This window comes from Opisthocomus hoazin, chromosome 4 (assembly GCF_030867145.1).
Source record: "Opisthocomus hoazin isolate bOpiHoa1 chromosome 4, bOpiHoa1.hap1, whole genome shotgun sequence".
Classification (NCBI taxonomy): Eukaryota; Metazoa; Chordata; class Aves; order Opisthocomiformes; family Opisthocomidae; genus Opisthocomus; species Opisthocomus hoazin.
The window spans coordinates 46,770,076-46,842,164 of NC_134417.1; the positions used below are offsets into that span (position 1 = coordinate 46,770,076).

The window sequence follows — 72,089 nt, forward strand, 5'->3', positions numbered from 1 at the left end:
GAGTGAACAGTGCATGTTGCATGCCAGGGAACACCTACTTGCAAACGCCTATATATCAAAGAGTTGTAAAGCAAATGGATAGAAAGGACCTGCAGAAGTTACCGCATCGAATGCTTCTCGATAGTTTTTCACGACTGGCTCATCAAATCTTAGATGGTACATTTACTGAACGATTTAAAACCCCATACTGTTAGCGAAAAATACAGCCAAATATAAGCAAACAAATGAATAAAAATGACAGTGAAAAACCTAAAGCATGAATGATCCCATTTCAGCCCACGTGTTGTTTAGTTACACAAGAAAACAATTATGACAAAAGCAAATACGATGTATCTTTCTTTGCTTAAAGTTTGGCTTGTCCTTCAACTAAAAAAGGCTGAGAAACATTAGCAGACTATTGCTCTGTCCTAATTTTTTTCTGTGTTATTCCTCACAGTGTTTGTTTGCTCTGTAACCAAAGATTTTCAGGGGTGGAAATTGCACAACTTCCATGAGCGACACATGGACCAATCTAGCGGTTGGTTGAGTTGACTGAGTAAGCTGTTGGTCTAAATGTTGCCCTTGTGATTTGTTCATCCAGCAATTTCTTAAGAAAATGAAAATAAGAAAATAAAAACCATTTATAACCCATATTCTTCCATTCTTTGCTGGAAAAGAGCACTCATTTTCAGAGAGAATTAAATGAGGAATAATTAAAAATGTAACATAAAAGAATGAAATATTGCAAGTCATTAGCTCCTGAGACAATTTTAATAACCTTACTCAAAACTGCCGTGAAAGTCTATAGACATGTTTTGGTACTAGGATGTTAAATCAAATACCCAGGAACTAACATTATCTAATACTACGGCATTAGAAGATACTATGATACTAGCCTTTTACATTTGCAGATCCTTCTTTACTGACAACATCTGAAAGCCAGCTTGACAGTATTGTTCTCGTCCCTGTCTATTGTTGTCAGAGAAAAATGACTGTTGCGGCTGCAAAGCTGGCCGAGCCTGTTCACAAAAGGCTTGGCGTGGGAGTAGGAGTGATGCTGTACCTCAGGAATGAGGGATCACAGAATCACAGAATCACAGAATAGTAGGGGTTGGAAGGGACCTCTGTGGGTCATCTAGTCCAACCCCCCTGCCGAAGCAGGGTCACCTACAGTAGGCTGCACAGGACCTTGTCCAGGCGGGTCTTGAATATCTCTAGAGAAGGAGACTCCACAACCTCCCTGGGCAGCCTGTTCCAGTGCTCCGTCACCCTCAGAGGGAAGAAGTTCTTCCTCATGTTCAGACGGAACTTCCTGTGCCTCAGTTTGTGCCCATTGCCCCTTGTCCTGAAAGGGGATCATGTGCTCCTGTTACTAGCACATGAAAATGTGCAGCAAAATGTTACAAAACCTCCTTCTAGTCTTAAGCACAAGCCAAGGCGTCCCATCTGGTATGCCAGGCCAACACAGGGATCTGCATGCTGCTGCACAGGAGTTGCCAGCAAGTGCAAATGAAGGTGTCATATGTAGGAGGTAGGTGCTGCTGGTGAAAAAGCAATTTGCTATATGGTAATATTATTTCTGTAACAATGTGGTAAAAGTAGCATAAATGGTCATCTCTGGGAGGCAATATTGTGCTATAAAACCAAATCCCTTACTCTTCAGTTCATCTTGCCTGGTTACCTGAGAAAGTCCATCGCTCTTTCCGCTTAATTGTCAAAAGCAGCTGTGAAGTTCTTGGCTGCAACTATTTGGGTTTGAATGTCTGGAGGCTGGGAGGAGGCACAATTGGTGGAGATTCCTCCTTCTGGAATTCATTCTTCCTTCCCGTCTAACATAGTCCTGGTGCTTTGACTGAAGCAGGCTGCAGAAGATAGGTTACATCAGTATAGTTTCAAAATACATGTTTGTTTGTTGCCTGTACATGAATATGAATTGATAATACTTTAACATGCTTCAGCACTACTGGAGGAAAAGATTTGTTACTCAAAGATTCTCTGTATGTAGGTAAGGACCAACTCTTACTCTTCCTTTTATATAAAAAAAAGGAAGATAATTTTCTGTCAGTTTAGCTTACTGGACATGAGATGAGAGATAATCAAATGGCTAGTAATTAAGGATGGTTAAGAGGCAAATTATTAGCTACGAAAACAGTTTTTTCAGATAATCCTCTGAAACACCCTTTAGTGCAAGGCTTCAAGGCTGAACTAAAGGTTGCTCTGCATTGTGTGTAACCTTAGTTTGTGAAAGCTCAGTTAACCAAAAATCCTTCTTAAGCAAAAAGGTTAATGTCCCCAGATGCTGATTAATTATATTGAAAATTCCCTCAAGCATCAGGTCATTTGGTTATCTGAAATTGTTCTTTGGCCACTTTCTGCATACAGGTAATCACACATATGATACAGTACAGATGTCAGCTTGTTATTTTACCTAGTAACTCCAGAAATGAGCAATAAATTGGAAGGAATACTGTAGCACAGTTATCAAGTTACAGATAAAATAAAAAGATTTTCTGTTTTCAAGACCATGCAGTTCCTAATGACCATTTAGAATTATTCCTTACTCCTCATGAGAAATGTCTAGCCTACGGAATTATCATGTTAGCCTTGACCGTGGGCTAATTAGACATTAAGTATAACAGCTCAAAAAGGAGAAAACCTTCTTCCAACATAAATTCTTAAGAGGACCATTTGAAGAATTTATACAGCAAAGTGTTCTTGTGCACAGTGCTCAGAGGAAGCCAGAAAAACACCAGCATTGCAGATCATTTCCACTCAGCGAGAGAGCCGAGCGCTCTGAAAATCCGGATTCTGCCAAACCTCGGTCTGCAATGGTCGTGCATCTTTTCCAGAGAAACACCTGTATCAAACAGCAATGCCCAGGGACCATGGCCATTTTGCTGACTTAGCTGAGAAAAGCAATTTTCCCTGCCCCAGGAGATGCTGGTGTGGAGACACTTCCCTGCCGCTGTTCTGAAAAGCAACTACAAATTCCTTCTCTTAGCTATTGCTCAGGGTTTTTTGCTGTCAGGATTATGTTATTTGTATACAATCGTTGGTATAGCAAAAACCTTTTAACGAAGACATCTCCATGGATGTCAATTTAGTACAATTATACTTAATGACAATGAAACTGCTTAACTGGGATATATTCATTCAGTGGCACAGGGAGTTATGTATTAGCAAGCTCTTAAATCAGTGTGAAATGTCAAACTTCACTTCCATCACAAACACAGATTCCAGTAAGAATAAGGAAATAAATACTAAAGAAAAATTAAATGCTGTGAATAGTCTCCTTAGTGCTGTAGTTTTACTTTGGTGGGTACTTTAGGTCGTGGCAAGTCTTTTCAGAAGCATTTTTGTCTCTCCTTATCAGGATAGCTGTTTAATTGAGTTGGCTGTCTACCAGTTCAGAGGATTCTACTGAATTAGCGTTCAGATTTGCTTAGCTTTAGCTAATCAGATATGCAGGGGTGGTGTTCCTGCAGGTCTTTCAGTTAGAAAAACAAAGCTTATGTGTAGAAGAGTATAGGTTAGAGCAATAAAGAAGATATGTTGCAGATATTACACATTCCTTAGTGTACCAGACTGCTTTTCTTCCTCTTAAATCTTATATCACTGTTACAAATCACTACCGGAAGAAATACCTGTTTTGCTTACATTAAATGACTATATGTGTATAAACTGCATGTTTAGATCAAGAAAAAGAAAGTAAGAAACTAAGAAAAAAGTCCACAATAGATAAGGGAAAAGTGTCTAAATCATTATTAAAATTGCCTAGCAGCTAGGATGGCTGTTTCTCCCAGTGATCTACAACCAGTCCAAATCACTCTAGAAATACAGCCACAAACCCAATTTCCATATCCCTGCAGGTTATTTTCATGCCACAAAAACAGAGGAAAGATGTCTACTGGAGGAAACAAAAAAAAAAAAAAAAAAGGAAGAAGAATAAATTACTTCTAGAAAGGAATTAATGCACAGTTAATAAGTAGCTTTACTTTCAGCAGCCCACATGTAATTTCAAGACCTAAAGCGAAACCTGGCTGTTCCTGTGGAGATTTTTAGGCTGTGCAAGAACAGGATGGTCCTCATCTTTCTTGAAATACCTAGGCCTGCCCCAGCGTGTGCAGGATCCTGGCTCTTGTACTGAAAGCTTGACGTAAGAGGGTTTCTGCTGCTACGGCCAGAGATGAAGTGGACATAGTGCAATAAAAACCTGCCTCTGTCATTGTCCCCCACCTCCACGCCCACCCTCCCCATGCCCACTACAGCCCCAAGAAAAAGGTGTGAGGTCTGTGCCTGAACACAAACCCTTTCCTGCAGACTTTTTTCCCTGCCTATTAGTAGGGGTTTTATAGAGCAAAAAATCATTACTATCAAAGTCTCTAATTTGTGAAGGTATATTTCGGGTAATGAAAAGACTGGGAGAAAGGGGTACATCACCAAGACTTTGTTTTGTACTTCTTGAACCTCAAAGTTCTTTTCTTCTTTCATGGTAGAATTTTTATTTTCCTTTTTTGACCACTAAACTCTTCCAGTGAGGATATGGAATTTCCTTCCTACACAGCGACATCCTGTCTTCTGCATTTTTTGGAGTAAACATTCAGGCCTAGCTCTGCATCACTTAGTGATGCTCTTAAGGTACCACTGCCTTCAACAAATAACAGCCTGTTATTGTTAATTACATCATAAAAATAATATTTTGAAGCATGTCAAGACTAGAAAGTAACCAGCTTTAGCTACAAAGACAGATTTCTGTGTGTTACTGTCTCCAGATGAGGAATAGGATTATTTTGTACTTAAGCTGTCCAGTTGCTTAGGAGTTGGCTGTATGCTCTTCGCACCTGAGCCTTTCATCTTTCTTCCCGTGTATTGCCATGGCTTCTTTTATGACTCATGCTGAGCCAGACCGCTCCTGAGAAAAAATTTACACCGTTACACATCAGCTCCAGAAGCTGTAAAAGTCTAATAGTACTGACGGAAATTTACTTTCTAAAGTACACACCAAACTATATGCATTCACAGAATCATAGGGGTTGGAAGGGACCTCTGTGGGTCATCTAGTCCAACCCCCCTGCTGAAGCAAGGTCACCTACAGCAGGCTGCACAGGACCTCGGCCAGGGGGGTTTTGAATATCTCCAGAGAAGGAGACTCCACAACCTCCCTGGGCAGCCTGTTCCAGTGCTCCGTCACCCTCAGAGGGAAGAAGTTCTTCCTCATGTTCAGCTGGAACTTCCTGTGCTTCAGTTTGTGCCCATTGCCCCTTGTCCTGTCGCTGGGCACCACTGAAGAGTCTGGACTCATCCTCTTGACATTCACCCTTAAGATATTTATAGGCATTTATAAGGTCCCCTCTCAGCCTTCTCTTCTTCAGGCTAAACAAGCCAAGCTCCTTCAGCCTTTCCTATTAGGACAGATGCTCCAGTCCCCTAATCATCCTCCGTAGCCCTCTGCTGGACTCTCTTCAGTAGTTCCTCATCTTTCTTGAACTGGGGAGCCCAGAATTGGACACAGTACTCTAGATGAGGCCTCACCAGGGCAGAGTAGAGGGGGAGGAGAACCTCCCTTGACCTGCTGGCCACACTCTGCTTAATGCATACCAGGATACCACTGGCCTTCTTGGCAACCACGGCACACTGCTGGCTCATGGTCAACTTGTCATCCACCAGCACACCGAGGTCCCTCTCCACAGAGCTGCTCTCTAGCAGCTCCGCCCCAAGCCTGTACTGCTGCATGGGGTTGTTCCTACCCAGGTGCAGGACCCTGCACTTGCCCTTGTTGAACTTCATCAAGTTCCTCTCTGCCCAACTTTCCAGCCTGTCCAGGTCACGCTGAATGGCAGCACAGCCTTCCGGTGTGTCTACCACACCTCCCAGTTTGGTGTCATCAGCAAACTTGCTGAGGGTACACTCTAACTCTTCATCCAGGTCGTTGATGAAGAAGTTAAACAAGACTGGGCCCAGTACTGACCCCTGGGGGACACCACTAGTTACCGGTCTCCAACTAGACTCAGCGCCGCTGATGACAACCCTCTGAGTTCTGCCATTCAGCCAGTTCTCAATCCACTTCACCGACCACTCATCCAGCCCACACTTCCTGAGCGTTCCTAGGAGGATGTTATGGGAGACAGCATTGAAAGCCTTGCTGAAGTCGAGGTAAACAACACCCACTGCTCTCCCCTCATCTACCCAGCCAGTTATGTCATCGTAGAAAGCTATCAGATTGGTCAGGCATGATTTCCCTTTGGTGAATCCATGCTGACTACTCCTGATAACCTTCTTTTCCTCCACTTGCTTGATGATGACCTCCAGGATAAGCTGCTCCATCACCTTTCCCGGGATGGAGGTGAGGCTGACCGGCCTGTAGTTCCCTGGGTCCTCCTTCTTGCCCTTTTTGAAGACTGGAGTGACATTGGCCTTTCTCCAGTCCTCGGGCACCTCTCCTGTCCTCCAGGACCTCTCAAAGGTGATGGAAAGTGGCTCAGCAATGACATCCGCCAGCTCCCTCAGCACTTGTGGGTGCATTCCATTGGGGCCCATGGATTTGTGGGTGTCCAGATTGCTTAAATGATCTCTCACACAGTCCTCCTCGACCAGGGGACGGTCATCCATTTGCCAGACTTCTCTTACCTCCAGGGCCTGGTATTCCTGAGGGCCAGCCTTAACACTAAAGACTGAAGCAAAGAAGGCATTCAGTAACTCTGCCTTCTCTGTATCCTCCGTCACCAGGGCACTCACCTCATTCAGCAGTGGCCCCACATTTTTCTTAGTCTTCTGTTTGCTGCTGATGTACTTGAAGAAGCCTTTCTTGTTGTCTTTGACATCCCTTGCTAGATTTAATTCCAGGTGGACCTTAGCCTTCCTCGTTGCATCCCTGCATGCTCTGACAACATTCCTGTATTCCTCCGAAGTGGCCTGTCCCTCTTTCCACATTCCATAGACCTTTCTCTTCCATCTGAGTTCCACTAGAAGCTCCTTGCTTATCCAGGTGGGTCTCCTGCCTCCTTTGTTGGATTTCTTGCTCAGGGGGATGCACTGATCTTGAGCATGGAGGAAGTGATGCTTAAATAGTGACCAGCATTACTTGAGTAAAAAAGATGCCAGCCTTCCAGAAGATTTAGACTGGATAGAAGGAAGACATTTTTTACGATGAGAGTGGTGAGGCACTGGAACAGGTTGCCCAGAGAAGCTGTGGATGCCCCCTCCCTGGAAGTGTTCAAGGCCAGGCTGGATGGGGCTTTGAGCAACCTGGTCTAGTGGAAGGTGTCCCTGCCCATGGCAGGGGGGTTGGAACTAGATGATCTGTAAGGTCTCTTCCAACCCAAACCATTCTATGATTCTATGATTCTTGTTACTCAAATAATATTTCAGAATACTTACAGTATGGGAATGCCCCAAAGAAGCAGAAAAGCATGATTTTCCTGTCCAATACAAAATTATGGAAACTTTCTAGTAAAATAGGAAGACATATGTACAAAAGATCTGCATGGAATCTTAATATAAACTATATAGGATCTCCTGAATATTTTCTTCAGCTGAGTTTCTGAACTCCCTGCCAAGCTATTTATAATGTAAAGACTCTCAAATGATGAATACAATTCATGTTGTTTGTAGAAAGAAAAGGTGATTTATTGTTTACAAGAAGATCTAGTAAGTAAGTACTAGATGTCACATCACAGGTAGTTTTGTCCATGCTGACAGGTTGCTGAGTGTATATACACTAGTTTTGTTCTCCAGTTTATCCTGGTTTGATTTCATTCATAATTGACAACTGCATTTGCCTTTTTATATTTGCAATAAAATACTGTGCAAACAAAATTTGGGAGTATACGTGCAGCACATCTTGTATCAACACTGACTGGCTGCCAGATTTGGAATCAGTTCACTGATTAGTGTGACAGTGACTAATGTGAGTGCTTAATTTAAATTCCTGATTTAAAAACATTTATGGAAAAAGAATTGACAGCATAAATAGCACTTCAAAGTGCTACAACTGTTCCTTCCGTGCACTCTGCTTTCATGAAGTGTGTGGGTAAGTTTTTGCTCACGTACAACGTGCTGTAAGGTGATGATGTTCAGATATCAAATTTTTCAGCCCTTCTTGCAGTAAGTAATGATAATTGTTAACAGGTTTTCCAAGGGAAAAGTGGAAGAAAACCAACTTTTTTTCAACTGAGAGGAACACCAAGTGATGGCTGAACAGAATGCAAAGGTTAAATTTCTGATGTATCTACACTTGGAATTTCAGCATGCTGTATGTACACTACTTCTAGCCAGGACATGACAAGTAAAACTGCATTTTGTGTCCAGATAATAAGTCCTTGTAGAGGGTCCAGTGGTTTGCTGGTGCAAGTGGTAACTAGAGTAGAAGCTTCTCCCAGCACTGTTGTGTTAGACTTGGTGATTTCCCTCTCTATACACCAATGCCCAATTTGCATAGGAAGTCCGTAGTCCAGGTCCAGCCATGGCCTTCCAGGCTGGTCTGCTGTCCCGACTGCTTTGCAATTCTGCAGGAGCAGTGCAGGAGGGATCCTGTGTAATGACCACACTAATAGCCAAATGTCAGGGCTAACGCTGGGAAAGAAGGAATTCTTGACACTAGGCCTTCTTTTGAAAGACATTATGAAAAAAAGAAGTTACAACATTAAAAAATGCTCTCTTACATAGATAATGAGGGAAACAACCCTAGGAGATCAAATAAATTCAATTATTTCTTTTTATTAGGACACAGCTGCATGCTCCCCCTTGAGCAGACTGAATATATATCCTCTTGTATCTTTTAACTCATCCAGTGTTTGTTGTTTGCCATGGGATACTGTCTTCCGATCCTTCTAAGGCACTTCCTTCTTGAAAGTCATAATCACAGCAGCATTTTAATAGATAAAATAAATTACTGGCAGCTCTCATGTCTTAATTTATGTATGTATACAATCACTGTTTAGTTGACCCTTTCATCCATTTGAATCTGCCTGGGACATGTGGGAAGCAGACAGGTTTTAACGGAAAATGACAAATGCCCAACTGCATTATAGTTTTTTTCCATTCTCCAGCTCCTTTGGGCAGTATTTACAAGTTAAATCCAACACGCATGTAACACTGCCCGCTAAGATCCAACATACTGTGTTGCCCAGGCAGATTTCCCAGATATTTGGAAAGTAGACAGTTCAGAACTGATGTTCTACTTGGCGAATTTATTTTTGTGAAGTACTTTTGCAGCCTATAGCAAATTCTATTCTATTTCTTATGTCCATATGCAACATGAATAACAGTACAAATTTGTTGTGTTGCTCTGCCCATACCTTTCTAGGTAAGAAAATTGCCTCTTTTTCTTATTCAGTACTTCAGGCTGCCAATAAAAGTGAGAAGATGCAGTAAACACCCATCACAATTTAGAAAATATTTTCATTGTTTTACAGAAGTCAGGCAACACAGAGCTGACCTAAAGTGGTCAACACTGACCCGGGTTATATTCAAATTAACAACTGAAGGGAGAAATCCTCCAGACCTGATCATTAGACCCTCCAAAGCAGCTCCACCTTGGTTTTGAGTGAATTGAACCCTATGGAGTTGGCATGTAGAATCAGGGAGAATGGATTCTGGCCCTTTATTGCTTTCTGCCAAGGGAAAAAAAATTATTATAAAGTTAGTACTTGACTAGTGGGCACATACAATTGTGTAATTTTGCTGGGCTTATTCACTGTTCTTCAAAAACATAAAAAACACAAGTTCTTGTTCCTTAAAAAAAGAAAAAATATTGCTCTGCAGAAAGTTTTTCTTCATTTTTTTGAAATAAGCTCATGGCAATCTGTCTTCATTTAAACTGTAAGGGATCTGGCTTGGGTCCTGGAATAGACTCTGCTTCATTTTAAAACAGGGAAATAGCTCCTAAATACATTGAGCTGCTTTTTGGAATTTATGAAGCAGAACACAAATTTAAGAGCTGGCAACATTTAATGGTAATGAGGCAATTCTTACATGAGAGAGTTCATTATAGGATCAGCTCATGATGTTTTCCAGCAGCTGGAAAATGGAATCTTTTGCAGGCTGGGAAAGAAAAACCTTGCTTTAAAATTATCTTGTGCATACCCCAAAACACAATTAGTTTAAAATGGAAGCATAGCAGAATTCATCCTGCTGCTTCTACTACAATGGACTTCTTGCTGAAGGAAGAAAATATGTTTTCCTTGTACAGTGCTGCTGTGCCAGCTGAGCTGCAGCACACGTGGCAGAGTGGGCCCTGCCTGTGCTTTGCTCCTCTGCAGATGTTTTGAGACAGTCAGCCCTGCTTTTTTGTGAGGCAGAAGCTATCCTCGTATTCAAAGAGCACAGGGACAAGGATTGTGCCTGGCTCTGTGGTGCAAAGAAGTGACATTTCCTTACAAAGGCATGTTTCTTAATTATCTGCTGTAACCCCTCAAGTGGTCCTTCCTACTGCATTTTTGCCATCTGTCGGCTTTGAAGCAAAAGTATGGCCCAAGCGGAGCTTGAAGTCCCTTTCCACTCTTATAGTTGTAGCAAGTCTGCCAGCACTGAGCCACGTAGATACGATGACAACCCCCCAGCTCACGCTCACTACTCTTTCACTGTTCAGATTTTGATCTGGATGAGTGGTGATACGCTGTTTTTCAAAGTGACTGTACTGGTTGTCCAGTGGATGCTACTACAGTAGAAAATCCAGTTGTTTAGCTTCTCATTTTGTGGTTTGTTTTTTTTTTTTTTTTCTGGTGGTCTGCAGTGTGCATGCTGAGAGATTCTCTAAACAATCCAGGGCTGCAAACACAGTCACCCCAAAACATGCAAGCTCCATGGGAAATATTTTCCCTCTAGGTTGCTCTCTGTTGCTCTTCAAAGTATTATTTTCTAAAGATGCTGAGAGGACTATCTCACTTCACTTGCTACCCAAGTAGTGTCCCCAAGTTTAAAAGAGACATAAATCAGTTAAAACGAACAGAAGGGCAACAGAACACTGCACTCAGCCTTTTTAAAGACTGCAGAAGCCCAGAGGATGCCTGGAATTGAACCTCGCTGGTGGCATCCAGTCACTCCAAGTCAGCTGCAGTTTCTCACCAGTTACTGAGCTGGCTCCCACAGTTGATGCTGGTGTAGATGGGGATGGTGGAGACCAAGGACAAAAGCTGATTCCCCCTCTTGAGTTGAGCACCGAGTTCCCCAGCTGGCTGAGGGAGCTGGCTGTCACCGCTAATTCCCTCCTCTCCAGTTAGGCATTATGCAAGGCTCAAAAATGCCTCAGGAGTGAGGCCACAGAAAACACAGCTGGGGAATCAGGAGGGCTGTGGGGAGAGAACGGAGATGAACTGTAACCCATGGGGATATTTTAAAGAAGGACCTCTATAAGAAGGAGCTGCACGTGCTTTCTTGCAGAGGCTTGCAAACCTTACAATAGCAGCCTTACTGAAGTCAACTGATAGGCAGGCTGGGTCACAGACAGCAATGCGAGTCAATGCCAGCAGTTATCACCATACTCGTATTTGTTATCTCAGAAAACTAGAGAGAACTACATAAGTTAGGTAATAAGCAGTACTTTTTTTAAAACAGGTGGATTGCAGGGGCAGAAGTCAAAGAAGCGTGAAAACTCTTGACTGGAAAGAGTGCTGAGGAGTTACAAAATAAGATGTTAGACTGCTGAACCAAGATGTTTTTTTGCTTCAGACAGAAGATGTAAAAGAAAAAAAAAACCACACCACAAAAAAAAAAAAAAAAAAAAAAAAAAGCTGTCAGGAAAAGAAACAGGTATCCCAGCTGCAAAGAAGGCCAAACCGTGAGCTAGAAACAGATTGCTGAAGGAAGATACCCAAATAAGTCAGCCAAGTATTTATTCTGATTTATACCAATGCTTGGCCCAAATCCTCAAACACTTTACAATATACTAGGCAAACAGTAGAACTGTGAATGAAAATGCAGCTTCAGCTTCGGCTTAATTTTCTAGCAACTTAAAATTATTGTTGTCCTTTAAAGAGCAACCACTAACAGTTTGAATTTCAGAGACAAGTGAAATAAGGAACAGTAAGCTCTGAATGGGACACGAGAGAGAGACAGAGAGAAAATATCATCCAATAAACCAATACCAGTAGCTTTCCTGGTAAGGTTTTTTTTTTGTTACTGAGACGAAGAGGCTGCAATTCTTGGCCTATAGCTCAACCAGGACGTACAGGTTTACAGCAAGTTCCTGGCTGAAGTTTTGCCTCTCTCTACAAGAACTCAAACCAGCTGGTAGCAGCAATTTCTTTCCTGAAATCCAATCTATAGCTCTAAGAGACTATCATGTTGTCATGGTTCAGTGAGACCAAAACAGAATTTCACTGGTGTTGGCAAGTAGAGTGATGTGGCTGAAAGCCTGGGTATGCTCTTCTGTGCTGGAGAAGATACAATTTAACACTCTTGGACCTAATTTTGCCCTTATTACAGGCAACTAAGAACTGCCCAGTGAAGCCGTTGGGCTGAAATCAGACCTCTTAACTGTGAGCTGGCAGACAAATAATGATCTGCAACATATGAGAATGTGATTTACCCTGTATGTTAAAAAAGTGATTTTTAATAGCTCTATAATATCAGGGATTCATTAAAAATATACAACTGATGTATTAAGATGCATAAATGACAATGTATTGATATAAAAAAAGCCAAGAGCTCAGTAAAGTTGCAAAATCTTTCGGTGAGCACCCTCCCACTCCTGGATGCATTATAGGTGCATTTCCTGAAGCAGCAGAGACAACAGAGCGAAGGAGAAAAGCCTGAAAATGGGGGCAAGGAAGCAGGAGAAGGAAGTTCTCCAAACATGAATCTGCTATTATTTTTAAGACCCCTTCATTATAGCCAGCTTAATTATAACTGGATTTGCTAAAGAGGATTCTGTTGAGCGTTGTAGCACTCAGCCTTGCTCTTTCTTACTCTCTTTCTGTACCCAGAAATGGCAGCGATGTTGCAATCCTTGAAGCAGGTGCTCATAAAAGCAAAACCCACAGGGAAGCTCAGTGCGTTTCTTTCCACGCACTTTGTGCACAAGGAGTGAAACCATGCTTAATTAGCTGCCTCCAGCGACTCCTTAAGAGCTGAAGAGCTTTTCTTTGTATGACTACAGTAGCCATGGCAGCTGCTCATTTATTAGTTACAACATACAATAAAGCAGGCTGGGTAACCAGACTGTGTGGAAGGTGAAGATGTGTGCAAATTTCTATTAAACAAAAAAGCCAACAATCTGTTCACTGAGAGCAGGCAGTGAAGATGATAATCAAAACCAGAAACTGCCTTGTAGTCGCCACAAAGCAAGAATGACTAACAACCTAATATTGCACTGATGTACGTAATTATGCATCAGATATGTCTGGGGCTGGCCCTGTGTAACTGTTATAATAGAATCATGGAATTATTAAGGTTGGAAAAGACCTCTAAGATCATCAAGTCCAGCTATCAACCCATCACCACGATGCCTGCTAAACCATGTCCTGAAGTGCCACATCTACCCATTTTTTGAACACCTCCAGGGATGGGGACTCCATCACCTCCCTGGGCAGCCTGTTCCCATGTCTGACCGCTCTTTCAGTAAGGAAATTTTTCCTAATATCCAACCTAAACCTTCCCTGGCGCAACTTGAGGCCATTTCCTCTCGTCCTATCACTAGTTACTTGGAAGAAGAGAGGCCGGGCCCGGCTCCCTCTGAGGCTGACCCTGCAGCTTCAGGTCTTGCCAAGATCAGCTCGTGTAGCAGAGGAATGGTATTTTTACTGAAGGGCACGTTAAACAACGTATTCAGGGAGGCACTGCCTAAAAGCACCGTTTTGGTTCTGTATGCAGGGTTTTTAAGAAAGACTAAATAGTCATAGTCTTTAAAAAAAAAAAAAAGAGCATAAGGTGTTTCGCCAGCACTGGAGCTGACTTAGGCGGAGAAAAGATGGCCATGACCTGACTTGTGGCCAACACAGAAGAGCCATTTCTGAGTGTCAGGCAGAGGAATCAAATGTAGGAAGGAGGAAAATTACATAGGTTGGTCCTTGAGGTTAAAGAGTAACCAAACATTCACTTGAAGCTCAAAATGGGCTGAAATGTCTCCCTGTGAATTTCTGTATTTCTGTAAAATAAAAAAATTCTTCCTGCTCTGCTCCCTCTGCAAGAGGGTGGTCGGTAAGCATTATCAACAGCTTATGAGTATGTGAGTATGTTTAGGGTATAAGAAAGCTTGGGTTTACAATTTCCAGCTTTCTCTTTTTAATCTCCAAAGTTAAAAGTAGCCGCGGATGTGGGAGAAAATTGCACTAGTATAACCTAAAAGCGGGAACATATGCTAGTACAATTTAACTTACTCTGTGGCTTGTAGTGATTTATATCACAAATACTAAATTGGCCTGAATGAAACATTAACAGGAAAGTGCATATGAAAGTATCACACACGTCTTGATGTTTCCGAATATGTGGTGTGGGAGTGCAAGGGAGTGACATCTGTAACACAATGTGTTAGTGAAATCAAATTTCTTTAAAAGAAATACCACTTTCCTCTTCCATATGGTCTCTCACTGAGTTTTGTGAAATTAATTTTGTACATGCTGCTTTGGTAGAAGCATCCAGGAGCAAGTGATTCTCATTCCATTACAATTAGCACATGACTAGGGAACAAATTTGTTAGTATGTCAGTCTGGAGTTTAAACTTCAGGCAATTCTTCTGCTTTAGGCACTTTTAAAGCAAGTGTTCTAGAAACCGTTTCTCTCACCCATTTAAGCCCCTGGGATCAGTACCATATTGCACGCACTGAAGCCATGCTAAATCAGCAGGATAGACTGTCAGAAGCTTTAATACAGCAGAACGGTGCTGCAGAAGGTTTTAAAATGTTTACACATAGTAGCCCAGGGTGACATGCACGAATCTTGAATCCCTTTAGAAACTGGTAATGAAAAAAAAGTGACATTCAGATAAAGTCAACTGATTTATTAATATAACCTTTTTAAAAGTAAAAAATTCTCCAAAACACTGACATAAAGAATCACTTAGACGAAAACCTTCCAAGCCTTTTTCAGTAAAACATACAAATCTGAGAGTTTCAAAAGCTTTGTTCTTATTCCAAGATGCTTTAGAGTGGAGATTCATTAAATCTGTTTTTTTCTTCCAAGTTCTGGATTGAGACAACATGAATACCTCCATAAGCCCCGGAATTAGTGAAATGGGGTTTCCTACAGAGTTGTCTCTGCTGGTTGATCAACTCTCGTGTCCAACAAGAGCTCGTGCTTCCTTGAAGTTCTTCCCACAGCCGAGACACAGAAAAGATCCATCTGCCCTGGGGATTCCCTGTTAGCAAAAACCTGGGAAGTCAGAACAGGTGCCCAGACAGCAGACCTACAGAGGGTTCTTTTCAGTCTTCGTCCCCCATTTTCAGAAATTTCATTTTTAGAAACTGCATCTCTCTCAACTTTGGCAGAAATCAGCTAGTGGGTTCAAGAGTTGGAAGGGACACATACACAAACACCCCACAGCACAGACAGTCCGGCTGAATGTGATTAATTTGAGCATTTATCCATAGGAGAGCAGGCTAATAAGCATTACATTAGGCATTCTTGGTCGTTTCTACGCTCCACAACAAAGATTTTAAGCTTGCCAAGCAACAGCTCCACTGTTTTTTTCAGTATCTTTTCCTTCGTTGCCTGATCTTGCACTAGCATTTTTTGTGGTTCACAGACATAATTCTTCCCACTGTTATAGCCAACCTGCTATTTTTAACGAATTGGCACATTGACCCCTTCCCACTCATTTCTACATATGGGGTAAATTCTTGGTACTGGGGCAGGAGGTGCATAGGACGCAGCACTGAGCACAATGAGTTTCCAGGATATTTCCAATCCTCATCCGTGATGTAAATGAGATTACCAGTACCATAGCATTTTTGCTTTTCTGTATCTAAGCTCAGCTCTGCAGAAGCAGCAGAGTTCTGACATTTTTAAGACATGATGAAAGGCAAAACGGTTTGCATAGGTACCCACCAATGTTTTCTCTAGAAAGGAATCGTATTTGGCCAACAGAGAAAAAAGATTGCAATGTATTTGTCAGCTTATTTAATTTCCATTAACTTCAGCATGGTCAACAGCCAGTGCTAAGCGTCTCTTTTTACTTCTTGTATACATCCAAATAAACGCGGACCAAAGATGCAACAATGACATAATAGGTTTTCTCTTATATTAGTTTTCAAATTGGAGGAGCAGCTGAACAGTACATAACTTAGGAAGAGGAGGAATGGTAGGAGGAGAGCATACACACAAGTCACTCTTTTTTCTATTTTATTGTTATGAAGCCACAAATGCATCCTCTCCATTTGTTGTGGCCAGTTTAGCTTAACTAGAACTAATTCCAATTATAGTGCATGAAAATGTGCCACTATTTTTGTCTCAGCACCTCTGCCCACTCATGCTGTATGCCTGGCAGTACCGCAGAGGCTCTCGCCATAAGAGAAGTGGTTGAAAAACTGGCTTGAACTGTGACTCTAGCCCAGCGCGACTGTGTGCACAGACAATACGCCTTAGCTAGGAGACAGTAACTAACGGCTTAACTAGGAGCAAAGTCTACCTAGAGGAGTGACAAAAAGCTCTCGGTATTAAAAAGCCTTATCCTCTTACCTTCAAAAACTGAACTTACCTCCTACGAGCTAAGGGAGGAGAGCACAGCTAAGCTGCAGGGGCTGACAGATGCTCCTCTCCAGCCGAGTCTGGAGCTTGACTGCACAGTGTCTGGCGTCTGTTCACAGGTGAGATGGGTGCTCAGTCACAGGAGAAGCGTGAGCACTCTTGCACTCTGTTTTGGGAGACATAGGCTCTTACACTGTTAGCAGTAACGTGTTTCCTGTTCAAAGAGCATGAGAGACACATCACCAGGGTGGGCTCATGACCACTTCTTCAGACCAAACCCTGACAGTTTCAAAACTCTAACTGGGGGCTGCTGTAGCTAGGCATAGTTCAACAACTTGAGCAGTAAGCAAGTTGCAGCATGAATCCAGGTTCTGTTCTTCATTGAACACACAGCCAAGGCATAACTAAAGTCGCTTTCATGGGATTTGTGCTTAGTAAACAGCCTCAGATACTTCTGAACTTGTACTCCATGCATCTGATTCAACTGAGAAAATCTGCTTTAAATCCATCAACGTTTTCCATCAGAGAGAGCAACCCCTACACAGTTATTTTGCAGACAAGCCAGTGGGGATTTTCTGATTGCCCACTTACTGACTTACAGGGCAATCAATGTCCAGCTTAGACAGACTTTCAGCAGCCACTCAGTTTTCTCCCCACACAGCTGTCTCCACCCCTGTTATGCCCCAAAAAGAGGGGACGAAGCTTTAGGTGATTAGGAGTGATCAGAACAGGGCACTATTAGCTTATTCTCTGTTTCAAAGTCAAAAGGGGAGCACAGGAGTCACAGCTCCACATCCCCTTCTCTATCCACTATGACAGGAGCTAAACAGTGGGGGTCAAGAGCATCAATGTTACAGCATGAAGCCGACCTGCCAAGCCACAAGCAGAGCAGAAAATTGATTCTATTTTCCTCCTCTTCCACATCCCCTTTAGCAGCACTGATGCATATCCTGCCTGCCATCCAGGTAAAGATCTTGTGAGTGGAACAGTTATGTACAGATCATGGCATCTCAGTGGGGAAGAAAAGGCATAACAGCAAGCTATGACTCTAGAAGGAACTGTCCCTAGGCACCAATCTAATGCCTATAGGTCTCCTGCTTCTCACTCCCCTCACCCTAGTCTTCGCCCTAACTGTAACTCTAGGCCTGGGCTCAGGTTTCTGCCCTGGGACGTGCTGAAGCTCCAGGCGTCGATTGCTGGTGGGAGAGTCCTGCTGGCGGGAGCCCTTGCTCGTACAACCCAAACCATGTTGGATCTGGATGAGGGGATTGAGTGCTCCCTCAGTAAGTATGCAGATAACACCAAGCTGGGTGGGAGTGTCGATCTGCTTGAAGGTTGGAAGGCTCTGCAGACGGATCTGGACAGGCTGGATCGATGGGCTGGGGCCAATCGTATGAGGTTCAACAAGGCCAAATGCCGGGTCCTGCACTTGGGTCACAACAACCCCATGCAATGCTACAGGCTTGGGGAGGAGCAGCTGGAAAGCTGCCCAGCAGAAAAGGATCTTGGAGTGTTGGCCGACAGCCGGCTGAACATGAGCCAGCAGTGTGCTCAGGTGGCCAAGAAGGCCAACGCCATCCTGGCTTGTATCAGGAATAGTGTGGCCAGCAGGAGTAGGGAGGTGATCGTCCCCCTGTACTCGGCACTGGTGAGGCTGCACCTGGAGCACTGTGTTCAGTTTTGGGCCCCTCACTACAAGCAGGACATTGAGGGGCTGGAGCGAAGTGTTCAAAGAAGGGCAACAAGGCTGGCGAGGGGTCTAGAGAACAAGTCTTACAAGGAGCGGCTGAGGGAGCTGGGGCTGTTTAATCTGGAGAAGAGAAGGCTGAGAGGGGACCTTACTGCTCTCTACAACTACCTGAAAGGAGGGTGTAGTGAGGCAGGTGTTGGTCTCTTCTCCCAGGTAACTAGTGATAGGATGAGAGGAAACAGCCTCAAGCTGCACCAGGGGAGGTTTAGATTAGATATCAGGAAAAATTTCTCTCCTGAAAGAGTGGTCAGGCATTGGAACAGGCTGCCCAGCGAGGTGGTGGAGTCCCCATCCCTGGACGTATTCAAAAAACATGTAGATGTGGCACTTCAGGACATGGTTTGGCAGGCGTGGTGGTGATGGGTTGATAGCTGGACTTGATGATCTTAGAGGTCTTTTCCAACCTTAATGATTCTGTGAATTCTACGACCTCATGCAGGCTGGGAGAAATCATGTGTTTGGGTAAGTTCCGATCACACAGGCACTGGTGTAGGGGACTCCAACACCACTTTAGTATAGCAAAGAAACATGGGAAAGGCAAAAAGCAAAGGGAAGGATGAGCAAACTCTGCCCTGGGCTTCTCCTCGCTCTCAAGCACTTTCAGATCAAACAATATGTTTGTTTCACTCTTGAGTTTGCTAGGAAAAGCCTTTTTCTCATATTTGTGATACACGAAACCCCTGTCAGGGCAGACCTAATAGTGAAGTGATCCCAAAACCCCTTCTCCCCACAGGCTCGTAACGCTAAGCACTAGCAGGACTGGCGGCAGCTATTTTCCCGTTCGCCCGGCCCGGAGAAGGCCCTGACCGGCGCAGCTCAGGCGCGTCCCACCACGGCATCCCACCTCCTGCCGGCACGCCCCGCTCCGCACCGCCTGCGCTCCGTCGGCACCAAGCTCACAGCAGCAGCCATGCTGCGGCCACCCCCCAGGAGTTCATCGGAAGACAACCGGCCCAGACCACGGCACAAGCCGACGTCATGGCCACCGAGGCAAGCCTGAGCCCGAGCCCCCTCCCCGCCACCATCTCGGCCCTCGCAGGATGTGAGCTCACGGCACCGCCCCTTCCCCCGCCCGCCTCACGGTGCCGGTTCCGCCGCCCCGAGCCCCGTCCCGCCTCGCTCCGTCCCGCCGCCGGGGCTGGGCCGTCGCGGCTCTGCCTGGGCCGGCCGGGCCGCGCCGGTGAGTGCTGAGGAGGGGGGGGGCCCGCCGCGCCGGCGGCCCGCTGCGCCGGGCCCGGCTCCGGCGGCGGGGCCTGGTGGGGGGGAGCCGCGGCCCGGGCGGGCCCGCTCGGGGCGGGGGGCCCGGGGGAGCCGGGGCCGCGCTGCGCGGGGCCGGGGGAGCGGGGGGGAAGCGGAGGGCAGGCCGGGCTGCGGCCGCCGGTGCGAAGTACGCCTTGTGTTCGTCCGCAGGCTGAGGCGGGAGGAGGTGGTGCCGCCATGGGGAACCAGCTGGCCGGCATCGCCCCCTCGCAGATCCTCTCGGTGGACAGCTACTTCTCGGACATCCACGACTTCGAATACGACAAGAGCCTGGGGAGCACCCGCTTCTTCAAGGTCGCCCGAGCCAAGCACCGGGAGGGGCTGGTGGTGGTGAAGGTGTTCGCCATTCAGGATCCCACCTTGCCCCTGACGAGCTACAAGCAGGAGCTGGAGGAGCTGAAGATCAGGTTACACTCGGCGCAGAACTGCCTTCCCTTCCAGAAGGCGACCCTGTCCGAGAAGGCCGCCATGCTCTTCAGGCAGTATGTACGGGACAACCTTTATGATCGAATCAGTACCAGGCCGTTCCTGAACAACATTGAAAAGAGGTGGATCGCGTTCCAGATCCTGACTGCGGTGGACCAAGCGCACAAGTCTGGAGTCCGCCACGGGGACATCAAAACGGAGAACATCATGGTGACCAGCTGGAACTGGGTTCTTCTAACTGACTTTGCCAGTTTTAAGCCAACTTACCTTCCTGAAGACAATCCTGCTGACTTCAATTATTTCTTTGACACATCGCGGAGGAGAACATGCTACATTGCTCCCGAGCGCTTTGTTGATGGCAGTATGTTTGCTACGGAGTTGGAAAACATGCGGGACCCTTCCACTCCTTTGGTAGACCTGGCAAACAGCAATCAGCGAACGAGAGGGGAGTTAAAACGTGCCATGGATATCTTTTCTGCAGGTACTTGGAGCTGTCAGGATACAGCAGTGTGTTGTTTATGATTGTGTTTATGATTGGGGTGCAGAAAAGCTTATTTGGGTTTGAGTTTTTTTGGTGGGTTGTTTTTTTTTTTTTTACACTGGGCTTAGAGAACAGCATGTGGAAAAACTTGCTTATTTTAAGCATAAAACCCAACCCTAAACCTTTTATTCACAGGAAGGGTACAGACAGACACAATACAGTAAGCTACATTAATGCATCACCTTGTTATCTGAGGAGGGAAGTCACAAACTGTTCTGTTGTGGCTCAGCTGTACCCTGGGAAAGAGATGGTTCTGCAAGCCACAGACCATCACCTTCTCGTGGCTGAGGTTCCGGGGATGCATAGCATATGCCTCATGGGAACCAGGAGGAGGAACCCGTCAGCGGTTCCCCTGAGGTCCAGCTGCCTGGGGACGAAGCCAGCTTTCAGGGCAATGTGGCAGTATTGGCTTTGGAAGCCCCTTCTTGTTTCGTTTTCCCCACAGGCAGGAAGTCAGATAACTAAATAAGCTCCTGTCATAGTCACATTTGCAAATATTTGATAGTCTGATGCTGGCAGCCTGCCTTTAGTTGTGGGCTTTGTCTTGAGCAGTTTGAAAGCCGTAAGTCTGGCCTCCCCCCCACCCCACTTAAAGTGACTGAAAGTCTGAATTTAAAGATGATGGTTACTTCATTTTGCAAGCTGCTCTTACAGCCAAACTTCCAGGCACTCCACTGATAAAGCAAGATGCTGACTGTTAGGAGCACCAGGAGTGGGACCTTTGGAGAGCACAGGTGTCATGTACACAACAGGGAGGGCTGTGTTTGGCAGTCATATTATTTCTCACTGTGCTTATGAGCTTGTGCGAGTGAATATGTGCTGTGTCCCAGCATAACTGGAATTAGAGGTTATTTCTTTACCTTCTGGAAAAGGGCTGCTTAGTTTTGACCTACTGCTCGATCCATGCTGGCTTCTTCCACGTGACAATGATGTACGTTCCTTTTCTGGTGATGTATTTTCCAGCTGGCAAGTGGCTGAAGCCACCGCTTTATGTTTCTTGGTTGCAAACTCCTCAGCTGTTGGCATGTTTGAAATAAAATAATTGGGAGATATGTCATGTATGAAGTGTAATGGCCAGTTTTTTTGAGTGTTAAAGTGTCTGTTTATAATCCTCTGACATCTTTGACTCTGTTGTTGTTTTTTTTTTTTGATTCTCCAGGGTGTGTAATAGCAGAGCTCTTCACAGAAGGTGTACCCTTGTTTGATTTGTCTCAGCTTTTGGCTTATAGAAATGGCCTCTTCTCCCCTGATCAAGTCCTAAACAAAATTGAAGACAGCAGTATCAGAGAGCTGGTAAGGATGGACTACAGCATTAGAACCATTTGTGTGGTCTGTTTGTGGCTTATTTCACCTACTTCGGTGACAAATGCTTATTGTTTGGGTGTTTTGGTTTGGTTTTTTTTTATTACAAATGTCTAAACCTCTAATCTTTCTCTCCCGCTCCCTCCTACTTCTGCCTTTCTCAAGGTCACTCAGATGGTCCATCGCGAGCCAGATAAACGTTTAGCAGCTGAAGATTATTTGAAACAGCAACGTAACAATGCATTTCCTGAAATATTTTACACTTTCCTTCAGCCTTACATGGCCCAGTTTGCCAAGGAAACGTTTGTATCGGCAGATGAGCGTATATTGGTCATACGTAAAGATCTGGACAACATCATTCACAATCTCTGTGGGCATGATCGCACAGAGAAAGCCGAGGGAGAGACAAAAGAGAATGGGCTGGTTATTCTAGTGTCTGTGATAACTTCCTGTTTACAGACTCTCAAATACTGTGATTCAAAACTGGCTGCTTTGGAACTGATTCTTCATTTAGCACCGAGATTAAGTGTAGAGATTCTTCTGGATCGTATTACTCCTTATCTGTTACATTTCAGCAACGACTCTGTGCCCAGGGTGAGGGCAGAATCTGTGAGGACACTAACTAAAGTTCTTGCTCTCGTCAAAGAGGTGCCACGCAATGATATTAACATTTACCCAGAATACATTCTTCCAGGCATTGCACACTTGGCCCAGGATGAAGCCACCATCGTCAGACTTGCATATGCTGGTAAGAAGAAATCCAGTCAAAACTCCAAATCTTGGGGTTTCTCTGTATTTCCTTAACTGTTTTCTCCTCTGCTCAAAATCATTGCGTAGCTTGCTGTTTCTGTTTCAGTAAGTCTTCCCAGAAGTCTCAGAAATGACTGCAGGTAAAGACACCTCTGTTCACTTAATCAAACTGGTGCGGGTGGTGGCAGCAACTTATTAATGAGTTGATTTATACTAAAAGATGAGTTTCCAGTGTAGATCTGTACCCAGAGTAAATAATTACATTTTGAATAGTTGACAACATGTGTTTGCTCTCTGCTAGGTGAATTAACTTTTTTAAAAATTAACGTTTGTTCTTCTCTATAATTCTGCATGTAAAAGCAACTTGCAAGATGTGTACGTGTGCTTTGGGCTAGGGCCTGGATGTAGCATGCAGCAGGTCAGCCCACAGCTAAGATAAGGGCTCAGAGTTTAGAGCTTCACGCTCAAGGAAGCAGCCCTGGCTTTATTCCCTGGATAAGCAGGAGCATAACGCAGAAAAATACTTGTCCAAGTGGTCTTTGTGAAGCCAAATATGTGAGCAGGGCTTTCTGAGCTTGCCCATCCTTTGCTGCTTTTATTAATTTATCTTAATTGACATTTCATTAGCTCAGATTGTTTGCTTGAAGTAGTCTGACTGAACTGAATAAATATGAAACTAACTTAAAGCATCAGTGTGTTGCTATGCTTCAGTTATTTCCCCACAAAATTAAATTTGATATTCAGGGGCTGAAATTACATTAGTTGCTATGTAATAGACTGGCTTATACCATAGCAAAAGTTTTCTTTGTATGTTATTCAGATATACGAGTTCTGCCTGTTCAGGAAGAAGCTTTGTAGTCATGTCCATATTTCCTATTTACCATGTACCCTTATTTGCTATGACTAGCATATGTTTAAGAGTGTTGTTTTGGGTTTTGGTTTGGTTTTTAATAGTTATAAATGCAGAATTCAGTTGAAAATGTCACAGGTGATGTTTTTCTTTAAGAAGTAAGCTCATAAAACTAATGATTGTAGACAATGTGTAGTTAATGAATAGAACAAATTGCTTTTTGTCACCTTGATCTTCCACATTTAGGGCTTTGTGAAAGAACCATTTTTTCATGCCTTGCTTTTATTTGTAGATTAAGAAAAAATACCCAAATCTTGTAAAATTACAGTCTGTTTGTAATTAGTTTTTAAATGAACTAGTATGAAGCTGAACTTGTTAAATAAGCTGAAATGGAAGAAACAAAATGCATTCTCCTTTTCTGCAAGTGCAAAAAGGCCTCAATACCCATAGAATCCAGTTGCATCTGCTTCCACAGAGGTTCTCGCTGGGTTCAGTGATTTGACTTTATTTTCAAACTGAGTATAGCTAGAATATTTTCTGAAATTTTAAAAGGTTACTTGAAATGTAGATGGTTAAGTCTGATTAAGTTGCCTTAATTTTAAATAGCTTTTCTTTTATGAAAGCAGTTTAAATTTTCAAATTATTTAAAGGTAATCTAATACCTGAGTTAACTTGCGTTACTGTAGCATGCGTTTTGGAAGTGGTCAGCTTGGTGACTTACAGGATTTGATCTGGGCTGTGGACAGGCTTCGCTGGCATGCTGCTGTTGTCTTGGACAACACTTGGAACAGCTGCTTAAGTAGGACTTGTGCCTTGATGGGATTATTCCTGTGCCAGCGTTGGCCTGACCCATATAATACAGTTTGAGTTGCTTTGGCAGCTTCCAAACAGTGCAGAACGATGTCAAATCATGTGGATAGATATGGGGACAAATGTTCTAAAAGTGGAATCCAGCCCTCAAGCGTAACCCTGTTGTTACTGCCTAGGATACATATCCTGGTGTGGTGGTTTGTTGTTGTTTTGTTGCAGTCTACCATGTGGGCATGTTAGTTAATTCAGGTTAATTGGCCTTTAGGTTCTATCAAGTTATTTAGTCATTAGCCTGAGATTAGGTGGATGTAGGGCTAGTTATAGAAGACTGAAATTAGTCCTTGTTACAGTTGATATCCTTATGGTTTTCCACTGTTTACATGACAAGAAGTACCATGTGATTTGATGTACTTGATAGCTTCACTGGGGTCAGGGTCAACACAGTTGGGCTGGCCAGAGCATGTTGTGTAATTTCCATCCCATTTGTCCATCATGACTGGTATTGTCAGTGGTTATAATCTCTCAACAGAGGGATGATGTAAATTGGCAAAGTAGGACACCTCTTAACCAAAGTGTTTTCCTTTGCAGAAAACATAGCGTTGTTGGCAGAAACGGCTCTGAGATTTTTGGAATTAGTACAGCTGAAAAATCTGAATATGGAAAATGAACCAAATGGTGAAGAAATGGATGAGACATCTCACCCTAGTGATAACTATGACACAGGTAATGTCACTTCTACTTACCTAGCCTGCTGATAATAGCAAATTGTGGGCCGAAGCTCCTAGTTAGCACTGATCTTCCTCATCTCTCAAAGCTTAGCCTTCCTCTTCAATAGGAAGAATGCTTTTCCTCGACCAGTAGCACAGCATGTGCAGAAACAGACACCTCTGTTCTGAACATCGTGAAAGACAAAGAAGTATATAAATGAGCACGATTTCCTTCTCCCAGAGTTCTCAAGGTATTTGAGTGTGCTGTTGGCTGCCTCGTTGCATATTCAGCTTCACTCACAGTCCCGTAAAGAAGTCAGCTGGGACAACATGGCTGCGTTCCAAATACCACTTCCATGGAAGTGGCAGGCAGCGTCAGCTTTTAAAAACCTGTCAAATTCTAGCATAGTCATAGTACTGTATTTTTCAGTCATTCTTCCTTTTCTGTTTTGGCAATTCCTGGCAATTCTTGTCTATCTTTTTGATGGAAGATGCTGAATGTATGGATGCCATGGGGCAGCAACACTGCTATCTGTGCTGTTGTGACTGTAGCACAGAGAAGGAATCAAAATCCTAAGTATGGCTTTTCGTTTTCTTTCCCTTGGGAAGGAGGGATGGCGATAAATGACCTGTGTGTCAGCTCCAGTGCCTCTTAGTGATGCATAGATTTCCGGAACAATGCTGGGCAAGTCTTCTAAGCTGGGAAGAATTTGTAGTTGAAAACTGTAATTTCTCGTTTGGGCTAAGTAGATCAATCTGTGACTAACTGTAATTGGTAAACATCCCACACATACTCCATTTGGTAGGGAAAAGGGTATCTTTCAGTTATCTCTTAACTAATTGCAGGTTGGTACTTTTAAAAAAAAAAAAACAAACCACCCTACCAAAACCAAACATAAAAAATCTCCTTCAGGTTCCTGCATGCAAGGCATGGGATGCTCAGAGTTGCTGAGGAGTGAGAGAAAGGAAGCCCAGTCGCAAGGGCTGTATTTCTGAGAAATACTGTCCCCTGTCGCTCAGAATGGCTTGGAGATGAAAGAAGCAATGCAAGGGAGAAGTTTGAATAGTGCTATTCTTTTTACCCTTTTAAAAACCAAGCATGAGAAATTTGAACCCAGAAGGCAACTTTGTCACATGACTGACAAACAGAGTCACAATAGAAAGCAAATTAGCTGGTCTTCTGACTGCAGGCAAATGGTAATCATCCCCTCCAAAGCTGGGAAGGCAGTAGCTGAAATTTTTATGCTGTTTGTTTGAGAACCTCCCTTGTACAGCTTTCAATAATAGCCAGTGCATTAGCAAATCAATATTTCTATTAAATGGAAATAATGTTTTTTTTAGTTGCATCAGGGAGTAGAAGTCATAGGCAAGTTCATCTTCAAATTTTTCATCTGTAGAGTTAGGGTAACCGCTGATATTTAATGAAATTGGAAGTACTCACTTTTTCAAGTGTTGTTTATTCCTCTCTGTATCCTTAATGAAGCCAATCTATCTACCTAACTAAAAATACACTCTTGGAAGTGTTGTCCCTTCACAAATTTTGAAACTGATAGTCAAATTAACATATCAAACCAGAATTTCCTTGAAGCATTTTGTTTACTTTTGCAACATTGCTGCTGAGTCATTCTGATGTTTCTTCACATCTTCATTTCACCTACATATACATATATATATATATATAAAATGAGCTGGGTCATCTTGGTTGAAGTTATCACAAGTTTAGAATATATTACGATCTGGTAAGACTGTCTCACCTTTCTATACTCTTTGGCTTTGCCACCACCTCGTGCTTAGCCTGAAGGCTTTGGTAAGTCAGTTGCTGGAATTGTTGAGGTTCTGTTGCACTGTCCATCTTACCAAGTTGGGTGTTCTTCAGGATGACTTGTCAGTGTAGCTCCTTTAGCAGCAGGTAGTACCCATGCACATAGTTTTTCTCCCCAAGCCAAATGTTCATTCTGTTGTCTCTTGCAGAGTTGCAAGCCTTGCATGAAATGGTCCAGCAGAAAGTTGTGACTTTGCTAAGTGACCCGGAGAATATTGTGAAACAAACACTGATGGAAAATGGGATAACACGTCTCTGTGTCTTTTTTGGACGTCAAAAAGCCAATGATGTTCTTCTGTCTCATATGATCACTTTCTTAAATGATAAGAATGACTGGCATCTTCGAGGAGCTTTCTTTGACAGCATTGTTGGTAAGTGTTTGGTTTCAGCCAGCCAGATAGATAATAATGTACATAAATTTATCTTTTGCATATCTTGTTAACAGTCATATAAAAGTCCTTTCTTATAAAGATTTCTGTAATTTATAGGAAAAGACTTCACTGAATTATTGGGTGTAAATGTTTCTTTAGGGAAGGAAGATGAAACAGTGTAAATCCAAATATCTTTTAGTCCAAATATTTAATACAAATGAGACTGAGGCATTTAAGACTAGGTTAGATTAGCATAAAAAATAAACTTTAAATGATACTTAATTTTTTTGAGTCTTTGCTAAAGCCACTAACTGAAAAAGCCTAAATTGTGACAAACAAATGCCAAGATTTCTGCAAGCTGTCTAGTAGATGCATCACTTCACGAGTGTATGTGTCCCATTAACTTCAGCAGACCTGTTCATACAATGAAAACTATGCATCTGTATAGGCTAAAATTATAATTTGAATTTTTTTTTTTTAGTGCCTTAAAACCATACTTAAAGATTCTTGTCAGCTCAGAAAACTTAATGATTAGTGCCATCATGGCTTTCTGTACCAGCTGTTTATTGTATCTGATGTTCCATGTACGGTGGCAGTCATTCCACATGACTATTGCTGAGAGGCAGTGCCCAGGCTTTGCGATTCAGTAAAACTTTCCCATAGCAGACTGCGGTACCTTGGGGAAAAAAATGGTACTTCAGGTGTGTGGCATGCAAAAGGAGCATAGTCAAACTTCCAGCAGGGCCATTATGGTAGGCACACGTTCTGCTATGACTGGAAGCCATAAAATGCTGTGCTGGCAAACCCTGCCAAGATGTGATGCTGATAACTTGTCAGAATTCGTTTAGAAGGAGCAGTGGGGTAGCCAACAGATCACAGTGTCCTGGCTTGTTGCAAAAGGCATGGAGAGAGATGTATTTTTAACTCCTCCTCTCCCAGTATCTGTTCAAAACCTTCGCAGAAGAATTTGGATAAACTTCAACATTTATGTTTTGTTTTACACTGTTATACTTAAAGCTTTTCCACATCTTTAAAACAGAGCTCTCTAACTCATGGTTAAGTGTGTGCAGACGCTGCAGCCTGTGGCTGTGGGCAGATGCCCTTCCCTAACAGGGGCACTGAGGGGATTTCTCATACCTGTGCCTCTTCTCTCTTCTTCCTCTCTTCCTTTCTGCAACTGGTGGCAAAGCCCACCATTAATACATGAGCAAGTGTATGGGTTACCTTACTAGAGTAAAAGTGATAAGCTTATTTTATGTTTAATCTTGATTCTGATGGTGATGAACATGTTGAATTGTCTGGGATTTATTAATCCCAGATAACTGGGTTAGAAGTAGAGGCAGTTATGGTCTGTGTGGTGTACCGTGTATGATAATAACAACGATAACCCTGAGCTATTCAATTAGAAACTAATTTTTTTTCTCTTGAGAACAGAGGACTTTGTTTGTGGGAAGGAATGTTAGCTTCATGGATGTAAAACTAGAGGAAAGATCAGAAATCCAACAAGGTCCATCCCCTTGACCGTTGCCAGAGATCAATTATTGTAGATGGGCTATCTAATCCAAACAAGCAATTCCAGATGACAGTTTCACGTGGCCAGTGTCTGGTTTTCACATGGGAAAGGAAGAAGAATAGGAAAACAGTTTCTTTTACTGCGATGCAGTTGATGTATTTTTGTCTAGCAGCTTCAAAGGAATTACTTTCACTTTGCTTTTGATCTTGGCATCTTTCTAAGATTTTGAAATATATTTTAAAATTGGATTTATTTTTGAAACTAGAGTCAAGGTGGCTTCATGATGGCAAATAATTTGAGACTAGTTAACTAAGCAGCAAATCTTGGAGGCACTTCAGGCAGAGTTTTAGAAGATTGTTCTAAATGTTCCTTTTTGACTATTAGTGATTCTTTCTTTTGTGGCTAAGCGAATGTATGTTATAGACTTTCCATGCTGATAACTAGTCTGGTATCCAGTTCAGTCTTTTCAGGAGTTTGAATGATACTCAAATTACAGTCACTGCAAAGTTCAAAGACAAAATCCTGCTAACAGAACCTTTCACTGTTGCTCACTTGTCCTTTCCATGCACACATGCAGTCACCGCATCCCCACCCCTTAGGAGCACTGCTGTCTTTGCCTCGCCATTTCAGACTTCTGCTGGCCAGTTGTGTGCTGCCATCTGTGCCTGGCTTCTGCAAGGACCTCTGCAGGCAAGGGGATCTGCTTCTATCAAACAGTTTTCAGAATATTGTTCTAACTTTGGAAAGCAACTTCTTTTTTTTCTAATGATTATCTGTTCTCAGATGGCTCCGTGGGATAGCAATTTTAAACTTTGGTGAGGAAAGGCAAGGAAGTGCTACGCTGGATTTTTTATGTGTTCTTTTCATGTTTCAGGTGTTGCTGCTTACGTTGGCTGGCAAAGCTCATCAATACTGAAACCTCTGCTTCAGCAAGGTCTCAGTGATGCAGAAGAATTTGTCATTTACAAAGCCCTCAATGCTCTTACTTGTATGTGCCAATTGGGGCTCTTGCAAAAGCCTCATATTTATGAGTTTGCTTGTGATATTGGTAAGTTGGAATACTGGAGAATACCCTGTTTTGCTAGTTAAGAAAAGAAATCTTGGTACTACAACAAGCTTCACTGTCAGCTTAGCTGTCCAATATGCAAATCTATAGTACTGTTTTAGAATCTGCACAGGACTGTGTTAATGAGGTTTTGCTAGTCAGACCATGTTAGTGCTCAGAACTCTAGAATAATAGTTTTGGTGGAACAAATTGGAAGCATCTTCACTGATCTTTGTATAGGATAGCAGCAAACAACACTTAGTCCCACAAAATTTCTGCTTTAAGATCTTTTCTTGTTCTTCGTGTCAACCTCCTATAAAGAATAACTCCTGGTTACTTCTGGAAGTTGATCAGGCACACGATTTGCACACTCTTATCCATCAGCCTTTGAGGAAAGAAGGAATCCAGTCCTTTCCATAGTACATGATCCTTTTTCATCCTATTTCTAACACCATAAAATACCATTTAACTCAGCAGAACTTCGAAAACAGAGTTGGTCTCTCCTTTCTCATCAGGCTTATCACTTTAATTTAGAAGTGCCCAAGATTTACCAGCTATTTATGGAAAATAAAATACCAACTGAACGTTTGAGATGTAGTCTGCTTCTTCCTAGTGTTATGGCTTTTCAAATGCACTCAGAGTTTGGGGCATTTGACCTGTGATTATATCCCATGACTAGATACAGTCACTTGATTACAACTTCTTAAAACCCACATAATTGAGACAGACTTCCGAGTCTGATAATCTTACAGTATGAGTAGTGACTATTCAAGGAAGAAAGGGAAAGAAAGAAGGAATAAAATATTTGATTAAAAAAAAAAATCATCACTGGTATTGGGATTCTCCCGAATTGTCTAGAGTAAGGTTGAGATTTACTTTTGGATTAGTCTTCTTTGCAAATCTGGAGTTGACAGTTAGGGATTGAAATGAATAAACAAGAAAAATATGCTTTTCGGCAACAGCAAAAAAGCTGAGCAGCATGGGTACAGTGAAGTCCATGAAATAATTTTCTCAGTATGAGTGTTTTAACATTGCTGCTCTGCAGGAGGGAAAGCTTAGTTTGGCCGTAATTCTAGAGGAAGGAAATGACATCACAGGATGCCATATACAGGATGATCCCCACTCTTTAATATGAATGATATATTTTAACAGCCTAATTTTCTTTCAGCACCTTTCCTGTGTCATCCTAATCTTTGGATACGGTACGGTGCAGTCGGATTTATCACTGTGGTAGCACAGTATTTGAATATTGCTGATGTCTACTGCAAACTAATGCCATACCTCCATCCTTTTATCACACAACCAATAATACAGGTAATATAATATCAAATTATATTAATGTGAATATATCTGGACTAGTCATAATTCCTAAGTCTGTCTTGGCATGGTCCTGGCTATGAGAATATTAGAATTTTTTTTTTTCAGTTAAGGTTAGAGGCGATACAGTTTTTTTGAATTCTGCTGGCAGACATTGACAGAATGGTCATTGCCTTCCATGTTTGAAAGAATGTTGTCTCAAATTTGTTGCAAATTGCAGACCGTTTTACAAAGCTTAAAATCAACAGGTATGTCTTTGGTTCAAGCCCTTCTCTGCCTTGTTTACAATCAAACTCTTGCAATATTGTGCTAGTTTATAGGACTCTGAAAGGCGTGAGAAGTTGGCTGGGAAACAAGTGTTTCTAGCCTCTGTGCTTTCATCTACAAGACTGACTATTCCAGCCCTGCCCCGCTAACCCATTTGTCTGTGGGCCTGACCCTCTGAAAACATGAGCTTTCTGTTAGGTAGCGATTGCTGTGCTCAGGATTTCAGCAGTGCTACTCCTCTGTTTCCGTGCTTTGCCAGGGGTAAGGGCAGAGTGCTCAGCGTGAATGAGTTAAGTCATTTCATAATAGCACGTGTCTAGGAATGACCTGCATGTTATTGGTAATAGGATTGTGTAGGCACCTTTGCATGTAACTTTAGGACCTGTAGAATGCATCTCTCGGGTGTTTAAATAAGAAACCGCTGCAGTACTTACATTGAAAAGTGCATCACATTTTCTTGTAAACCATGCAGGTGGTAACTTCACTAAAATAATATTTTTCCATGTTTACATCTCCCTAGACACCTTGTGCTGGGTTTTAGGCATTGATAAATGTCTGTCTTGTTCACTTGCAGCTTCATTTTAGTATATAAATCTTTTCTTTGCTATGCAACACTAAATATAACAAGCAAGTAGGGGGTAACATTGAGTTGGACTGTAATAAAGAAGTCCTCACTCTGAACTCATTTTGAATTTATTTTTCATGTAGACAGCCAGCGTGTCATAGGAATGAGGTCTTCTAAAACTGTTGTGAAGGAAGAATTGGCAGTCCCAAATCTACTGTCTCCCGTTAATTATTTGGAGTATTCTAACTTTTATACAAGCATCTATGTCGTAATTTTGGGCTGAATTACGTTTGGCTGTTTAACTGTGGGACTGTAACCAGGGGCCTATTTCATGAATATGGCTTGCCCTCCCCCCCACCATGTCAAGACCTACTCTTGAGACAGCAAAGATCAAGTACTAAATAAAAGTACAAACTCAAAGGAATGTTGGGGCTGCAAGTAATCTGAATTGCGTACAAGCTTTTTGTCCAAACCTGTTCTCTGGACACAAGCAGATGTTGAATCGCCACCTAGAATAATAGAAACTTGTTTGGTTTTTTCTATTTTAATAGTAATGAACAATCTTTATAAGGACTGCCCCAGTTAATGATTCTAAATTATACCTTAATTCATCAGTTTCTTATGACGGTTTACTAATGTCCCAATATGCTTTTGAATATTACTTAATTACATGCTTGTGCATTCTTATTCCCTTGTATACATCAGAGAAAACTCGGTAATCTGACTGACACGGGGGAAGAGCTCTTCTAGTCGGTATTTTTACAGGATAAATGTAGGACAAGGACAGGCAAAGTTTGAAATATCATTGTAATAGTAGTAGTATCTTTAATCCCATCTAGCAATGCCAAGTTAATGTTCTGAGACTGCTGGGAGAACAGGGAAAAAGAACAGAGAAAATCTGGTATGACCAACACAGGGAAAGAGATTATTTTCATGAAAGCAGAGAAGTTGAATCTAGATTATTGGCACAAACATGGGCAATAATTTTCAAGTCCTACAAGATTTTTTGTTGTTGTAAGTTTGAAAGCTTCTCTTCAGGACTGAGCTGGAAACTGGTTTTTAGAACATGTCTTCAGAGGAAGAGATTGATTTTAATATTAATATTTGTAGTTGTCCAGTTAGTGATTTTCAGGCTAGGAAAAAAAAAAAGTGCAGACATGGTAGACATGAGATGGCAGCATTTATAGCTAGATTTCCCCATGTTTATATGGATATCATCCTCCTCCATGTTGACTGGTGTCTCTTTTTGAATTGCAGATAGATAAAGAAATAGTCCTGCTAAGTGTACTTAAAGAGCCTGTCAGCCGTTCCATATTTGATTATGTCTTAAGATCAAAGGATATCACGAGCCTCTTCCGACACCTTCATATGCGTCAGAAGAGGAGGATGGGTGCTCTCTCCGACTGCCCACCCCCAGAGGACCCTGCCATCGCACAGCTGTTGAAGAAGCTTCTTTCACAAGTGATTGTTTTTCATTTGTACTTTGAAAATCAGGCTTGAGATTCTTGATCTCTGTCTCCACAGACCCGAACCTTGCAGTGGCTGCTCTGGTGCACTCCCAGTCTGAGGTTCTGATCCTGCAAACCATTAACTTTATTGATTTCAGTACATGCTTATAGGAGAATGAGTTTAGGAGTTAAGGAAGATTCTGAAAAGATCTGCCAGATTTAGGGCAGCCCTACATTTGGATTTCCCCAATACATCCTCTTTTTAAAGACTTCAGCTGTGTGCATCAGATTTCTGTGGTGGTATACGTGCTGCGTGTTGTGTTGGAGAGAAGAGCATGCATTTGTTGAAGAGATAGACGTGCAAGTAACAAGGCCAAAGGGGGCTGGAAGGTGTTGAGGCTTATATGTGAAGAGGGGTGCACTAAGAATCCCCCACACAAAGTAGTGGGAACTAGGAGGAGGAAGGACTGCAGCTGAGTGTGTGTGGGGAGAGTTTCGGGATATTTTTTGCCCCTTTTTTTCCTGTGGCTTGTGGGCTGTAAGCGTGGCCTAGGTGGCAACAAGCCAGACTGCACCAGGCAGTGATCTAATATTAAATGCTCTTCTGCCCTTTCACTATTGGGGTTGGAACTAGATGATCTTTAAGGTCCCTTCCAACCCTTACCATTCTATGATTCTATTCCTAGCTCTGTTCCTGAGGAGGAAAGATACTCTTATACTACATCAGCTTACCCAAAGTCTTGTATGAGTGACAGACTGATGCCTTGAATTCTGGGGATGCGCTCTCTCCTTCCACTCCTGAGCCAGTCATTAATCTTACTGCTTCTTACATCTTCGTGCCTGGATACGTGTTCTTGTTCAAAAGTAAATCATAATATCTTTTCTTTTATTCTGTAGGGGATGACTGAGGAGGAAGAAGACAAACTGTTAGCACTGAAAGACTTTATGTTAAAATCAAATAAAGCTAAAGCCAATATAGTGGATCAGAGCCACCTGCATGACAGCAGTCAGAAAGGGGTGATTGACTTGTCAGCTCTGGGAATAACTGGGAGACAAGTGGATCTTGTTAAAGCAAAGCAGGACCCTGATGACAAACGTGGTTGGTATATTTTGTGATCTGTATAGATAAAGTATAACTTTTCTTTCAGGGTCAGAGAATTAAGTCTTAAATTTACTCAGCAAGTGTTCTCGGTAATTCAGCCTACATAACTATCACAGTCCTCACAGAATTTCGAAGAAGAAAATTACTGCTGCTATTTGAAATGTGAGGTGCTGGAATGCTCTCTGGATCAGTGAAGGATGGGGGTATTTTTGCCCCTGAGAGTATTTAATTTAGTTTGACTGCATTTGGAGTAGTAACGTGCACAGGTTGTTTAGCTGATTGTGACAAACAGGACTCTAGTGACCCATGGTAGCAGTGTAAGTTATGAAGGCTACGTTACTGCTATTTCTGTTTCCTCTCAAGAAGTGATGAGCTCTTTAACTGTGAAAATCCAGGAGGTTTTCTTGAGGTAGGTTGGAGAAAACTGAGGCCTAGGTGTGATGCCGAAACAGGACGGCACTGAGGAGTGCCAGCTGTTGCTCACCCACCAAGTACGTGCTTTTTGACCTTAGGGTTCTTCGGCTGCTCATCACCCATTTTACTTTGTTGCCTGCTCCTGTTTCAGTTTGAAAAACCTCTTAAATTTTGTTGTTCAGCTTTGAAATCCACTTGCTGCTAACTCTGTTCCAGTTCTCTGTATCCTCAAAATCAATCTCTTCCAGACGGTGAGCTTCCTCTTTGCTCTGTCAAGTTTGTAAGGCTCTCCTCTGTACACTGCTGCTGGGTTCTGTGTTTTCAGGTGTAAGCATACAGAAATATCTGAAAACCAGCTAGTTATTGCCATCTTGTTTACAGAATTAAGATGCTAGTCTGCAATTTTTTGCATATCATTTTAAAGGAAAGTACATAAGTACAGGGTTTTTCAGTTTTTTGCATCTTGTGGAGTCAGGAGTGAACAGAGTTTAAATGTTAGTATATGAAGCCTGTATTTGAACTGATTGACTTAAAGGTGTGAAGACTTTGCAAGTGACAGTTTTAGATTAACTTCTTCACTGATTTTGTCCAAATTTAATTTGTCCCATGTTTTCATTTTGCTTTCTGTATTTTACAGTTTAAAGTGACTCCAGAGGAATGCTGAAAATAAATAAAACTCCTATTTACAGATAACATTGTTCAATCTACAGGTGGTGTGATTGTGATAGAAAATTGATTGTATTTGACCTTGACAATAATTTGCATACTGTACTATTACAAATTTATTCCTGTCTGATGCCAGTAATGGAGTAACTCTCATAAGAAAAAATTATGTGGAGTCTAATCCTGCAGCCTTCTAGATCCAAAATTTCCCTATACCAGAATGACTTATTGCATGAGTCAACTATAGGATTAAGCTGGTGTAAACAGAGCACTTGCCACGTGTGTTCTGTTTGCCTCATAAATCCCTGTCAGCTGGTTTAAACAACCTGTCAGTATGTTTTTCTCTATTAACTATATAAATAATAAATTAGCATGTAAACATTGGACTCCTATGTGGTCTGAAAGTAATGACCAGCCTGAGTGAATACGGTCATGATTGTGTTTTTTTTTCTCTCCCTCCTGATTGCTTATAGCTAGAAAACACGTAAAGCAAGATTCAAATGTAAATGAAGAATGGAAAAGCATGTTTGGGTCCCTGGAACCAACTAACATCTCCCAGCCAATACCCAAAGGACATGGGCAAACTGCTGATCCTGAAGCCATCCAGGCTGGGAAACCTCTTCGTTCAGAGTCCTCAGCTGGCATTTGTGCCACTTTGTCATCCTCCCCACAGGTATTGCTGAGAAATACCATCTTCACATCTTAAACTGAAATGATCCTGTTGTTTTAGAGCCAAGTGGGACTGTAGGGATGTGGCGCTCTTGGGTTTTTTGGAGGTTATTTTACCCTTGTGCTATTCCCTGGCATCTTCTCCAGCAGAATAGCTGACTTTCAAGTTCTTGTTTTTAAAATAGGGATTGATAGAGGATGGAAGTTTAGTTACTTGAACAGAAGAGCTTCACTAACAAATAGATGCTTTTCATGAAGAAATGGGGCTTTGTGGATTAGCCAGTTACTAGGTAAGCTGTTCTGGCAGGGAAGACTTTTTTTCCTCAAATTGCACGCTCTGATATGTGTTGTGAGGAAGAGGAGATGTCATGATTTTAACTTGGAACCGGTGTATCACGTCACAGCTGCATTTAGACATCCTGTGCCTGTAATACTTAATACTGGCTACAGAAGGATGGGCTGGGATCCGTGCAGGCTGTGGAGGCATCTCTTGACACTGAACACTTCTTTCTATTCTTTTTCTAGTTGGAGATTGACTTCTGATAGATTTAAATGAGTGTCCACTCTGAACCAAGAGGGAAACACTTCATACTTCTGTTTTTAAAGCCCAATATAAACAAATAATCATTTGAGAACTAACCTGTAATTCTGTCAGTCTTGAGAGCAATAGCTGCTTCTGTAATAATCACATTAAGAGGTGTGCACAGCACGTTATAGTTTCTACAAAAAGAATACAGACTAGTCAAACAGGGTGAAATAGATGAATGGTGAAGTTTTTATATAGATAATAATTTTCACTATTTTTAATTGTTTTCATGCAAACATTAATTTTTTTTAATGCTAATTCCTTGCTAATTGATCCAATAAGAAAGATTTTTTTTCCAGTTTTCTTCAGTGTGACCCTGTAATCATAAGAGCAGGATTTACCTATGTGTGGAAGGTAAGGCATGTATTTTAAGTGCTTTTCTCCTGCAGGCATCTGATGGAACTGTTGTTCAACCCAGGAAACCGACCTTGCAGGTACTGAGCAGTACAGCATCCCCATCTGCACACCAGTTACGCATCACCACTTGCAAAACTGAACTTCAGCAGCTGATCCAGCAGAAGCGAGAACAGTGCAATGCAGAGAGACTTGCCAAGCAGATGATGGAGAATGCCGAGTGGGAGAGCAAGCCCCCACCTCCAGGTAAATCTCAAGCCACTGAGGTTATTATACACTATATATATATATATATAATTTGAGTCAAAACACCATCATCTCAAGAAAAAAATGCAAAATATGAGAAAAAGGGGAAATTACTAGTTTAGGAAATGTGCCTGCTGTGCAGAACACCTACTTGGAAAAATACATGCATGACCTATGAAAGAGGGTCTTGAACAGAGATCTTTACCTTTGCAGTAACGGACGCAAACCACTGGTCTGAAGCCCGGATTGTGTGCTTTGTTCCAGTGAGTTTTCTGAAGCTGGTTGGTTGTAACCAGGCTTATGGCAGATAACCGGCTGCCCTGTAACAGCCTGTAGCTTGGCTTGGGCAAGGGCTGAAACATTGTGTCGGCAGGTGCGAAATGTGTTTTGCCTGGGGTGGTTCCAGATTTTCGGCTTTCTTGTGAGTGTTGTAACCTCTTGGCCAGATTTTCTTACCCAAGGGCACATGTTCTGGGGTGGGTTGTTTGAGCTGCCCTTGTTTACGAAGGAGCCTGACCCCGTCAGCAGTGGTGACAGCGATACAGTGCCCAGCCACGAAGAGAAGATGTGTGTTCCCATACTACACTCTTGCTTTCAGAAGGGAAGGGGAGACATTTTCACATCTTGTTCCCTTTTCTTTGCCAGAAAGGAGCAACTCCCAGGTTTTGCTAATGAGGGCTCTGGCAGCCACTCTGGGAGAAAACACATGGTTTCAAGTCGCAGTTGTCTTCCTATGGCCTCAGCCTAAATTTTGAAGCTCCAAACTGAGATTGGGATTTAGCCAGATTAGTTATCAGCGTTTTCTGTTGGCGTTCTCCACTCCATGCAGTTGTTGCTGGGTATCCCGTGTGGAGATTCCCGAGTGTCCTCTACTAAGGGCAGTTCATGTGCTTAAACTCCAGATGCTGGGAGCAGAATCTGTACCAGCTAGGCTTGCGGCAATCAACATAGTGATGCTAAAGTCTTTTGGAAGATGTCGCATAAATGTGCACACCTGGGCGCGTACAGCTACCATGTCTAATTTAAGGGAAATAGTAGAAAATCATCAGGAAAATGGTCCAACCAGATAGCGTTTGAACATAGCTAACCTTGACGGAGGTTGGCTAAGCGGTGTGTTTGTCTTCTGAAGAGTTTTACAACCTATGGAATAACGTGTCTCAGTACAAGCAGCTGACCTGCTCTGCAGTACAAGTGAGCGAGTGCAAGAAAAATGTTCATATTTAACGTTTGTGTCTTATTCTGAAATTTGCTGTGGTCTGTCCTTCATTATCTTCGTCTGCTCTTAATCCTTCACTATAGCAGATGCATGTGAGAAGTGCAGCCAGATACTTTTGCGTTGCTTATTTCAGAGAAGGAAACATCACACAAATGTTGGCAATTTCTTGGCAAGAGTTATTGCATGGCAGCTCAACTACTCAATTTGTTTTTAAAGTTCTGGAATAGATTTTCTGTGATATTTAGAAGAGCTGTTGTTTCATTTTGTTAGGTACCTAAGGCTGGCAGTGTACCAGGTAGTGTAACACTGAGTCTGTCACTTCAGGCACTCTGCAGACAATCCAGGAACTGAAGTCTGTTCAAACCTGTTGCTCATCATGTGCATTGTGGGCTTTTATGGGCTTGCCAGTTGCAGCACAGCAATCTGCATAGGCTGATAGCAGGAGAACTGTGCGCTGGTGTCTCTACAAAGTCTACAAAGAAGGGCACTTTGTGTTCTCATGAATGTACAGGGAACTCGTCTAAAAGAAAACTCTTACCCAGAACTGCCAGTAGGGTTTAGCTTAAGAGCTGAGCAAATAGGCTTTCACCTTTAGTACTTAAAATCTGTTAGCTCTGTGTTGTCAGTGCCTTCTGTGCTTTGCAGCTGTAATGACCATACCCCGATATAGCTGTTGGTGGATGGGATCAGGGGATTTTCTTGTTCCTGTTAAATTATAAAATCAACACCAGACTTTATGGTTTCGTTTTTCCCCGCAGGATGGCGTCCCAAGGGATTGTTGGTAGCTCACCTTCATGAACACAAGTCTGCGGTGAACCGCATTCAGGTCTCTGATGAACACTCCATTTTTGCAACTTGCTCAAACGATGGCACAGTGAAAATTTGGAACAGCCAAAAAATGGAAGGAAAAACCACTACGACCAGGTAGATTTAAAACTCATAGGATTTGGGGGCTGCTGTTTTAGAGTGCAAAATAAATTAGAGCAGGGAGAAAAATATGAATCACTTGTGGGTGTGCTAGAGATCTCAATAGTGAAATATACTGGTGTTCCTGTTTGCGTGCAACTATAAAATATTAGATTGCTGTTTCAATTAGTTAATGAAAGAAAAAAAATTGCTAGAAAATGCAGAGGGACTGCTTTGCAGTTGTAGTAATTACAGGCTTTTTGATTTCATTTCTGTACAGACATAAATACATTCTGGCGCTGCTGTTTAAAGCCATCTGAGGTTTTTGGAACAAATTAGGTTTATGCTGTACTGTCTCATCCACTGATACTTGATGCAGGAAGGCTGTATTGCTGGTTGAAACATGGGTGGTATGGGGCTGACCATCTCTGAGAGAGAGATATCTTTGGGAGAAGAGGATGTCTGTCTCAAAGTACTTTAAAAAAAGACGTAGTGGACTGCAGTGTTGGTTAAATAACAGTAACTACAGTATACTACTTGGATACAGATCTAGGTTACACTTTTTCATTTTATCCATAGACAAATGTGTGCATTTACAGTTGGAGACTGCCATAACTTAGGGGCTCAAAGATGAGGAGTTAAGCTTGCAGAGGCATCTTAGGCTATTTTGCTTTCTGATTTTGGAACACTTAGAAAATGTTACTTTGAGAGGTCTCTGAAGAGTCATTGGTTTTAAGTAGTTGTTGAAGAGAAGTAATTTTCTTTTTAACATGCCACAAAAAAAAATCCTCTTTTTTCTTTTTTTCTTCTTTCTCTTGCTCTCTCTCTCTCCTATTTAGATCAATTTTGACATACTCTCGGATTGGAGGGCATGTAAAGACACTTACATTCTGCCAAGGCTCGCATTACTTGGCTATAGCTTCGGATAATGGTGCCATCCAGCTCCTTCGTATTGAAGCTTCAAAGCTCCCTAAATCTCCTAAAATTAATCCAATACAAAGCAGGTATGTACTTAGAGCAGTTAAATCTCACCACAGAGCTCAAGCTTTTAGTGTATCCCTCGATTAGATACCTTGATTTGCTCCAGGCTTCCTGCTGGCTGAGCCCAGGCTCTACTGGAAGGCTGTAATCCATGATCTTTGCCTACTTGATAAAGAAGGGTTGAAGGGCAACCGTGCAGGGCTGAGGATTGATGGCTCTGGGTCATTGGTGCCTCCTGTGTCACTGGGCTTATTGTGAGCTTGAAACAATGAATCAGTCAGTCTGAATAGTTCTCAATTCTTTTATTTACGCACGGGGATTAGTAGTTTCTTACCTCCTCTGTTACGATGTTAATACTTACAAAGTGATTTTGGAGATTCTTTTACAGATCATTAGATAAATGTTTACAAATGTACATTTTGTCGTTTGGCCTCAGGCCTGCAGTATTTTCTCCGAGGCTTTTAGTGTGAGTAAGGTGGCAAAGATATGGGGGATGGGATGCTATTTAGGGGATTCTTTGGGGATGGTTTAATTCTTTCTTACCTATCGCCGTATGAGCAGTTTTTGAATATTGGGTGCTGATTCAGCAGCTTAATCTTCCAGCTTGAGCGAGGGACATGTCCAAGCACAAGCCAGTCTAGAAACCACCTCAAAGACCTCTTTTCTGTCCAAAGTAAAAGTAAGGTGTCTGTCTCAAATGTCCTCTCTTATTTGGGATCAAGTTCAGAAATGCAATAAGCCAAATCTAATGGAGATGGAAACTACAAACCAGGTTTTCCCTTTTGGTATGTACTGCATTTGTGTCTTAAGGTCTCCATTTGCACACACAGTAAGAGATTTGACAGTGCTGGCAGTATAACATGGAGAGGGGTGTTCCTGCCTGTAAACTCTGGGTAGATGAATATCTGATGAACGTGGAGCATGAATAGGAGAGAAGTATCAAACACACTGAGAGACCCAGAGCAGAGAGCTGCATTTGTTTGCACAGAGCTGCGGACAGCATTTTGCTAATGTGTAGAAGGCTTGCGGGTCCTGTCGGCAGAGGGATTTGAGAGAGCGTAAACATCTGTTGTGCTGCTGTCAGGAAGTTGTTTCTGGTAGATGCCTTGAGAAGTGACATGAAGAGGAAAATGCTGCTCGGCATTAGCTGTTGGAAGGAGTCTTAAACTTGGAGGGAGTAGTATCTGTTTCTAAATTAGTCTATTCTTTTAACACAGGTCCTTAGATTTGAAGGATGATGGCTGTGTGGTGGATATGCATCACTTCAATTCAGGAGCCCAGTCAGTACTGGCTTATGGTACAGTTAATGGATCTCTGGTTGGATGGGATTTGCGATCTAGCAGCAACGCTTGGACGCTGAAACATGATTTGAAGTTAGGCCTCATAACTTCGTTTGCTGTGGACATACACCAATGCTGGCTGTGTATTGGTAAGGCTGTATTTCTTGTTAGCTTCCTTCTTTCCCCCCAGCCCCTTCTGGTTTTCCTTTACCACAACCATACCTCAAGCTTTTGCCTGATCTGATTTGACTAGAATATGCTTTTCTCAAACAAGAGGAGAGGAATACCTCCTGAGCTATTTGTGGGAAATATTCTGCCCTCTACTTGAGGCTGAAGCCCATCTCCCTAGGAACAGAGCCCAAGGCTATGGACAAAACCCCATGTATTTATCTCTGTGACTGTGGGGAGCTTTTTCTCATCAGGAACAAGCAATGGTACCATGGCATGCTGGGATATGAGGTTTCAGTTACCAATCTCCAGCCATTCTCATCCTTCCAAGGCCCGAATCAGACGCCTGCTCATGCATCCTGTCTATCAGTCCTGGGTAATTGCAGGTAAAAGATGTCTTAAACTTACCTCACAGTTGTTGTGGGTTATGATTAAAGCAGCTTCTGTTTCAGCTTCTGCTTCAAGCCCTGGAGGGAGTTGGTTGGTTTCGGGTTTTTTTCTCTTCTTTGTAATTTTTCTTGTGCTTTGTTTGGGGAGAGGAAAAAGGGAAGGTTTGTACTTGTGTTGTGCCACTGTGCTCTTCCTGGCTTTTTGAAATTAGAAAAGGAGGGGGGAATAGTGTTAAGCTATTGTGAAAATGACAGCCTTTACAATTATCATCATCTGAGGATTACAGCTTTCATGAGGGTCCCTCCCTGTGTGCTGTTTACCACATCACTTTCAAAGGACAAAATGTTATAAAAGATAAACCCCAAACTCATCACATGCATTGAAGTTGATGGGAATTCTGCCTTCAGTGCCTCTGTAGACCAGAGACTGAAAGGTTGCCCCATTCCAGTTCCCTCTTGAATCTAACCCAGCTGTGTCATGGGTCAGAGCTTTCAAAAATCTCCCAAGATTCCTCACCTGGTATGTTCACAGCTGCTGCATCCTCGCTGCATGTAGTACTGTCATATACTTTTAAGTGTTTGTGTTAGGAACACATTCCAAAATGGACACATAGCTTAAACTAATCCTACAATAACAAAATTGATAAAAGTTCCTGTAAAATGAGAGTAATTTGAGTTTCTTATTTTACTTGCTTCTTAGGATTCAGTTCTTATTTTAGTTCTTAACCAGCCTGGGAGATAAATCTCTTGAAAAGCCATATGAATAAAGTAAGCTTCACTGTGCTTTCTAGTTTGTTTCCTCCCTGCTAAAGAATAAATCAGTGACAAAGTTCATCACTTTGGATTATTATTAGAAAGCCCTTGCCTGTTAGGTTGCTGCCAGGCATGTAAACAATCCCTTTAACAGAATTCTTTGCCTGTCCACACTAAACATGGGTGTGGAACTTCATTGAAGCTACCGAACTCTGTAACTTTGGATTGCTGTCTCACCTGCCCAGGAGTAATCTCTGAAGTCCCTGATGACCATGCTGAGCAGACCATCCATCCTTCTCAAAGAAGGGTGAGAAGTTATGTAGGGAGGAAACTGAGGGTTTAATACCTTTTAAAAAGGCTTGGAGATTACAACAGGTTTCATGTAAAGTCTCTTAAATGCGGCCCTCTCAACTCTAGTGAAGCTTCTACCAAGTGGTAAACCCAACAAAATGCATGCATGGCTTTACTGCTAACACAAGACTAACATAAATGCTGCAGAGAGCAAGTGGAGAGTGTCTTTATCTCATACCCTCTGTATCATGTCAGTAGAACAGGTAGCGAGAACCAACTGACCTGGTTTATATTTTTTGCATTGACGATATCATTCCTGTAGCTGTTCAAGGCAATAATGAAGTCTCCATGTGGGATATGGAAACTGGCGATCGACGCTTCACTTTGTGGGCCAGCAGCGCACCTCCTCTTTCAGAACTGCAGGTCTGTCTCTTTCTCTTCCTGTTCTGTAGCCAGGGCAGAACAACCTCAGACTCCGTGCTGTGTGTCAGTATGATTACCTGTCTGCGTGGCCTTGCCAGTTTGGCACCAGGAACTTGCCCTGGGGTTTATTTTGGCTCCATAACTGTTTTGCTGTCAAAATTAAATCCCCTTTGTAAAACAGCAGCGTAACCTGAATCTTCACTGATGTCTTCCACTATATGTGGAATGTGCTTGTAACATTCACTTGCTACATCCAGTCACGTTCTTAGAAAAGCAGTGAGCCGGTCAAGCCTGTACAGATTGTGGCAAAGCCAAAATTCATGGCATAGCATCTGGTACTTGCTTTTATTTGTTGTTTCTGGGATTGTGCGTACTTCTGTAAGCACCTGCTCTTTCACACATTCTTTCCATAATATAATGTGACTACTACACTCAGCTGTTAGTTTGAAACATAAAGTTCCTTCTCTTCAAGCAGTTAATTTGGGAAGTAGAAATCTGGGATATCTTTCTTAAAACACAAACACTTACACAAAAATAACCACAGCTGCTTCTATAAATCTTGGAAATGCAGATCTGGAATCTACCTCAACTTGAATTTTTACATGCTACAAAGATCACACATTCAGTTCATTTGCGTCACGCACTTTGCACACAGGGAGCTTGTGGTTCAAGCTGGTTTTCTGTTACACGTCTGTCCCTTAATGCCTTTATAGCATAAAAATTTGAGCATCCGTGTGCTTTTCAGCATGATTCGCCTGTCTGATTCTGTTAGAAACAATCTCTCTCGTTTGCCATCACTGAGAATATAATTTCCCAAGATTCCAAAGAAGCATTAAGCAGACTTAAAGCTGTTGCATTGCTCCGTGAAACATAAGGAATAAAAGGTATTAAGATGTGGCATGTTAACAAAGTAACTTGGCATTCGTCAGAAACATTTGGGAACTGGATGGATGGATGAATGTGGTAAAGAACGTATTCCCTTTGTGAAACATGGCAACAGCTGTTGGTGATAATTTATTTTCATGTATCCCTTTTCCCTATTAGCCTTCTCCTCACAGCATCCATGGAATATACTGTAGTCCAGCATCTGGTAATCCCATATTGCTGACAGCAGGCTCGGACATGAAAATAAGGTAATAAAACCAAGAACATTTTTGTTTGACCTTCCCCTCCACCCCTGCTGGTGTACTAAATTTTGCCAAGTGTTGCCTAAGTAAGCTCCAAGAAAACAGTAATGCTGAAGATGTGTTCATCAGTAAGCACCAGTGAGCTGAGAGAATTGTTCTCAGCCAAAAGTAGTGCAAAACTCAGTGCTGCTCTGAAACACAATGTGTACACTTCTGTAAAGGTGATTATGGGCTACGTGACAAGAGACAAAACAATAACTCGTGTAAGCTTGCTAGGAATGTTGATTTCCCTGCATCACTCTTCCACTAAGCGTGAAAGCATATAGCATTTGTGCCCACTCATTTTCATCGTAAGAGCAAGACACTTTTAAACAGCTTTATTAAGCTGATAAGATTTAAGATCTCAACTTGATTTTTTTTTTTTTCTTTGTGTTTAGGTTTTGGGATCTAGCCTACCCTGAGAGATCGTATGTTGTTGCTGGAAGTTCTAATTGCCCATCTGTTTCCTACTACAGGAAGATAATTGAGGGCACGGAGGTGGTTCAGGTATTTTGCTTTGTTTGATGGACACCTATTCTGCTTGGCCTTTGGATGGGGCCGTGGGTTACATTAGTTGCATGATGGCTTTAATTATAACTATCTCACTCTTACCTTTTATGGATGGAGTCACCATTGCATTTTCAGGCAGTTAGGAAGAAATTTGTTTAAAAGAAAAAAAATCAGTTGTTTTTGGCATAATTAGACTTACCAAATAATACATGCAGAAGCTGGAGTCGTGTTTCTTTTGTGGTATTGAAATTTAGTGTCTTAACACTTTAGATTTTGATCAGTCTTTGGAATGTCTTTTGTGTAGGACCTTAGCAAGGCATTGAGAGATGTATTGGGACCAAAATAATATGGTAGCGGAACTCTGCAGTTTTTATTACAGCCTGCAGAGTGACTTTTGAATGGGCAGTGTTGGTAGTTGTTGAATAGCACAATGTTTGGTTTCAGTGCAATTGAACGAATGCGACTTCAAAGGTGACTGTATTAAAAAAAAAAAAAAGTCAAGTCAGTGAGAGTCTACCTGTGCACTATGATTTTTCAGTTTTTCATGTGAAGTTCTTAATTATGTTCATGCTATTGAGCCAGTTTTTATAAAACCCTTGGGAAGCTAAGATGTATGTGTCGCTGTAGCTCCCCCCTCCCCGAACTATCAAATCTTAGTGTGATTGAAATCAATATGAGAAAAAGCATTCTTTCCCTAATCAGAGAGCTGTAATGTCAGTTGAGATTAAGACTTAGGTTTTGTGTGATGAAAATAAATGAACCAAGAGTAATCCTAAGAAAGCCATCAAAGGGTGGGTGATTGGGAGGTTTTTTGTTTGTTTTAAGAGGGTTTTTGATTTTTTTGCAACCTAATATGTGTGATAATTCCCCTCTGCAAATGCTTACCTGTCTGTAAATAATATTTCTCACTTTGTTTTTGTACAGGAAATTCAAAACAAGCAAAAACTGGGTCCCACTGATGAGACGCCTCGGAAGGGTCCAGAGTCTCTCCCCGTCGGACATCATGATATTATCACAGATATCGCAACTTTCCAGACCACACAAGGGTTTATAGTAACTGCATCAAGGGATGGAATCGTTAAAGTGTGGAAATAGAAGTTGTACTTATATATAGTATGTAAATATTTGTAATAAATAAATAGTGTTATAATGAAGTTTTCAAGGACTATTTCCAGATTATGGAATAGAATGGACTTTAAAGACTATAAAGGTGATGATAAAATCGGTTATCTGTATCCTACCACCCTGTTAGCACTTCTTATTCACTTCTTTTATTAAAGATGTTTGATATCTATAGCATTCCCTTGAAATACCGGGCAGTCTATGAAGAAATAGTCTAGCCTTGTTTTGACTGCATTGTTCTTCAAGGGCATTTCAGAATATTATTTAAAGACGTCCCACAACACACATTCTAAATATGCAAAAAGCAAAGAGCTGCTACAAGTACTACAGCGTCTGACTGCTCCCGCGTTGAATTTGAGAAATTGAGAACCAGTGCACTAATGTCCCTGTACATGCTAATAACCATAATAAAGTCCACTTGAGCTTCCCTGTTCAGTACTTGGGTCTCTTTATATTCAGTGTTCCTCTGCATTGCTTCTGTAGGCTCAGCTGCCGGAGCCACGGGGCTGTTGATGGTAGTTTGAGATCAGCTTAACCTTGTGTCAGATCCTCGGCTGTACTTTGTGCATTGCATCCAGCTTGCTCCTGACTTTAGTATAATGCGAAGCTCTGCTGTCCTGGGAACCTGGAACAGCACCGCTAGGACGGCGTTCTCTGTCATTCAGTGGGGGTATCAGAAATAGCCCAAACACAGGGTTTCGGCAGGAAGCATTTCTTACAACATACAATGGTCATGTGAGAGGCAGACAGGGGCAGTAAACTTTCTTACCACTCTTCTACTCTCTGATCCAGATTTTGAGATTTCCAAATCTTTTTCAGTCTCCCTGTCTTAAGCTTTGTCTTAGGAGGTAACTTATTCTTTACCTGCATTTCCAGATTCTGCTTTACAGGGACAGAATATCATACCCCTAAACCAGGTGACTGAACCCCTCGGCACTGATGGGCTCAGAAGGTCACTGACAACAAACAACACTAATTTGACATACATTATGTAAGCATGGCTGGAAAAAAATGTCAGCCTACTGCAGAATGTCTACTGGAAGCAGGGAACGCTCTGAACTGGTGAACTGAGTTCTCTGAAAAAAAGAATTCAAGAAATATGTGTCTTATTTAAAGAGTCTCAGAATTCACTGGAAAAAGCAGCTTGACTGAGGACTGCTTTTAGAGACTCTACCTGCTGTTCGTTAGACACTGCATCACTTGGATAATTTAGTGTGGTGGGCAGACGTCGCCCCAAGTTTCACATGTTCAAAAGAGGAAGCGAGCTGAAGAACAGCACAACATTTCTTTGCAGACCTTCTCCTGCTTTCTGTTCTGTGTTGTGCTAAACAAAGTTTTCTCTTTGTTTGTGTGAAGAAGCCGACACTACCTAAGAGACTAAGTATTTTGCCTCTGTGTTTTATGAACTCAGGAATAAGGTAGGCTTTCTCAGTCCACATGTATCACAGAGTACCAAGGAAAAGAGGGGTAAGTCCAGTTTGTATTACTCATGTCCGCTTGGCATGCAGTTCTAAACAGGTCCTCACACACCTGAAAGGAGTCACCACTTCAGCTGCATTGGTTGGTTGATGGTTTTGCCCTGTGACAAAATAGTTTGAAAGAAGTAGAACAGGTTATATTTTCAGGTATTGTCATGCATTGACACCATATGAAGCTTGTAGGATATTTTAAGTAGTGTCAAGCATAGGACTGTTTTGTATGGTGGCTACAGTATAAAAAGAATTTGCATTCTAACCTTACCTCTACAATGTCAAAATATTTTCTAGCAATCATTAAAAAGTTACGAACTGGGGCAAGCAATGAAGTTTCATAACCAGTAAACTGTATGTCTGAGTGTGGCTTTTGCCTGTATATAGTGAAGTTGTGGAATGGAAAAATCATTATGTCAGTCCTAATAAGAAATCTTGTCAGACTTCAATGGCACCACTTGTAGGGAAATGAGCTTTGGCTGAGCCTTCAGAAATGTTGGTACTGTCAGGCAGCACAACAGTTACAGTAGTTCCTCTTTCTAAGATGCTATAATATGTCTTTTATAGACTTTTGATTCTTCCTTTTTATTTTGTTTAAGAGATAACAGTCTGTTATTAATACCTAGGTGAAATATGAAAGGGTTTTTTCATATTTTCGGTGAAAGTGGACATTGTTGATTTGAATACCTGATGTTAGGCATGCTCTGCTATCATGAACTAGCCTGTTGGCTCCAGTAAAACAATTCATAACATTATAGCCAGTCACAAGTATTGGGAAAACTGGGTCAATACACTTAGAGCCTGTGTCTTCTGAAGGTGACAGTTTTTATCCCTAGTGATTTTGTGGTCATCTTTCAACACTTTCTGTGTTGCATAAGGAAAGAAATTCTGTCTCTCAGAAAGCACAGTCAAGAAACTTGGTCACTTAATCAACTATGCAAGGAGTGAGAAAGGAATTTTGATTATTTCCTATCCATTTGCAGTATTTTGTCTTGTTCAGTTCAGCAAACTGCTATATAGAAATAGTCTCATCTTCCCTTTTCTTTATATGTTTACTAAAATATATGATATTACATAATTTTTTAACCACTTAAACTCAGAGTCTTTGTCTTACTAGAGAGGCGTGTGGGTGTGTGTATAAAAATTCACTAAGCTATTTCAATAAAAGATTACGTACAAAAATCCAAATAAATAGAAGCCCCATAGCAGCTCCCAAGGGGTTATGTAGATCTAAACTCCCATGATGTCTTAAGACTCATTAAGATCTTCTGGTTGGTGACTGTTGGAAGAGCCTGTCGAGAAAGCAGAACAAAGAAATCAAGTTTACCATAGAATGTATCATCAGACTTTGGACTCACTTTCAAAGGTTTTGATTTTCTACTGTTCATAACATCAATACACTTAAGCCTGAGCAATAACAACAGTGTGTTTCTCCACTATTTGTTGTTACATTGCCCAAACTGGTCTCTTTCTCAAAGGTATGTTATGATAGATTTAAAAACATCTTTTTATCTGCATACACAGCATTCCTAACACAAATTATTTACATTCATGGGAAGCAATAGTTAGCAGAGCTGTAGTTAAGGTTTTTTGAAGCTAAGTTTTAATGCTTGCCTAGATATTAATATATTCGTTTTTATCAAAAATTCTTTCTTTTCAATATCCATTTGCTAGCCATAGAAGAGAGCGAAGGTGCTGAGTTAGTTACAGTATATTATTTCCTCTGAACCTGTACTATGAAGAGTCTGCAGAGCAGTAGAGATGATTGGAAAAAAGAGTCTGTCTCCCTTTTACATCCTTCACACATCTTTGTGGCTCGTGCCATGAGAAGCCTTCTCTGGGATCTTTTTAGGGACACGTTATGGGGCCAACGGTTTCTGTTCATTAATTAAAAACAAATACAAAATGAAAATATGAACAAATACCCCAGGAAAATGGCAACAGAAAAAAGTCTGTTCTTTGAACTGGATTTCACTGGATTCTCCAGCACATAAAATAACGATGTCTTTGTGGTTTCTCTGAGTGGCAGCTTTTGGGAAAATATTTTTAATTGTCCATTTTATGGCAAAGCCAACAGCACTGCCTCCATTCAGCTGTTGAACGGATTCTGTAACATGCACTCTCACTAATTCTTTAGCATTGCAGCTTACTAGATCAAATTTCTAATTCCACTTTCATTCTCTTTGCTCCTGGAAGACCATGATGGCTCACCATAGCTACTCTATGCTGATGGGAGATCTCTAAAGCATCAAGTGTTCTGCTCAGGAAGTCTCTAACCTTCTGGAATTTATTGCTGGTCATTTTCTATGAACTCCCCAAGATGACAGCAGCATTTGCATATTCCTGGGGTGGGAAACAGCTGTGACGTTACAAGGATAGAGATCTGGGTTGCACTTGTCTGTAAAAGAGCATAAATTAATTAGTACTTCTCTTTATGAAAAAGTTAAAGTACATTAAAATAAAACAATGAAGACAATGAACTTGCACATGCTTAGTTTTTGACAAGGCTGTATTACATTCAGATCCAGCCCTGCAAACTAATCCTGGGGGATTAGCTAAATTCTGGGCTATCCCCCCCCCTTAATGTTGACTGAGGGCCAGAAGCTACGTCCACTGAAATTAGTGTAGAAAACTCTCTCTGAGGTAGTGAACACTGGATGGGCAATTAAACAACAAGGCATTGCAATTAATAGGTGTATCACATGATGCTCTAACAGCTACCCTTACTGCAGCACAGAGGATCATCTCAGGAATGGCTCAGAATCCACTGTAACAGAACACCTACTGCAATTTTGGAATCAGTTGTGTTAATATGCTGGGAAACAGCATATTTAGTAGCATGAATTAGCACTCAGGACTGAATAGGTCTCATCCTCCTTAACTTCAGCAACACAATAGTTATGGGTCTAGGCTGAGACTGTAGTTAATGGAGGGTTCTTGAGTCAGTGATAAAGCTGTGCGGACTATAAATGGAGAATATATAAGTATTCATGTTTAGACAGGTAGAAGATAAGATCTACTGATCTACGCTGAGCTCTTTTTTGCTCCCCACAGAGGTATTGTTTGAGATTTCTATTCGCAAAGCAAATGCTGAGCCAAAACCTCCACAAAAGTGAATGCTCCTTATAAATTGAGGGGGCCCATTAATTTGACGTCTCCTTGGATGGAAACCACACAGCTTAACTACAAGTTTAGGATGTGCTGAAATGAGCAGTCTGATTTGGTAGGTATCTTACACCTCTAAAATTATACTGGTTCCATCAGTGCACTTAACACCTTCAGATAATCACTTCTGCATAATCACATCACACTGCTGACAATGAAGCAAATGTGTTACCATCTTTCCTTTAAGAACAGATGCTGATACTAAAATTCCCTGTGAATAAACTGTTTGTCTTTCACAGCTAGGAGTAAACGAACATTGAAGTGAGTTGTGATGGATGAAGTTCTCAACAGTCTATACTCAGATGACGGAGAAATAATTAAGAAGTAATTGAAGGGATGATTAACAAGCAATTGAATTCCTGTGAGTTACTAGACCTACCACAGAAGATAGCAGCTTGAAACAGTTCAGTTCTTTTGGAGAAAATCTACTATTTCTGCACATCTTTGCAGGAAAATACTATGTGCAATACATATTCTAATACAGTATTCTGCTCAGTTTCTACCTTGTTTGGTAATCTCTGTGAGTCATATATTTGGGGTTTTATTGTACACAATTTTTTACCTAGCAATTTCTTATCCAAAATTGACACACTATGCACCAATTTAATCTTTCGGTGAACTCCACATTACACCAGTCACATCTAGGATGAATATGGTCCCCAAAGTTTATAAATGATATTTAAAAATAAAGCATTCTCACCAGCTGTTAGACAGCATGTCACAGAAGTTTACATTGATAGCAAAAGTGGAAAAGAAAGCGGTAATGTGGAATTACTCCATGGGGGCAGAGCTCAAGGTTGAAAGAGAAACCAGTATAGAAAAGTCAGAAATACACTCACCTGGTGAAGCAGCCATGAACCCCTGAAGGACTCAGCACAGCCTGCAATTCAAGGGACTCATCCGAGGTATGAGAGGTATCAGAGGACAAAGGGGTTTACACAACCCTGCAAGAATCGGCAGGAAGCTGTTAAAGGCATGGCGTGCAAAAAAACCTTATAAGCACTGTTGTTAACCCACTAACACGCACCAGAATTGATTAGGTGTGGAGAGAGGGAGAGGGAGGAAGGCAAGCATGAAAGGAAGTAGTGGGAAACCATGATTTTTTTTTTTTTGGTGCAATTAAAAGCTTTATTATCAACGTATGCTCTCAACTAACCATAAGGAGTCACCCAGACTCAGGCTATTCTTTACCAGATTCCTTAAGCACCTCAAGTTTTCTTAACTACCAGTTTCCAAATTCAAGAGTTTTGATTCTTGCAGTGTCATAAAACTAACTCTGAACAGAAACCTGCAGTTCTGCTTGTAACCTCTCCCTTCCTCCTTCCACATTGTTTTGTAAAACTGTCAAACTGTCCTCTTCTACAGCTTTCTTAGCCTGTGTAGATCTTTTTATTGATTGAAAAAAAAAAAGAAAAGTAAGCAAATTTATTACCTCAAAGACTTTCTCATGCTGGGGATATCATTAAAGGCAAAAACGACAGGAAAAATATACAGTTCACTCTACTTCAGGACTGCAGTGCTTGACAGAAGACATATTTGTGATGGGATCTGGCTGAAATACGTGGTTCTTACTTCTGTCAGGACCTTGGGTAATTCACCTGAAAAAGTTTCTGGCAGCAGCCTCAGTGCCTTGCCAATATTATGCCCACTTGAGGATCTCTGGGAGTTCAGATATTTATGACCTCTGAGATGTTTATCGTTGTTGCAGGACTCTGAGAAGCAAACCAGGTTGTGGACAGGCAAGGTGTAGGAGACAACGATGCCTCTAGCTCCTGAAGGGAAGTCATTGTCTCTGATTTTGGTGACATTTACTACTACAGTTACCATTTCTCTCATTTTTTGAAGTATTTGAGGTGTAACTTCCGTGTGAAAGTCCAAGGAAAACACCGTGTCAGTCGGAGGCACAGGGCACACTGGCATGCCTGAAACCAAGAGCAGAGAGTCACAAATCACAAGGATTAACAGAAGCAGGCATTCTCCTCACATATTTAATACTATTGTGATCTACAGACCCACAACATACTGCACTGAGGACTCATCGCATAGAAAAATGTTGCAGCGTGCTGGACCACGCTTCAGGAAGACAATGAGTTCTTCTCTGTTGTTGCCTAGGTTTACTTGTAGTCCGGAATTTTTAAAATCAGAGCTGGCTTATTTGCGCTCAGGAACATCTTTCGACCAGGGTAAGGAAAAGACAACCGTGCTGCACTGCTGCACCATAGACAGATGCGAAGGGGGAAGTCCCCAGCACTTCATTTTGAGAGTTCAGGGAAGGAGAATTTTCTAGAGACACAATAGCTTCTTAAATGGTAACATTGTTCAGTGCGCAGATCTGTGCTTATCAGCTTACAACACTTGTACAGTTCCTAACAAAGAAGCTTTCAAGGTGCACAGCTCATTTGCTTGCCCAAATCCATGCCAGTGTTTTCGATGACTGCGGTTACAGCATCCTGCAAGACAGAACTGGGACAGCATTAATGACTGGCTAATTATCAGAAAAGGCAGGACAGACAGAAGCAGGGAATAAGGCATCTTAAGGAATGACAGGGAGATCAGGAATTGTATAAGAAGAAGGAAAGTGCTCATCCAGTGTGTCCTTTTGCCTGAAGCAGGATCAATACACCTGTACTGTCCCTGAGAGACATTTGTATCATACGTTCTTACGAGTCGTCAGAAAAGGAAAGTCCACAGCCTCCCCAGCAAACTTTGATTTATTCTCCTTTACGGATGATGACCCTTGCCACATTCCTTTCATGTCTGATTTACATCTTTTTTTTGCTGCAAATTATGCAGATTTCTTCTTGCTTTGCTTTTCACTTTTCTTCTTCAAGATACAGCTGAGAAGAGTGTTATCATGCCTGCTGCTGTTCCTTGCTATCACCTTTATTTTTAGGCTAAGTGAACCCGATTATCCAGCCCTTCCTTATGGCACTTCCTCACTGCAAAATGCCACTCAGTGCCAAATACTCACTGCAGTCTGTCTACATGTTCCATGGCGTGTGGCACCTAACAAACACCTGGCACCATGCTCCAGGTATACAAACCACCTTCTTGAGTCTTACATACAAGAGTTTGGTCAATGTGCTGCAGGGTGAGATCCGGGGCTTTCATCACATTGTGCTGTTGAGACAGATTTGCTCCCTGACTGCTGAAGCAACCAAACCCTTCTGCACAGTTGCTGCTGCTATTCAGCTTCATTCACACCATTCCTCCCTGTAAGTGTAGTGACCTGTGTTCGACTCCTTTAAATTTCATTTTGTTACTGTGAACACATTCCTTTGATTCATCAGAAAAACTAAATTTTGTTCACTCTTCAGAACAGGGAATAGAGAGCCAGGTGATGATGGCAGGGAACTGCAAAAGGCTGAGAGGAAGACAAAGTCAGAGTGTGGAAGAAAACAAATCATTAATCTGCATTTCCCTAAGCAGCCTGGATGTAAAAGATGACAGAAGCTGACAAAGTATATATTTAAAAGAAGCCCTCATTAACGGAGCTAAAGCAAGGCAAGCAGCTATATTAAAATTTAGAATAGTAACAAAGAAAGCTTGTGGAGAGGCCATGAAATAGGAAATAGAAGTTTCTAGCTCTTAGAGGAAATGTTTCATAAATTAACAAATGGTGAGATCAACAACAAGGAGTATAATGATCTCTTCCCCTGCACAACTGCTGCCATTGAGCTCTGCCTTTCACAGACTAGCCGCCATGGAGCTCCAGGAGCTGGTGAAACCCAGGTACCAGTTTAGACAAAAGTGGGATTTAGCTAGTGGGATTGAGCATGTTTAGCTTTGCTTAAAACATGTTACAATGTGAATAAATCAATTTTAAATGGTCATCAGAGATACTCAGTTTTCCAACAAGCTAACCAGAAAACAAAATGGTGTTACTCAATAATATTTATCAAAACTCTTGTATCTTTAAAGAATACTACTCTGTTAGTAACACAGATTTTCCACCTACTAACTCACTATGTTGCCTCTAACAGGGAAGTCTTCTGGTTAAAGTGGAAGTGCTGATTTACCACATAATTCAGGATCTGAATTATTATTCAGGTCTTTCATTTTAATCTGCGTTCTCACAGTAGCAACATTGATTCAGTCCCTATTCTCCTTCCCAAGCCTAGAGAAACAGCAGATACAACTCAGCAGATTTCATCAATATTTTATCAAAAGCATCTTAGAGCTCAGGAACTTGATGTTTCACTCACAGTTCGAAACACATCTTCACATTTCAAGCAGCTGGCTAAACTAATCCCAAACTCTGAAATACAAAACTGGCTTAGGAATTTTGCACAAAGGTATGGGACATTATGACAGCAAATCAATCATCCTTAATTAAATAGAAGCACTCATGGCTAATCAAGGAAAGCAGCCTCGTTAGGTTATCTTTGGTATAGAAGTCATGCCACATATGTAAATGTGTAAGCCAGAAAATTCCCGTGGTTCAGGTAAAGCATACAGTAAGCCAACAAGTAAAGCGCAGTTTAACAGCAAAAGAGAGGAGCTGACATTGTCTCCATCCTTAAGAGCAGAGTTAAGTTAAAACAAGATAAGTCAGACAAGCCTGGGCAGCACAAAGACAAACAAACCCCAAATGCAGCAGTGTGGGATGGAGACCCCAGCCTATCGCGTTTGGTAGGTGATAGCCAGGTCTGTAATGTCACAGGAGACTGGAGGGTGGCTTGTCTGGCCACCATGCAAACGTCATGCAGGGTATCCGGATGGGCTCTTGAGAAATCTGGAGACAGCTCAGTGGTTGAATCATTGTGTGGACAGCTATGACAGATTAAATGATAGCAAACATTATGGAGTCAAAATCTGGGCTTTTAAAAAGGTGGTAAAGGGCCGCGAGTGGCAGAATAATATTTTCCAAAATTCTTTACCGGAATCATGCATACTGCCAGAAAGAGACAATGTTTTGATGGGGAAATCATGTAAGGAGGAAGAACAGATATTCAGTGAAAAGTGGGGGAAACTTTTGTAGCTTGTTCAGGAAAGATGGTCTTCATTTAAACCAAAATGACATCACACTGCTGACAGTAAAAGTTAAACAGATTTTTTGGCAGAATATTTAGAGGAAGGACTAGGGGAGTGGAGAATGGATGTGAAGGAGTATGATACTTGCAGTGACGTTTCCTCTGGGTTGATGTCAATAAAAGCTTTGTATCTTCAGATTAAGATTGGGGCAGAAGCTGGCAAAACTCAAAAAGGAGGCTGAAGAGACAGAATCCCATCGAAAGAGAGCGCAGACTATCTTACTGGAAAGGTGATGCCATCTGTGGTGTGTTCAAGTAAATTACAGAGGCTGCAAAGGTGGAAAGCCCCACAATGAAAGACTCCATTTAACTGCCATGATGATGACATTGTACTGCTGTGTGACATTTAAACAAAAATAACATTTTTAGATGACATATTCACACCCGCATAAGAAAGGCTACTGTGAAGTAAAAGAAACCTTTCAAAAGGCATAAATTACAGTAACACAGAAAACAGAGAAAAAGAAACTTTGGGAAACCATGTGTAAAAATACAATAAAGCAAGGCAAAACATATTCTCAGGAAAAAAAGTCTGTAAGACATAACAACAAATAATAAACCCTTTCTCAACTATATCAGGAATGAGAATCTGACAGAGTCTGTATGGCCAATAATTGATGAATGTGTAAAAGAAGATTTCTAAGAAAACAAAGCCATGGTAGATAATTACATGGGTACTTTGCATCTGGATTCACCATGGAGGAGTTCGGGGAGATTCCTGGGCTAGAATCCTGTCCCTTTTCTGCCCATGTAGCTGATGCACCAGAGGACCTGCCTGCCTGAAACATCTACCAAGGTAGTAGGAGCAGTTTCAAGCCAAGGTAAATTGCCAAGAGCAGAAAATACAATACAAGTCTGCCTGATTGTACTGGATTTCCAGAAGGATTTTGACAAGTTCTCCAATGCACGCCTTCCAAAAGTGATTAACATTGTCACCTGATATAAAATCTTCTCATGGATTAACATTGTTAATATGATTATTAAATTAAATACTATTTAACAGTAGTTTGAGATTAGGAATAGATCAGCTTTCCCAGGGGAAGAAAGCTGTCAGTAGAGACACATGGATCAGTGCTTAGACCTATGCTGTTCATAATGTTTATCAGTGACTTAGAAAAAAAGAAGGGATCAATGATGTACCCAAAGTGGCTGTGAAGACACTACGTTACTTGGGACAGTAGGAACGAAAACTGCAAATGTTACAGAAGGATTTCATGATAGTGGATGACTGAATAATCCCACATCAAATGAAATTCTTTGCAGGTAAAAGTGGTGCAGATTGTAAACACAGCCCAGTCTTAACTTTGTGTTTCTAATAAGCATTCCTGAATGAGTCCTGAATAGCTTAGTCCTGTTCAGAGAAAAAAAATGTTATAACAGACAGTCTTATAAAAACATGAACTCACTGCTTGGTATTGATCCACAAGTTAAAATGAATGTTAGGAATTACCAGGGAAAGAATAGGATAATACACCAATGAACAATTCCATGGTGCCATCTTACTGTGAATAATGTGTGCAGTGCTTCCCCCTAACAGTGAAAATACATATAATACAGCTATGGAAGGCACAGACAAAGTCTATTATGGGTAAAGAACGGTTTTCATACAAAGAATAATTCACTAGATTAGGAGTCTGCATCTGGAAAATAGAAGCCTCAAAGAAAGAGATGACAGAGATCTGTAAATAAGCAATGACACAGGGAAAACTGAATAGGCAATAACTGTTTTCTCACTCTCATAATGCAAGGACTATAGAGTGTCAACTAAAAGACAAGAGAAACACATACAAAAGAAGGTACTAATTCATAAAGCATATAATTAAGTGATGAAACTCATTGCTTTGGGCTGTTGTGAACACCACAGGTTTACCTGTGTTCAAATAATAAATAAATTCAGAGCAAAAAAATAATTCATTAAGGGCTATTAATCACAAAACTGCTCTATAAAAAAATGGTACATTGAAAATCAAAGCTGTGATTTTGCAATAACTCCAGCCTGAATATTCTGACAGGGATGGCCTGTGGAAAAAAATAATTTTACTTGTTTGCACAGGTTCCTGTACAATGGGAGAGAAAATTAGATTTTTATTTAAGCAGCTTCCTGAATGGAATTCAGTCTTCCATCAAAACCAAAGTGTTTCTGTGTTGTTATGGGTTTGCTTGGCAAGCTTTTGGTAGTGGGGGTGCTATAGGGATGGCTTCTGTGAGAAGTTGCAAGATGCTTCCCCCATGTCTGATAAAGTCAGTGCCAGCCGGCTCTAAGATGGATCGACCACTGCTGCTCAAGGCCAAGCCAACCAGAAACGGTGGTAGTGCCTCTGGGATAACATATTCAAGAAGGGGAAGAAAAAAACTGTGGTGAAAGGGCAGTCGAGAGAGAGGAATGAGACTATGTGAGAGAAACAACTCTGCAGACACCAAGGTCAGTGAAGAAGGAGGGGGAGGAGGTGCTCAAGGTGCCAGAGCAGAGATTTTTCCCCTGCAGCCCATGATGAAGACCATGGTGAGGCAGGCTGTCCCCCTGCAGTTCATGGAGGTCCATGGTGGAGCAGATCTCCACCTGCAGCCCATGGAAGAGACCCCATGCTGGAGCAGGTGATGCCTGAAGGAGGCTGTGACTGTGGGGAGCCCGCGCTGGAGCAGGCGGATGCCAGGACCTGCAGATCTGTGGAGAGAGGAGCCCACGCTGGATAAGGATTGCTGGCAGGGCTTGTGACCCCATGGGGGACCCATGCTGGAGCAGCCTGTTCCTGAAGGACTGCACACAGTGGGAAGGAGCCGCACTGCGGCAGTTCGTGAAGAGCTGCAGCCCGTGGGAAGGATTCATGTTGGAGAAGTTTGTGGAGAACTGTCTCCCATGGATGGGACCTCACAATGGGGCAGGGGAAACGTGTGAGGAGTCTTCCCCCTGAAGAGGAAGGAGCAGCAGAGCCAACATGTGATGGACTGACCACAACCTCCATTCCCCATCCCCCTGTGCCGCTTGGGGAGGTGGGGAGGAGGTAGAAAAACAGGAGTGAAGCTGAGCCCAGGAAGAAGGGAGGGGTGGGGGGAAGGTGTTTTAAGATCTTGTTTTATTTCTCACTATCCTACTCTGATTTGATTGGTGATGAATTAAACTCCCTTTTCTCCCCAAGTTCAGTCTGTTTTGTCTGTGATGGTAATTGGTGAGTCCCTGTCCTTATCTCGACCCTCGAGCCTTTCATCATGTTTCCTCTCCCCTGTCCAGCTGAGAAGGGGGAGTGATAGAGTGGTTGTAGCGGGCACCTGGCATTTATCCAGGCCAAACCAAAACAAGTGTTAACAATACTGTTATGAACTCCCTGACCATTCTGAGATTTTAAAAATGCAGCCAGGATCACATATCCCCTTGCCTTCCAACTTTAACCTCTCATGGGGGAGTATACCCTAGCCACAGATAAAGCAAAGAGGTAGCTTTGCTCAAGTAATTTACTTGTCAAAATTAGCCCAGCTGCCATAAGGCAGCCAGGTGCCATCAATTCTGGAAGTGAGGGAAAACTATTAGCACTGCAGGTAAAGTAAAGCTGGCAACAGCACTGAAAGCAGAAGCAAAAGCTCTATCTGTGGAAATAATGGTCCAGCTTTTCTTCTCCATCAAGGAGGGGGGAAGTAAAGTGTTAAAAATCACTATTTTTCATCCTCCAGTGTGATGAATTTGTGCTGTGCTGGTTGGAGTCTCCAAGAGCCTCTTTTACTCCAGCTGGCACCATTTTGGCACTCATACTCTAGATTGCAGGGTGCCGGGGTTGTGACTGAAATGAAACCTGTTTTCTCACTTCATGATTTCCACTGCTCACTGGTTTCTTTAAAGGGTTAGCTTCAAAGGAGATGATTAGGCATAAAACCATCATCTACATATATCTGTAATATTTTGGAGGAGAGAGAATTATGCTATATTGTGTTTTGTGAATGTGTTCTCAAAAATCATGCTAGAGTGAGTCAGTCAGCACAGACCAGCCACAGGAAATCACATAATCATAAGTAGCGCTCCAGTTACCTTCACAGCAAGCAAAAAAGGACTCAGGGAAATTCAGAGCTTAAAGCACGAACAGTATTAAATACATGTACAACCCACAGGTGAAGGATGTCTTGTGAGATGGTCAGAAAGACCATGACAATTATTTTTTGCTTTAAAATGGTGTGATACATTGTTCTTTTACCTGCATTAATTTCTTCCCAGGCTTCTTAACACAATTTCTTTTTCTGCTAAAGTAATGAGGTGACCAACATGGAAGACAGCACTGGGATGCTTGACACTGCTCCCACAGCAGAAGTGCAGGAAAGATCCACAACCAAAAGCTTAGTCATGTATGACACAAATTATGAAATAAATTTCTGGGGCAGCTTTTACTGGACACTTTAGTCAGAGAAAATTGGCTGGAAATCCCTTTCCTGCCTCTGTCCGGGTCTCATTTTTAGTTTAAAAATATGACATCCTGTAAAATTCTCCAGAATCTGAATAACTGGTTAGTTTTAAAAAGAAAGTTTTCCATATGCACAGTGAAAATTCAGACAGTTTGAGAAGGAATGGTGGAGTGCACCAATCCTGTTTTTGTTACAGTTCTTTTTAGCCTTCTTTCCAATGAAAATAATGTTAATATTGTTACAGTGTTTGTCTATCTTGCCACAGTGGAATTGTGAACATGTTGGTGGATTTCAACCAAACGTGACAGACAAGTTGAGACCTCAAGTTGTGAAGTTCCTGCAGACTTTACAAAGATGACCAGCAGTACAGAAGCTAGAGACAAATTTAATGCCCTCTTGAGAGGAAGATCGAGATGTGAGCTCAGCTGCAACCCATGCTGTTCAGGAGACACATCACATATACCCAGCCATGGCAATGGACGATTATATGCATCCATTTCTTTTTACAGATTCCTTAGGTTTTACAGTGCAATCATCGCCAAGAAAGTCCAAGTGCTTCTGTGTTAGACACATTAAGACATGTGAAGTGCAAATCAATGGCAAGCTTCACAAAGATATGAGCAGAGGGATCAAACAACTTCAGCTGTGGCACAGAATTAATAAGTCTCCAAGTACTTTGTTGAGGTTTTCTTTGGTCGGCTTGGGGTTTTGTGAAATAGTTAAAATAGACGCAAATTTCTTGTTATAAATGATCCGTCATTTTTTGAATTATTTTCTTTGACTGTGGTAGAGCAAAGAGAAGGATTTGAAAGAACAAGAACTGCTAGAAATACAAATTAAATGGATTTCAGTGTTCAACTGTGCCGTGAAAGAGCGAGGAGAGAAAAGAGGAAAAGGTGCTGAGAACACGCCTACGGGCAGAGGCGGGACAGCTGGGCTGATGGCAGAGAGCAGAACAGGAGAACCTCATTTTCCAGCCTTTTCCTCCTTACCCTCCCAGCCTGGCCAAGGATGCAACTGTTTTCAATTAGAGTATTAACTCTTTTCTTTTTTTTTTTTTTTTTTCCATTTAAATAAACAAAGAAAAAAAACGAGGAACTTTGCACAGGAGAAAACATTTTTTAAAAATGTTGTGGTGTTCATTCTCTATCCTGTCTTCTTTAGAAAAGACCTCATGAACAGTAGAATGGATAGAGTACCATTTCCTTATTCCCCCATACTCACCTTACAGTTTCTTATAGCTTAGTAAAAGAAACAGTAACCAGTCCTTTATGAATACCCAGATCAAATTCTTTTACAGAAATAACATGAAAAAGAATCTCTTCTATAAAGTTAATGCTAGACTCCTTTTGTAAAATAGGTCCAGTAACTTATTTTTAAGAGATGTTTAAAACAGCAAGAAACCCATTATTATAGGTATATGATATATCTAAGATATTTCTACTGGCAATTCTGATATAGTTCAAATATTTTTTGTTTTGGAGCACAATTTTAAAACCATTATTCCTTGTCATATTGGGTACAGAACAATTCCAAATTAAAGAATGTAATGCGTGAAGTAGTTGCTAATTTTAGTGATAGTAGAATAGACTTCTTATTTTCCTGAGATTTTCAGCTTTATCTATAAAAAGAAGCTGATATTCTGTGTTGTACATATTATAATTAAGACGCTATAAAGAGCTATGGCTCATGCTCATTTCTAGATGTGAATTTATTAAAATCTTTATCTGAAGCTTCATGCAATGTGCAACCTTTGAGCAGTCATCGTGTTTTTCATTTGTATGATGACTTGAAATTACATAACGCAAATGCAAATGTGTTCTCTCTTCATAAATCTCTTCCATTTTTCTGTGTAAGAATGCCAGTATGGCCCAGCTCCTTGCTAGGATTCTTGGAAGATAAAACTCTTTTTTTCTTGCAGTCTACCCACACATTTCACAAATTCTTGCACCTCTAAGGGACAATTCCATTTTGTGAGGCATGAATGATGCTGTAAATTGCAAAGGGGATATACACATGCTATCTCACAAAGATACCAAATTTATTTTTTACTTTGTAGTTCTCTTTCATCTGAAATAAATTGTTCTATGGATGCTTTTTGTGCAGAACATTTTAATAAGGAAGTAAATACATGTTATAGCAGATTCATTAAGATAAATGGAAATTCTGCAACGTAGCTTAATAACAACAGCAGAAAAAATAAAACACAAAGGTCATGGCACCTTGTAAATCAGCACCAGTAAAGAGCCCAGATGAACTGAGAACTGTGGTAGAATGCAGCTTCTCGATAGCCTCATCTGTGCAGTACAGAGGCTACATATTAACGTCGGACCTCAAGTATATTTTCAGGTTTCTGAAAGCAATGCAGATCTTTTAATTCTCTGAGGCATAAGAGACAGGTACTGTAATTTTGAAACAAATAACTTTCTAGAGATCTTGTCCTCCATAATGCGAGGAGAAACAGACATCTCTCTGGAACACAGCGTACTTCCAGAGTAAAATCACCAACCCTCTCTGTCTGTGTTCAGGTTACTGCGTGCTTTTTAAGGGGAGCACATTCCTCTTCCCCTTCCCAGATATCTGAGAAGCAAAGCAAACTAAAACATCTCCTTATGAAGACATATATTTATTTCTTCAGTTACTTCTCCCCATCTTCTCCATGCTCTTTGTATTTTAAATAGCAAGTATTTCGTTGAGGAAATCTCTTTCCAACTCTTATGCTTGATTGAGCCCACAGACTTAATGAATGCTCCTGTAGGACCCTGTGACGGAAATAGATGGGAACAGAACATCTCTCATCACTGTGGAGTGTTGTAGTCCCTAACAACGAAACACAACCCACTTTCCCCTCTTAAGGATGCAAGAGAAAAGGAGAAATGAAAAAGCTAAGGATATAGAAAGCGGAGAATCCATGAACTCCATCTGCAATTCATCTGATATAGTCTTTTACAGTCTCTCTAAATCACTCTCTGAAGGACCTGAAATCCCTACCTTCTGGCCTTCCACTGACTCAGTGTCTCTCTGCACTCATCATCATTTTTCATAGCAGATACTGCTAAAAATAACTTCTCACGTGGCAGTTTCCAAAAGAGCCATCATCAGATCATGATTTCAGCAAACAATGCTAATAGATTCTTAAGGGATGATGAATAGCAGAAAATTGCTTGGGAAAGGCATTTCATCTCTTCATGGTACTGACAATTTTCTTCTTACAACATGGTATCTGTGGTTGGTATTCACAACTCGGGAAGGGCATGAAAGCTACAACGAATTCAGGAAAAAGTTACGAAGAATGATTAAACATTTGATTGCAAAACCCCAAAACCCATTCTCAGAAGCTCAACTGAAGAAAAAGTTAAGACTGATTTGCAGGACTTTTTCCAGAACAAGGTCTGCTCCTTTTAGCTAAGCACCTACTGATTATTCTGATACCTACTCTGCAGTTCAGTTTGTATTCACCTAAATCTTGGAAACTTTGAGCTGAGAAAAACCAAAACGCAACTCCATGTTTTAAGAGGCTGGCTGGGAAGAGATAGCAGGTGAGTAGAGAAAGCATCAGGCTTTCCATCCCTCTAAGAGAGAGTTCTGTCAGAATACAGGCAAAGGTTTATGCAGATCATTCACTTGCAAATAAGGAAGGAGAAAAGCAATGAAAAGACCAGCTTGAAGCAGGGCAAGGCTGGAGAAGAGATCCCCCTTCTTCCACTTGGTAATGTAAGGATGAATTAGGATCCATCTAGGACTAGCTGGTGTAATTAAGTTACTATTTTCCCTTCCTGCTTGTTTCTTTCAAATACAGATTCTACTTTCACCCACAGCCTTCGCTGTCTTCAGCTGGGCTGAAGGGCTTCACATTTCTGAAAACTGTGCCTCAAATTTATAGTTACTCCAGTTTTGTTTCTTCTTGGTGTAAACTCTTGTTCTTAAAGGAGTATATTTTCTATCAGTCTGCAACAACCCTCTTGAGTACCATGGAGGAGCGAATGAAGTAGCCTCTATGGTGACATGGTCTGCAGACATCTCTTCTGTTTCAAAGCTAGAGATAAACACAGGACAAAATCAGCATGCGTGGTGATAAAACTTTCCTGGGTAGCTGCTTCTAAATCAGGTGGGAAGTGAATTTCTAGAGAAAATTGCTCAAGCTTATTGACAGAATTTAATGCCTAATTATAACAGAAATACAAAGAGGCTAAAATTACAACTTAATAGTCTGAAAAAAAGAATAAATTTTCAAGCTGGCATAGTGTCCTTACCGCCCCCCCCCCCCCCCCCCCGATGCCATTTAAGAGAACTGCAACCTCTTTATACACAGAATAAGAAAATACATATTTTCTCTTGGCACCAGAACAATCTTCGCTTTCCTGACTGCTTGCAGTCACTTCTCATGAAAAACTAAGTCTTAAAAACTGATTTCTATAGAGTTTGAAAAAACATGAGTGAGGTTAGAAATGCTTTTGCACAGTGCACAGAAGTGCAGAAGAATGTATACATAGCTCTCAAGAAAACACAGACTTCAATGAGAATACGAAAAAAGTTGATTGTTGCAAGTCAATGAGACTGTTACAATCAGTCATGATCCAAGGTAATGTATATGTGAACTGCTACTAGAGAAAACTCAGCTGGTCTAGCCATTTTAGTCCAAGAGCAAGACGAAAGGATTTCAAAAGCTTTGATTTTGCTCATTATTATCACTGTTTTTTTCTAATCCAAAAATTCAGATTCTTCCCCAGGCTCATACTGAAGCTGTCCTACCAAGTAGATATAAGCTGACAACGTGCCTGCCTACGTAACAGAGATTCTTATGGTCTATACTGTAGTAATGCAAATCAGGAAATTTTCAGGAATTTTCACATTGTTCTTAGTTGCACTTCAGGGAAGTAACCCTGAAGACAATGGCTTGGAGTCTGCATGTTTCATACTGCCTTCATGTTTCCTTTGCTGACCTGAACACTGGCCTTGCAGTCCTTTTGCAGCACTTTTCTGGGGTGTGTCCTGCTGGGCAGCTCACCAGGGAATCTGCATTGACAGCGAGCCCTTCGCACTTTGATTCTGTCTCCAAACCAACCAATGCCTTTGGTAGGAGGAGTCACAAAACTGGCTGCCATCAGTGACTGATTTCCTCAGTTTGTTTTGACTTCGCTTTTCTCATTATAGTTAAGGCTTCCTGTAACACAAAGGGAGCATTTTAATATTAAAATATATTATAGCACTTGGAAAATTTCAGAAGGGCACAATGTATAGTTTTGGCTATATAAAAAGGTATGTTTAAAACACAAAAATAATACAAGGAATATCATTAATTTTGTACAACAACTTTAGACTTGTTTTAAAACATTATCTGGCATGCTGTCAATTTCTAATGTGTTTATTACAGTCCAGTTCCACCCTTTATCTTTGCTGATCAAGCAGACTTTTAAACAATCAGACAAAAAACTTCTTGAAAACACCCAAGAGAGTGCTCCGAAAGCAAATCGTATTCACCATCAACCCCCTAATATTCTAATAATTATGTAACAGACACAGGTCTTTGGCTCTGAAAGTGGAGTCTGCTACATCTTCCCTTGAGCTCTTCTGGTGGGCTGTTGTCCTCGCCTGTTCAGAAGACAGTAATAAAATTCATTAGTTTTGTGGCATTTAGAAGATGTTGGCAAAGCTTAGCCTTTTATCCAAGAATAGCTGCAAATCAAGTGATTTCATTAATTTTCTACACGTACCACAACCACTACATAGAGGTAGATGGATGCTATGGTGGTCTTATTCTGCACCCGTCAATAGTAAAAAAGTGCAATTAACTTGAATGAAAATATGAAAGACCTAAATAAACTTAGATGAATATGAGGATTATATTTATACAATACTATATTATTTATTTATTTATTTCCTTAGTAAGTTGTTCTGAATTTTTAGCTAAAAGCCACTAACAAAGTCTATGAATAACATGACATCCTATGTCTTTTTATGTGGTTTATGTTCACAATTTAAAACACTTTGTAGAAGATGCAGGATATCATTAGTCTGTTCTCATTTTCATTTGGTAGACAGATTTTGTGTTTTTACAGTAGCAAAAAAGTTAGGTCTTGGACTTGGAAGCTGAGTGATGAGGCATAAGTACCTAGATCCCACTGAAGACTGGCTGAAGTTGATCTTTAATGGGAGCTGGGCACTTATCAATATTTCACTTCAATATGGACCATTTAGCTCCACAGTCAATTTTTTCCTTCTTACTCTCAGGAGTGTAGGAGGATTTTCATATATGCATTATAAAATGAATTCTGAACTCATTCCCATTTGCATTTGCCATTGGCCTGTATTTAAATAACCCTGATGATGGTTGATTTTCCTCTCTAGTTACACATTTTCCTTGCTGAATACACAATATATGATAAGGACAAAGTCGCTCAAAGAACTGCACTGAGGAGTTTCTATACTGTTAGAAACCACAGGTATTAGTGATGTTAGACTCTAAAGGCAATGGCAAACCTTAACTATCTCATGGTGAGGGTGCCCCACACAAGAAAGTTGGTGGTGTTTGTGCTTTTGAAAATAATTTTTTTATAACCAAATATTTATTTCTCAAAATCAGGGATATTTCTAGGCAAAAAAAAGCTGCACTCCATGGCAATGGCAATCTTAGCAGTACTTCTTTCAGCATCAAAGCCATACCCATTCCATCAGCTGTTCCTGGCTAAACTCTTTGTGAAACTGATGGCAAACAACAAGCCCTATAGATGTCAGACACCAAAATAAAGACTCCTGAAATGAAGGAGGATGGATATAATCCCTGATTTTACCCAAAGAATGAGGCTGAAGACCTCTGTGAAGGGAGAATGAATATAACCCGCCCAGCAATGCACATCCATCAGTACACCCCAATCTTATCCACCCAGTGCATTTGCAGAGTACTGAAAATTCAACAGAAATAAAAAAACCCCCACTACCTGCGATGTGATAACTTACTGCTGAGGAAACGTACAGATGGCTTCAGAAACCTCATTACATAGCCAAGTTTGGGCTTGTGGATTCTGCCAAGCTGAACAAAGTGCTGTTCCAGCAGAGTGCTTGCGAGATCTTCCAGATCATTTCTGTCACAGAACTTTCCTGGTGAAACTGTAAGCAGTGCATAACCATAGAATCATAGAATCATAGAAAGTTTTGGGTTGGAAGGGACCCCTAGAGGTCATCTAGGACTTTTCCTGGAGTTGGAGGAAGAACGCTTCGTCTATCAGCTCCTCTTGATCTGGCGGCCTGTAGTAGACACCAACCGCTAGGTTCCCTTTGTTGCCTCTCTCTCCAATTCTTACCCATAAGCTTTCGACCTGCTCGTGGCTGTTCTTCAGGGACAGCTCTTCACTCTGTAGTCTTTTCTTGATGTAAAGGGCACCGCCCACTCCCCTCCTTCCGCGCCTGTCCCTTCTGAACAGCCTGTAGCCATCAAGAGCTACATTCCAGTCTTGGGATTCATCCCACTAAGTTTCCGTGATGGCAATCAGGTTGTAGCTTTCCAGCAGGATGATTGCTTCCAGCTCCTCCTGTTTGTTTCCCATGCTGTGTGCGTTTCATCTGAGCTGTCGGCCTCGTTACTTCATAGCAGAGCACCCCTTTTTTCCCCTTAAGGTGTTTCATGGTATTTTCTTGTTGGCACCTGATACCTCAGGCGCCTCCAGCTCCCTTCCACAAGACTTCCACATTGCTGCGGTGTCCCTCGCATGCTGCTGGGCAACGGGTTGAGGGCTCCTACTAGCCCCCCATCCCTCTAACCATTGTGTATCCTCCCCTAGCCTGTTGCTGGCAAGCCTGATAGGTTCCTCTTCCCTAACCTTGGCACTTAGCTTGCAGGGAAATTTTTGTAATGTTCCTTTGTCCCGTTGACTAGTTTTTCCAGCAGATACAATGATGATTAATTTGAGTGTCCTTGGATTGGGAGGCCCTGAGAAAATCTTAGCAATTGTTCATTGTGTGGCATAGCTGTCAGCATCCTCTACAGTCAGCTGTTCAGGAGATTCTTTAATGCATCTTCTCATTTGGTCTTTACTGCAGCAGGTGACAATGTAGAATTCTTTCTTTACTGGCCTCTTCCCTATGCCTGCTTTGAAATCTGATAGTGCGTGGCTCACCACAGCTATTCTATCCATCCCCTACAACACATGATTTTCGATACGAGGAAATGTTGAATGCAGTGACTACTTTGCTTATGAAGCCTTTGACTTGCTTAAATTCAGCACCACTCATTTTCTATGCTATCCAGAATGAATGCAGCATCCACCTATTCCCTTGGTAAACAGGGCCTGGGATGTTCACAAAAAGCATCTGGTTTACATTTGTCTTCAAAAGAATGTAAAATTAATTAGCATTTATTTAGACAAATCAAAAAGCAAATATGTAATAATGAATGTGATCACAGATCAAAAATGTCAGAATGGCCAATTTAGAAAAAAGGGAAAAAAGGAACAAGTCCACCAGAAAGACCTCAATGCATGGTAGGAAAATAAAGGCTGACACAAAACACATAATTGTGCACCAGCTTCTGCAAGAGAATTGGTGCTTTATTACCCATTGAAATAAAAAAAAAGATCAGAGGAGTAAAATTAATTACATTATAATTGTTTCTTTTCAGACAGGTTTTAAAAATAGCAAGATTTAGAAAAAATGTGAAACCAGGTCCTTACTTCCCATTAAAATGAATAAAAGCCCAAAACTGTCCTGTTTACCTCAGTGTGTATTTGATAAGGTATTTGATTTTTTTGTTATGACAGAGATCAGTACACACACCAGCAGTAGCAACTTCATATCATTTAGGAAACATGTCAGAATGTATTTATGTGGCTATTTAAACAGAAGTTTTATACCTAACTAATACAACTGCTGGAAGCTTTTTGAGGAATGCTAAAAAATTATGGCACTGAGAGGAGAAATCACTGCTTTTTGAAAAAGCACTTTGGGTCAAGAAAAGATAATGGCATTTTCAGAATTGCAATTTTTCCTAGCATTGCAGAAAGCACAAGGCTCAATCTTCACAATGATGTTCTTCACAGAAGGGAGTCTTTGTGATATTGGTGACATTCACCAAATTGTTGAGGACTCTGGTCAGGAGTCAAAGTTGATCGATAGTCCAAAAATTGCAAAATTACGGCAGTCAAGACTTCTAAAACAGTTGCTAATCTCTTAAACTACTTTCTATGAAAAGTAAATCCAACTCAGACTCAGAACATAGAAGTAGATTGTCTTTTTCCCAAGCTGTTAGGTGTGCTAATAGCTGCTGCACTGCAGAGATTCATTACAAAGAAGTAAGGGGACCTTACATGTCATGAACGTTAGATCATTAGTTGAGTCACAAAATGAGATATTCCTTGTTAATACTTCATCTGTCTTTCTGACCACTGTGTGTCCCAGTAGGAATACACAGGTGTATTCTCCAGCTTTACATAGTGATGGAAAGACCAGAAAAAGTCTTCTGAAGAAGAACAAAAAGTAAGAAGAGAAGGAGGTAGCCTCTAGCCGTATCACCTGTCTTCACCACTCTGGGAAGATATTGGTTTCACAGAAGGCATCATTGATTGTCACTGCTACAGCTTCTTAAAGGTTAGTAAACTCTGTCATGCACCGTTTTAACGCTGTAGGACACTGGTAGCCTTGCTCTCTTACATTTAATTAACACTTGCTTTTAGAATGCAATTCAAGTAAACACATTCTTTTCAACCAGGCATTCCGGTCAGACAAGGATTCAAATACCCTGAAAGAAAAGCATGTGCTCATCCTAGGTTGACGGTCCCAGAAAGATAGGAGTAAGGAAATGGCTCTAGATGTTTAACACCACATTTGGTGAAGCTTAAGGTGGACAAACATGTTCTTGTAATTTAAGTATTTGCCTTTGAAATGGATTTAGCAGTCATGAAAATGCAGGTGATAGGTTGCCAGTAAATAATGTTTACTGGAAACAGATTCTACTTTAGGAATTCAACACATCAAGAGGAAATAAGGCCAAATAATTTTGCTATGGTTATATAAGGCCAGAGGAATGCCTTAGCCCTTTTGCTTATCTCACTGCTCTTCACTAGGCAACTTGTCCTGGTTTTGGCCGGGATAGACTTAATTTTCCTCTCAGTAGCTGCTGTGTTTTGGATTTAGTACCAGAAGAATGTTGGTAACACTGATGTTTTCAGTTGTTGCTAAGAAATCAAGGACTTTCTTCAGTCTCCCATGTTCAGCTAGTGAGCAGATGTGCAGGAGCTGTGAGGAAGCAGAGCCAGGCAGCCAGCCCAAGCTGGACAATGGAAATATTCCATACCATAGACGTCACGCTCAGTTTTATTAATGGAGATTGGCCAATGGGCAGGAATGCTCTTTTCTGGGAGTTCAACTCTCTTTCCACGAGTTTGATCTTTTCCGTGAGTTCAGTCTTCTTCTGTGAGTTCAGAGAGTTCTGCAAAGTTCATCAGTTCAGTGAAATCCAGGAAATTTGTGAGTTCTGTGATCGCTGCTTGGGGACTGGCTGCACAATCAGTCATTGGGTGGTAAGAAAAATTGTACTGTGTATAGCTAGTTTTGCATATTCTTTACTGTTATCATTATTATTAGTCCTATTTGTTCCTTTGTTGTCTTATTAAACTGTCTTAATCTCAGCCCTCAAGTTTTCCTTTTTGTCCATTCTTCTTCCCATCCCACAGCAGGGGGGAGAAGCAAGTGAGCAGCTGCATGGTCCTCGTTGCTGGCACACCACTCATCTAACAAATGCAACTTGAAATTAACTTCCTCACATTTACAGGAAAAAGACAGACGGTAAACTTCCTATCTGCCCAGGATGTGACTCTTCTCACACAGAGGAAGCAGCAGCAGAGATCACTGGCACCTTGTGGTGATTTTGCAAGGTGAACAAATTTTAAATCTGTGATGGATCCTGGAGTACGTATACCTTAACCACACTACATAATCTTTTGTAGTGACATTTTAAAGTTAATTTTTAAATTAATTGGTTTTAGAAAGAAGTGACAGCTTTTAGGATGAAGACAATGAATGCTTTAGGAAATAAGTAAAATCTAGTGAATCTGAAAGAAGTGGCAGATCCTATCCTCTGGGCTTGCTCTCATAAGGAGGCTTGAGGCATATGGACAAGAACAGAGATGTTCAGTAAGATTCAGTTTCTCATCTAGACTCTCATTTGGACTATGTATAAGGAAGAAATTCTGTACAATGAGGGTGGTGAAACACTGGAACAGGTTGCCCAGAGAGATGGTAGATACCCCATCCCTGGAAACATTCAAGGTCAGTTTGGATGGAGCTCTGAGCAACCTGATCTAGCTGAAGATGTCCCTGCTCATTGCAGGGGGGTTGGACTAGATGACCTTTAAAGGTCCTTTCCAATCCAAACCCTTCTATGGTCTGTAAACCTCTAAACTGAGCATGACACTTGAGGAAAAGAAAGAGGTTTCTATTTCAAATAACTAATCTGCAATAAAA

The 72,089-nt window shown here is 41.5% G+C and overlaps 1 protein-coding gene across 1 annotated transcript; it reads left to right on the plus strand.

Moving 5' to 3' along the window:
* The first annotated feature begins 19,239 nt into the window (after nt 1-19,239).
* Nucleotides 19,240-47,020, plus strand: PIK3R4 (phosphoinositide-3-kinase regulatory subunit 4). The gene is made up of 20 exons (XM_075418900.1): nt 19,240-19,529; nt 19,760-20,516; nt 21,736-21,869; nt 22,044-22,626; nt 24,877-25,011; nt 26,967-27,188; nt 29,576-29,749; nt 30,915-31,060; nt 33,153-33,356; nt 34,241-34,442; nt 35,996-36,195; nt 37,167-37,377; nt 39,352-39,517; nt 40,339-40,503; nt 41,698-41,909; nt 42,183-42,314; nt 43,684-43,784; nt 44,829-44,917; nt 45,349-45,457; nt 46,385-47,020. The coding sequence occupies exons 2-20, from the start codon at nt 19,787-19,789 to the stop codon at nt 46,553-46,555; spliced, it is 4,086 nt and encodes a 1,361-aa protein (XP_075275015.1). The 5' UTR covers nt 19,240-19,529; nt 19,760-19,786; the 3' UTR covers nt 46,556-47,020.
* Nucleotides 47,021-72,089: the final 25,069 nt, after the last annotated feature.

What these genes read in the sequence shown, in the direction of transcription:
- PIK3R4 (XM_075418900.1), top strand. Translation starts at nt 19,787, where the DNA reads ATGGGGAACCAGCTGGCCGGCATCGCCCCCTCGCAGATCCTCTCGGTG. An exon ending in ACAGCAGTATCAGAGAGCTG is followed by an intron (nt 21,870 to 22,043) that starts GTAAGGATGGAC and finishes GCCTTTCTCAAG; the next exon opens with GTCACTCAGATGGTCCATCG. An exon ending in CCAATGCTGGCTGTGTATTG is followed by an intron (nt 41,910 to 42,182) that starts GTAAGGCTGTAT and finishes TTTTCTCATCAG; the next exon opens with GAACAAGCAATGGTACCATG.